We start from the raw sequence: 72,089 nt of genomic DNA, 5'->3' as shown, positions 1-72,089 counted from the left end.
ATTTGTGAATAGTGTTCTGGCAAACGTACCCAGTCCTGTCTATCAGATCTGCTATTTTCGGACGTCATCATGTGAATGTTCTCGCAAACGTAGTATGCACACACTTCAGTCCCCGGCGCCTGCTTCAGGGCCTTTACGAGAATAGAATTTAATCAGATAATAATTAATCAAGCATGTTAATTAATTAATGGTATTGAAACAAGAATTAAAGAGATGGTAACTAGCTAGCTAGTACTACTTAATTACTTACCTTGGGTCGATACCAACATAGCTTTTGTCGCCATTTTCCTGGAGTCACCTTGATGTACTTTGCCCAAGCCCTGCCCGCCGGCAAAGAAAATTAATAAAGGGGTTATTAAAAATAGTTCATATCAGGAAATGACGAACTAAATAGGCCGAGATATAGTTAATAATGATTGAAATTACCTGTCGAGTATCCCCTTCACGATGTTGTAGTCACTATCTTTTTTAAGTAGTGAGTCCAGTACTTCAACTTTTCCTTCGTCAACTTTAATGTCTAACAAGATCCAGTGGAACCTGCATGCGCATACGTTTGCATGTATAAATTAAGCGGGCATGTGCATAACACTAATCAACTATAACCCTAAACCCTATACAATTATTAACATCTAGCTAGTAAGCAAAAACAGAATTTGTAGTACAAGACAGTGTGACTCACTCGAAGTTGTAAGGAAGTAGTATATCTTCATTGCTATTGAGGCGCTTCAAGAACTCTAGCATGTTTTTCTCTACATCTTGTCTACACCATTCCAATTTCCATGTGTATTCATTAACGGTATTTGGGTCAATGAACCCAATGCCATAGCGTCCAGCTTTTTTCATTTCATACATCTTCATCCTGCATAATACCACAGAAAAGAATATATAGTGAGGATATATAATTACAGATAATTAATGATCAATCAATGAGCACTAGAGCTAGCTTGAGACTTAAATTACAGAAAGAAATCACTTACAGACAATAGCAACTGACGATAGATTTGTCGAGTGCATCTTGATTGAATAACTGAAATAGTTCTGAATACTCAACGGACAGAGCTTTCTTATTGAAGTAATGATCTTCCTCGACTTGCACCATGAGGGACTCTCGATTGGAACTCTTGGTAATTTTCATGTACCAATCATGCAATTCATATATTCTCGTTGGGAGGTTCTTGACCTCCTCGGGCTCGACCAAAGGTTGGCCCCGGACATATTTCTGTTTTATTTCCTCCTCTCTAAGCGGAGACATGGGCTCGATATCGAGGAGTTGTCCAACAGTGATCTTGAGCATTTCAGCCTGCATTATATGCTCCTCGGTTATTACCACATCGCCCAGCTCGGGAACGTAAACGGTTTGCCCACAATAATATTGGGCGCGCGTACTCTCATGTGTTGTTGGCACAACAAGCGGGGGGATCGATTGCGCCGCCTGTTCTCCCAGCTGTGGAACGGTTTTCCCGCATTTTTTGACAGCTGCTTGTTGGCTCGAGCTCGAGCTCACTTCTTTCTGTAGTCGTGCTCGATGTGCCTTCCTGATTTGGCGCTCATAGTCTGAGTCAACAAGCTTGGGAGCTGGTGGTCTAGCCATACGAATGAAGTGGTCAATCTTTTCCTCAGGCACTTTCTCCCTCGGCGGCGGTGCCGGTTTTGGTCCAAAATGGGCGTCCACTTCGGCCCGCACTATGGCATCGTTTTGCTCCTCGGTCATGTCGTAAGGCCTCTGAGGAAGAGGAGCGAGGCTGCTTGGACCATATTTATATCGCTTGTCTCCGCCTGTACTTCCTATACTACCTCGACTCGTACCGCTACGCACCATAGCTGCGGCGTGTCTCTTCTGCGATTGCTGAGGCGGCGGAGACGACTGACGTGGCTGAGTTGGAGCAGGAGGAGTGGCCTGACGCTGTGCCGGACTTGAAGCAGGAGGTGTGGCCTGACACGGTGTCGGACTTGAAGCAGGAGGTGGTTGTGCCGGACTTGAAGCAGGAGGTGTGGCCTGACACGGTGTCGGACTTGAAACAGGAGGAGTGGCCTGATGTTGTGCCGGACTTGAAGCAGGAGTCTGCTCACGTGTTCGTGGACTTGGAGGAGCGGGAGTCTGCTGACACGGTGGCGGACTTCGAGGAGGAGTCGGCAGACGCGGTGTTGGTGGACTTCGAAAGATGATGCAATCTTTTCTCCATAGGATGATACGATGTATGGCCTCTCCTAGTGTGTGCTCGTCGTCACCTCCAGGAATGTCAAGCTGTAGCCCCGAATATTGGCCACCACCTCATCAACCAAGACACGAGCATAGCCCGCTGGAATCGGGGCGCAATGGAAGGTTGCTTCGGGGGTAATTGTAAAAGCAACGGCGTCCGCCACCTTCATGGATATGTTCTTCATTTTGAAGTGTAGCTCACAGTTAGTGTTCTCTATGATGTCATCCACAGGGTATGTATCCAGCAGTGCGTTGCCCGGGGCGGAACCAATGCTGCTTCTCGGCATGGATGGGACGCTGCTATCCAATGCTGGATGATCATCCGCTTCCTGCTTGAAGGAAATATGCCCTAGAGGCAATAATAAAGTATTATTTATTTCTTTATATCATGATAAATGTTTATTATTCATGCTAGAATTGTACTAACTGGAAACATAATACATGTGTGAATACATAGACAAACAGTGTGTCACTAGTATGCCTCTACTTGACTAGCTCGTTAATCAAAGATGGTTATGTTTCCTAGCCATAGACATGAGTTGTCATTTGATTAACGGGATCACCTCATTAGGAGAATGACGTGATTGACTTGACCCATTCCGTTAGCTTAGCACCCGATCGTTTAGTATGTTGCTATTGATTTCTTCATGACTTATACATGTTCCTATGACTATGAGATTATGCAACTCCCGTTTACCGGAGGAACACTTTGTGCGCTACCAAACATCACAACGTAAATGGGTGATTATAAAGGTGCTCTACAGGTGTCTCCAAAGGTACTTGTTGGGTTGGCGTATTTCGAGATTAGGATTTGTCACTCCGATTGTCGGAGAGGTATCTCTGGGCCCACTCAGTAATGCACATCACTATAAGCCTTCTAAGCATTGTGACTAATGAGTTAGTTGCGGGATGATGTATTACGGAACGAGTAAAGAGACTTGCCGGTAACGAGATTGAACTAGGTATCGAGATACCGACGATCGAATCTCGGGCAAGTAACATACCGATGACAAAGGGAACAACGTATGTTGTTATGCGGTCTGACCGATAAAGATCTTCGTAGAATATGTGGGAACTGTTGGGGAACGTAGCAGAAATTCAAAATTTTCTACGCATCACCAAGATCAATCTATGGAGTAATCTAGCAACGAGGGAAGGGGAGTGCATCTACATACCCTTGTAGATCGCGATGCGGAAGCGTTGCAAGAACGCGGATGAAGGAGTCGTACTCACAGCGATTCAGATCGCGGTTGATTCCGATCTAAGCACCGAAGAACGGTGCCTCCGCGTTCAACACACGTGCAGCCCGGTGACGTCTCCCACGCCTTGATCCAGCAAGGAGAGAGGGAGAGGTTGGGGAAGACTTCGTCCAGCATCAGCACGACGGCGTGGTGGTGATGGAGGAGCGTGGCAATCCTGCAGGGCTTCGCCAAGCACCGTGGGAGAGGAGGAGGAGGGAGAGGGGTAGGGCTGCGCCGAGGGAGACAGGAAAACTCATGTGTTGGGCAGCCCTAGACCTCAACTATATATAAGGGGGGAAGGGGGTTGCGCCCCCTCTAAGGTTCCCACCCCAAGGGGTGGTGGCCAGCCCTAGATCCCATCTAGGGGGGGCGGCCAAGGGGGAAGAGAGGGGGCGCCACTAGGGTGGGCCTTAAGGCCCATCTGGACCTAGGGTTTGCCCCCTCCCACTCTCCCATGCACCTTGGGCCTTGGTGGGGGGGCGCACCAGCCCACCTGGGGCTGGTCCCCTCCCACACTTGGCCCACGCAGCCTTCTGGGGCTGGTGGCCCCACTTGGTGGACCCCCCGGGACCCTCCCGGTGGTCCCGGTACATTACCGATAACACCTGAAACCTTTCCGGTGACCAAAACAGGACTTCCCATATATAAATCTTTACCTCCGGACCATTTCGGAACTCCTCGTGATGTCCGGGATCTCATCCGGGACTCCAAACAACATTCGGTAACCACGTACATACTTTCCCTATAACCCTAGCGTCATCGAACCTTAAGTGTGTAGACCCTACGGGTTCGGGAACCATGCAGACATGACCGAGACGTTCTCCAGCCAATAACCAACAGCGGGATCTGGATACCCATGTTGGCTCCCACATGTTCCACGATGATCTCATCGGATGAACCACGATGTCGGGGATTCAATCAATCCCGTATGCAATTCCCTTTGTCTATCGGTATGCTACTTGCTCGAGATTCGATCGTCGGTATCCCGATACCTTGTTCAATCTCGTTACCGGCAAGTCTCTTTACTCGTTCCGTAACTCAGATCATCCCGTGATCAACTCCTTGGTCACATTGTGCACATTATGATGATGTCCTATCGAGTGGGCCCAGAGATACCTCTCCGTTTACACGGAGTGACAAATCCCAGTCTCGATTTGTGTCAACCCAACAGACACTTTCGGAGATACCTGTAGTGCACCTTTATAGCCACCCAGTTACGTTGTGATGTTTGGTACACCCAAAGCATTCCTACGGTATCCGGGAGTTGCACAATCTCATGGTCTAAGGAAATGATACTTGACATTAGAAAAGCTCTGAGCAAACGAACTACACGATCTTGTGCTAGGCTTAGGATTGGGTCTTGTCCATCACATCATTCTCCTAATGATGTGATCCCGTTATCAACGACATCCAATGTCCATGGTCAGGAAACCGTAACCATCTATTGATCAACGAGCTAGTCAACTAGAGGCTTACTAGGGACATGGTGTTGTCTATGTATCCACACATGTATCTGAGTTTCCTATCAATACAATTCTAGCATGGATAATAAACGATTATCATGAACCAGGAAATATAATAATAACCAATTTATTATTGCCTCTAGGGCATATTTCCAACAGTCTCCCACTTGCACTAGAGTCAATAATCTAGTTCACATCACCATGTGATTAACACTCACAGGTCACATCACCATGTGACCAACATCCAAAGAGTTTACTAGAGTCAACAATCTAGTTCACATCACTATGTGATTAACACTCAATGAGTTCTGGTTTGATCATGTTATGCTTGTGAGAGAGGTTATTAGTCAACGGGTCTGAACCTTTCAGATCCGCGTGTGCTTTACGAATATCTATGTCATCTTGTGGATGCTACCACGCGCTACTTGGAGCCATTTCAAATAACTGCTCTACTATACGAATCCGGTCTACTACTCAGAGTCATCCGGATTAGTGTCAAAGTTTGCATCGACGTAACCCTTTACGACGAACTCCTTTTCACCTCATTAATCGAGAAAATTCCTTAGTCCTCTAGATACTAAGGATAAGTTCGACCGTTGTCATGTGATCCATTCCCGGATCACTATTGTACCCCTTGACCAACTCATGGCAAGGCACACTTCATGTGCAGTACACAGCATAGCATACTGTAGAGCCTACGTCTAAAGCATAGGGGACGACCTTCGTCCTTTCTCTCTCTTCTACTGTGGTCAGGTCTTGAGTCTTACTCAATACTCACACCTTGTAACACAGCCAAGAACTCCTTCTTTGCTGATCTATTTTGAACTCTTTCAAAATCATGTCAAGGTGTGCGTTCTTTGAAAGTATCATCGGGCGTCTTGATCTATCTCTATAGATCTTGATGCCCAATATGTAAGCAGCTTTTATCCAGGTCTTCCATTGAAAAACTCCTTTCAAACAACCCTTTATGCTTTCCAGAAATTTTACATCATTTCGGATCAACAATATGTCATTCACATATACTTATCAGAAATGTTGTAGCGCTCCCACTCACTTGTAGCGACCAGACCTCAAATAGTCTGTGCTGCTGTGCACCAGTGTCATCCCTGGATCAGTAATGCTGACACGCACAGTACAAATGGAGAATTTATAACAGAGTAGCAATCACACACTTATTACATCGGATATCTCTAAAGAGAATAAGTATGATAAATATGGCTTAAGGCCATCTACATACGATAACAGCGGAAGACTTGGAAGATAAGTGAGTCCATCAACTCCAACGGCATCACTGAGTATAAGACCACGACCTAAGGCACCTTACTCGTCGTCTGAAAAGTCTGCAACATGAAACGTTGCAGCCCGAAAACGGGTCAGCACATGGAATATGCTGGCAAAATAACACATAGAGAATAATGAACATAATAATGCTATACTACATGCATATATGGCTGGTGGAAAGCTCTATGGTTACAGTTTTGCGAAAAGCCAATTTTTCCCTACTGCAAAGGAATAAATTTTATTTAACTATCATGGTGGTTGTTAAACATTGAGATGGTGACCAGCATCTCAATCCCAATTAAGTGTCATCATTAACCCAACAAAATTAATTAAAAGTAACATGGTGATGAGATTCACATGATAATCCAGGTACTAGATACTCAAGTTGTCCATAACCGGGGACACGGCTAACCATGATTAGTCTGTACACTCTGCAGAGGTTTGCGCACTTTTTCCCACAAGACTCGATCGCCTCCGCTTGATTCTCGCACTACATGATGTTTGAGAAACGGATGACCGAGACACAGTCTTTCAGAAACAATCACTCTTTACTCCGGATGGACAGTTACACCTACTTTCCCCTACATCTGCTAGCCCACCTCTTCAAGAGATCATGTAACCTACTCAACTATGCTAGAGCCCATAATAGCTTGTGGCTGCACACGGAAGTTTCTAGCATGAATAATCTTATGATCCCTTTGAGCCTGGGTGGCGGTCCTTATACAAACAGACAACACTGGGTTCTCCAGGTGCCTCAATCCACCCAGATGTGAGTTTTAGTTGCCACCTTAAGTAAACCATTATTAACAATCTCACATCTGTCATGAATTTCACTCAAACCCAATCCACGTCTACGAGCATAGCATGGCAATATAATAGCAACGTAGAAGTAACTCCCAAGGGTTTGATAAATAAAACAGGTAATAGGTACTACCTCAACTACTTCCCAATACCCACAATTTAATTAGATCCTAACCATGCAATGTTTGAGGATTGATCTAATGCAATAAAAACTGGGTATGGAAAGTTATGATCAAAGTGTTACTTGCCTTGCTGATGATCCGCGAAACCTAGCGATTCGAAGTAACAAGCGGCGCACTCCGGGTACTCTATCGCAAACAAACAAGCAAACAATAAGTACTCATCTAATGCACAGGTAAAACTCGAATGAAAGATCCAACCAGAAAGTTCAACTTAAGAACTCCGGTTTGCAAAAAGAATCAACTCGAACGAAGCAACGAAAGTCAAACGGCGAAAGAAACAAGCTTCGTTTACTAATCTGGATCTAGGTCAAATTTTACAGTAGCAAAAACTTGTTTGAGTAGGTTAAACTGAAAGAGAATTTCGAGACGAAACTCTAGGCGCTTGAATCGCCTGATTCCGATAAACGAGCGAAAAGTTAAACGAAAACGAAGATCTGATCTGAAATCGAGATCTGAAATAATCGCGGAAAAATCCAACGAAAAAGAAAAACTGACGAACGGTTAAAGAACGGACGTTCGTTAACAGAGAAAATCCGACGAACACGTTTGTTAAAACCAACGGGTCGGTGAACGTTCACTATATAATAAAACCGAAGAAATAAACCGATCTAGGGTTTTTTTTAAACGAACGGTTTTTTAAATAAATAAATTAAAAAAACCGGCAACGGCGTCGGTGAACAGTACCTCGTCGGAACGGAGCTCCGGCGGGGTCGGCTGGCTCCGGCGGGGGCTCGGCGAGGGGCGGCGAGGGCGGCGGGGTTTGGGCGGGGCTTGGGGCTGCGAGGGGCGGCGAGGCGAGGCGAACGGGGGCGGCGGGGCTCCGGACTCCGGCGGCGGCGGCGGCGGGTGTGGGTCGTGGCGGGGCTCGGGGTGAGGGGAGGGGGCTGCTTGGAGGAGGGGGCAAGGCGGCGGGCTCCGGCGTGTCCGAGCCGGACACGGGCGCGGCGGCGCTGGCGTGCTCGTGGAGGAGACAGCGCGGCTGGGCCGGCCGCTCGGCGGGGCCTCGGCCCGGTCGGGCGCGGCGCGTTTTTTTTGTTAACATTCCGCCGAAAAAAATTCGTAGAAAAATAAATAAAAATCCAAAAAAGATAAAACAAATTTTCCCCGTCTAGTTAAAATAATTAGAACAAGGTGAACATTTGTTTTTGACACAAAAATGCAGTTTTGAAAACGTGCAATTTTTTTAATGCAATTAAAATTGCAAATAAAATCCGGGTAAAATCCAATATATGATTTTAATATTTTTCCTCCAATATTTCAATTGTTTTGGAGAAGTCATATTTTCTCCTCTCATTTTTTTTTGAATGAAATATTTTTTTCCGGAGAGAAAATAATTAAAAGCAAAATCCTCGTTTTATTATTTGATGAAATCAAATATGAAAAATCGAGAAAATCCCCAACTCTCTCCGAGGGTCCTTGAGTTTCTTAGGATTTATCGAGGATTTGTCAAAATGCAATAAAATATGCTATGCAGTGATGATCTATGTATAACATTCCAAATTGAAAATTTGGGATGTTACAAACCTACCCCCCTTAAGATGAATCTCGCCCTCGAGATTCGGGTTGGCTAGAAAACAGGTGGGAGTGGTCCTTCCGTAGATCTTCCTCTCGCTCCCAGGTGGCTTCATCTTCCGTGTGGTGACTCCACTGGACTTTGCAAAACTTGATAACCTTACTGCGGGTAACTCGGCTGGCATACTCAAGAATCTTAACTGGTTTCTCCTCATAGGTCAAATCACTTTCCAGCTGAATCGCTTCCAGCGGCACAGTATCTCTCAGTGGTATCTCAGCCATCTCTGCGTGGCACTTCTTCAACTGGGAAACGTGAAATACATCATGAACTCCTGACAATCCTTCGGGCAATTCCAGCTTGTAGGCAACTTCTCCCATACGTTCCAAAACTCTGTATGGTCCGATAAAACGGGGCGCTAACTTTCCCTTAACTCCAAAGCGCTTCACTCCTCGAAGTGGTGATACTCGAAGATAAACTCTGTCTCCGACTTTCGTGAACTGTCTCCTTTCGTTTAGAATCAGCATAACTCTTCTGCCTGGACTGGGCTACCTTGAGCCTATCGCGAATCAACCTCACTTTCTGTTCAGACTCCTTAATCAAATCGGGTCCAAACAACTGACGGTCTCCAACTTCGTCCCATAACAACGGTGTTCTACACCTCCTTCCGTACAAAGCTTCGAAAGGGGCCATCTTCAAACTGGTTTGATAACTGTTGTTGTAAGAAAACTCTGCATATGGCAAATTGTCGTCCCAACTAGATCCATAATCTAGTGCACAAGCTCTCAACATGTCCTCCAAAATCTGATTGACTCTCTCGGTCTGTCCATCTGTCTGTGGGTGAAAGGCTGTACTAAATTCTAGCCTGGTTCCCAATGTTTCATGTAACTGCTTCCAAAACTTCGAGGTAAACTGGGTTCCTCTGTCTGATACAATGGTCCTCGGAACTCCATGCAAACATACGATCCTGGTCATGTATATCTTTGCCAACTTAGCACTGGTGTAAGTGGTCTTCACTGGAATGAAATGAGCCACTTTCGTCAAACGGTCGACTACAACCCATATTGAGTCATAGCCTGAACGAGTCCTGGGCAATCCCGTGATAAAATCCATGCCTATTTTATCCCACTTCCATTCGGGTATCGGCAATGGTTGTAGCAATCCTGCTGGCTTCTGATGCTCTGCCTTCACTCTCTGACATACATCACAAACTGCTACATACTCCGCAATATCCTTCTTCATTCCGGTCCACCAGAAAGTATTCTTCAGATCCAAATACATCTTGGTATTCCCTGGGTGAATCGAGTACGGTGAATCATGGGCTTCTTGCAAAATCAACTTCCTGATCTCCGGATCATTTGGCACATAAACGCGGTCCTCAAACCATAAGGTATCGTGCTCATCCTCACGAAATCCCTTGGCTTTTCCTTTGCTCATCTTCTCCTTTATCTCGTCAATCTCCTTGTCTGTCTTCTGAGCTTCTCTGATCCTTTCCATCAAGGTAGACTGAATCTCCAGTGTCGCTAAATAGCCTCTTGGGACTATCTCCAAACATAGCTCGCGAAGGTCCTCGGCTAACTCCTGAGGTAACTCTCCTGTCATGAGGGTGTTGACATGACTCTTGCGGCTCAACGCGTCTGCTACTACGTTAGCCTTTCCTGGGTGATAATGCAATCTCATATCATAGTCCTTAATAAGCTCCAACCATCTCCTCTGTCTGAGATTTAACTCCTTCTGCGTGAAAATATACTTCAAACTCTTGTGATCCGTGTACACCTCACAATGGTTTCCGATGAGAAAATGTCTCCATGTCTTCAACGCATGCACCACGGCTGCTAACTCCAAATCATGCGTAGCATAATTCTTCTCATGGGGTTTAAGTTGTCGTGAAGCATATGACACAACTCTTCCTTCCTGCATAAGCACTGCTCCAAGTCCTCGACGAGAAGCGTCGCAATAAACTTCATAATCCTTGCGTTGATCTGGTAGAATCAACACTGGTGATGTAACCAATCGTTTCTTCAACTCTTGGAAACTAGCTTCACAATCCTCAGTCCAATTGAACTTGGTGTCCTTCTTCAATAGCTCAGTCATGGGCTTAGCAATCTTCGAGAAATTCTCGATGAACCTCCGGTAGTATCCTGCAAGTCCAAGAAAACTCCGGATTTCTCCAACTGACGTGGGTGATTCCCAACTTGTCACTGTGTCAACTTTGGCAGGGTCTACTGCTATTCCTTCTCCAGAAATAACATGTCCGAGGAATCCAACTTCCTTCAGCCAAAATTCACATTTGCTGAACTTGGCATATAACTGATGTTCTCTGAGCTTCTCAAGTACCAATCGCAAATGCTCCTCATGCTCTTCCTCATTCTTGGAAAAGACTAAAATATCGTCAATGAACACCACGACGAACTTATCCAAAAACTCCATAAACACTTTGTTCATCAGGTTCATGAAATAGGCAGGTGCGTTAGTCAGACCAAATGACATAACGGTATACTCATACAGTCCATATCTGGTGGTAAAAGCCGTCTTAGGTATATCCTGCTCTCGAATCTTTAACTGATGGTATCCTGATCGTAGATCGATCTTGGAAAATACTTTAGCTCCTTGTAGGCGGTCAAACAAATCATTGATCATCGGCAGTGGGTACTTGTTTTTGATGGTCACTTCATTCAATCCACGGTAATCAACAACCATCCTCAACGATCCATCTTTCTTCTCCACTAGAAGTACTGGTGATCCCCAAGGTGACGAACTTGGGCGAATATAGCCTTTATCCAGTAACTCCTTGATCTGCTTCTTAATTTCCTCCAAATCTTTTGCGGGCATCCTGTACGGTCTCTTAGATATTGGCCCTGTGCCTGGCAAAAGTTCGATCAAGAACTCAATGTCTCTATCTGGTGGCATGCCTGGCAACTCTTCTGGAAATACATCCGGGTAATCCTTCACCACTGGTACTTCCTCCTGTACAACTCCTGATAAGGAATTCACTTGAGTCCTCTTCGGCATATGCCGGGATACATACTTGATCCTTTTTCCTTCTGGGGTGGTAAGCAAAATCGACTTACTGGCGCAATCGATGTTTCCTCCATACATCGATAGCCAATCCATTCCCAAAATCACATCCAAACCTTGCGACTCCAAAACTATTAGGTCTGAGGGGAAAACATGCCTACCAATGGCCAATGGCATCTGAAAACATCCTTGGCTTGCCATATACTCTGCTCCTGGCGAGGTTGCTAGCATAGGTGTTCTGAGAACTTTGGTGGGCAACTTAAACTTATCCACAGATCCCCTTGATATGTATGAATGCGATGCACCAGTATCAAAAAGAACGATTGCAGTAAATGACTTAACCAAAAACTTACCTATTACTGCATCAGGCTGTGTTTCAACCTCCTCCACGCTCACGTGGTTCACATGTCCTTTGTTGAACGGGTTCGGCTTCTTCCCAGAGCTTCCATTGCCATTACCATTCTGGGCTTCAGGACAATCAGTTGCATAATGTCCAGTATTCTGGCACTTGAAACAAGTAATGTGACTTAGATCCCACTTGGCTGGGGTAGATGGGTTGGTGCGATTCTGTCCATTGGTTCCTCCATTCCCATTACCATTCTTGGAGCCATTATGGTTGTGCGAACTACCTCCTCCATGGGTATGCTGAAACTGTCCTCCCGGTTTCGGGGCAAAATGTGGCTTCTGCTGAGCTCCAGAATTGTACTTCCCTTGTCCATACTTCCTCTTACGGTTTTCAATCTGCTGTTGTTTCCCTTCAATCATGAGAGCTCTATCTACCAACTCCTGGTAGTTGTTGAAGGTTGCTACCATCAACTGCATACTCAGTTCATCATTCAGTCCTTCCAAAAATTTCTCCTGCTTGGCTGCATCTGTAGCAACGTCATCTGGTGCATAACGTGCTAACTTACTGAAATCCTCCACATACTGGCCTACGGTGCGTCCTCCTTGGCGTAGGTTGCGAAACTCACGCTTCTTCATAGCCATAGCTCCTGCTGAAACATGAGCTGTACGGAAAGCTTGCTGAAACTGGTCCCATGTGACAGTGTCAATAGGGTGTGTGGTTGTGTAATTCTCCCACCATGATGCTGCGGGTCCATCAAGCTGATGTGCGGCAAAACGCACTCTTTCCGCATCTGTGCATCCTGCAGTGGTCAACTCCCTTCCAACTTTGCGGAGCCAATCATCTGCAACAATCGGCTCGGTGCTACTGGAAAACACCGGCGGGTTTAGCCTCAAGAAACGGGCTAAGTGATCAACAGGTGGTGGTGGCGGTGGGTTGTTGTTGTTGTTGTTGCCTTGGTTCTGCACTAACACTTGCATCAGGGCATTCTGTTGCTGAATCAACTGGGTGATCTCCGGTGGGAAAACAAATCCGGTGTCGCGTCTCGGAGGCATCTGATGGGTTAGAAAAGATGAGAGTTAAGAATAGAATGAGGTCTAGAGGGAAAACACTACCCATATGCTCATGAGACAAATACAATCAATATCACTCAATCAATTCAAACAAGGCATACAATCGATCTAACTAGCGTTACAAAGTGCTTGAACTATACTATTAAATGGGGGAAAACTACTACTGATATGGTGGTCTACTAGAAATTCTGATCAGTTGAAGACTCCATGATGTCTGCTCCAGCTTCATCAACAAAGTCATCTTCACTTGGTTCCGAGTCGGTGTCGTCGATGATTATGTAGTTATCCGGGCAAGTGCATCCGTCGTCTTCTGCTTTTGGCACTGGATTTCCCATGAATACTCCAATCTTCTTCTCCAGGTCGTCATTCTTCCCTACTAGTGCGACGATTTCCTCCAAATAATCCTCGCGTGTAGCTTTGAGTTCTTCTTCCAGCTCCTTGATCTTCGTCAATGCCTTCTTCAGTTCTTCCTTGTCTGAGCACATCTGGTTCTCCTGGCGACGAATGTGTTGGTTTTGCTCCTAGATGAAAGCTGCAATTGATCCATCCTTCTTGGTTCTGATCATCTCCCATTGCTCGTCTCGGCGTCCACAAATCTGATAAATTGTATCCTTAAGCTCCTTGTGGTAGACTTCTCCAATGCGTCCCATAGCGATGTGAGCGGCCATGCTCTTCCCTAAACTCCAGGTTGGTGCTTCAAAAACCAATCTTATGGGTTCAGTAACTGGCACAAACGTCCTTCCTGGAATGTGAACTTGAATCTTCCAGCTCTCCTCTTCGGGTAATGTGGCGTCGCAGGTTCCGGTGATGCTTGGTATTCCTATGTTCAAGTACTTAGTGACTTCCTTCAAGTGTCGTCCAAAAGGCGTGTCTTCATCTGGTTGCATGAACTTGCTCCTTGCATCCGCCTTTCCTAAAAGAGTAGAAAGTGGAGAGGGGTTAGAAATGAGAAGAGAGAAGTGTTCTAGGGCTTAAGCTTAGTGGTCGTGTCCTACAGTCAGCGTGTGCTCTGATACCACCTTTGTAGCGACCAGACCTCAAATAGTCTGTGCTGCTGTGCACCAGTGTCATCCCTGGATCAGTAATGCTGACACACACAGTACAAATGGAGGATTTATAACAGAGTAGCAATCACACACTTATTACATCAGATATCTCCAAAGAGAATAAGTATGATAAATATGGCTTAAGGCCATCTAAATACGATAACAGCGGAAGACTTGGAAGATAAGTGAGTCCATCAACTCCAACGGCATCACTGAGTATAAGACCACGGCCTAAGGCACCTTACTCGTCGTCTAAAAAGTCTGCAACATGAAACGTTGCAGCCCGAAAACGGGTCAGCACATGGAATATGCTCGCAAAATAACACATAGAGAATAATGAACATAATAATGCTATACTACATGCATATATGGCTGGTGGAAAGCTCTATGGTTACAGTTTTGCGAAAAGCCAATTTTTCCCTACTGCAAAGGAATAAATTTTATTTAACTATCATGGTGGTTGTTAAACATTGAGAAGGCACCTCCAACTCAATCCCAATTAAGTGTCATCATTAACCCAACAAGATTAATTAAAAGTAACATGGTGATGAGATTCACATGATAATCCAGGTACTAGATACTCAAGTTGTCCATAACCGAGGACACGGCTAACCATGATTAGTTTGTACACTCTGCAGAGGTTTGCGCACTTTTTCCCACAAGACTCGATCGCCTCCGCTTGATTCTCGCACTACAGGATGTTTGAGAAACGGATGACCGAGACACAGTCTTTCAGAAACAATCACTCTTTACTCCGGATGGACAGTTACACCTACTTTCCCCTACATCTGCTAGCCCACCTCTTCAAGAGATCATGTAACCTACTCAACTATGCTAGAGCCCATAATAGCTTGTGGCTGCACACGGAAGTTTCTAGCATGAATAATCTTATGATCCCTTTGAGCCTGGGTGGCGGTCCTTATAAAAACAGACAACACTGGGTTCTCCAGGTGCCTCAATCCACCCAGATGTGAGTTTTAGTTGCCACCTTAAGTAAACCATTATTAACAATCTCACATCTGTCATGAATTTCACTCAAACCCAATCCACGTCTACGAGCATAGCATGGCAATATAATAGCAACGTAGAAGTAACTCCCAAGGGTTTGATAAATAAAACAGGTAATAGGTACTACCTCAACTACTTCCCAATACCCACAATTTAATTAGATCCTAATCATGCAATTGTTGGAGGGTTGATCTAATGCAATAAAACTGGGTATGGAAAGGTATGATCAAAGTGTTACTTGCCTTGCTGATGATCCGCGAAACCTAGCGATTCGAAGTAACAAGCGGCGCACTCCGGGTACTCTATCGCAAACAAACAAGCAAACAATAAGTACTCATCTAATGCACAGGTAAAACTCGAATGAAAGATCCAACCAGAAAGTTCAACTTAAGAACTCCGGTTTGCAAAAAGAATCAACTCGAACGAAGCAACGAAAGTCAAACGGCGAAAGAAACAAGCTTCGTTTACTAATCTGGATCTAGGTCAAATTTTACAGTAGCAAAAACTTGTTTGAGTAGGTTAAACGGAAAGATAATTTCGAGACGAAACTCTAGGCGCTTGAATCGCCTGATTCCGATAAACGAGCGAAAAGTTAAACGAAAACGAAGATCTGATCTGAAATCGAGATCTGAAATAATCGCGGAAAAATCCAACGAAAAAGAAAAACTGACGAACGGTTAAAGAACGGACGTTCGTTAACAGAGAAAATCCGACGAACACGTTTGTTAAAACGAACGGGTCGGTGAACGTTCACTATATAATAAAACCGAAGAAACAAACCGATCTAGGGTTTTTTTAAAAAAACTAACGGTTTTTTTTAAAATAAATAAATAATAAATAAAAAACCGGCAACGGCGTCGGTGAACGGTACCTCGTCGGAACGGAGCTCCGGCGGGGTCTGCTGGCTCCGGCGGGGGCTCGGTGAGGGGCGGCGAGGGCCGCGGGGTTCGGGCGGGGCTTGGGGCTGCGAGGGGCGGCGAGGCGCGGCGAACGGGGCGGCGGGGCTCCGGACTCCGGCGGCGGCGGGTGTGGGTCGAGGCGGGGCTCGGGGTGAGGGGAGGGGCGGCGGCGGGGGTATATAAGGAGGCGGGCTGCTTGGAGGAGGGGGCAAGGCGGCGGGGCTCCGGCGTGTCCGAGCCGGACACGGGCGCGGCGGCGCTGGCGTGCTCGCGGAGGAGACGGCGCGGCTGGGCCGGCCGCTCGACTGGGCCTCGGCCCGGTCGGGCGCGGCGCGTTTTTTTTAACATTCCGCCGAAAAAAATTCGTAGAAAAATAAATAAAAATCCAAAAAAGATAAAACAAATTTTCCCCGTCTAGTTAGAATAATTAGAACAAGGTGAACATTGTTTTTTGACACAAAAATGCAGTTTTGAAAACGTGCAATTTTTTAAATGCAATTAAAATTGCAAATAAAATCCGGGTAAAATCCAATATATGATTTTAATATTTTTCTCCAATATTTCAATTGTTTTGGAGAAGTCATATTTTCTCCTCTCATTTATTTTTGAATGAAATATTTTTTTCTGGAGAGAAAATAATTAAAACCAAAATCCTCGTTTTATTATTTGATGAGATCAAATATGAAAAATCAAGAAAATCCCCAACTCTCTCCGAGGGTCCTTGAGTTGCTTAGGATTTATCGAGGATTTGTCAAAATGCAATAAAATATGCTATGCAGTGATGATCTATGTATAACATTCCAAATTGAAAATTTGGGATGTTACATCACTTTATTGTAAATACAAGTTTCTAAGAAACTTTGTATAAACCCAAAAACTTTGATCACTCCATCAAAGCTTATATTCTGACTCCTTGATGCTTGCTCTAATCCATGGAAGGATCGCTGGAGCTAGCATACCTTTTAGCATCCTTAGGATCGACAAAACCTTTCTGATTGTATCACATACAACCTTTCCTTACGAAAACTGGTAAGGAAACTTGTTTTGACATCCATCTGCCAGATTTCATAAATGCAGCTAATGCTAACATGATTCCGACGGACTTAAGCATTGCTACGGATGAGAAAATCTCATCGTAGTCAACTCCTTGAACTTGTGAAAATACTCTTTGCCACAAGTCGAGCTTCATAGACGGTAACATTACCGTCCACGTCCGTCTTCTTCTCAAAGTTCCATTTATCTCGGATTTCATGGCTTCTAACCATTTGTCGGAATATGGGCCCACCATCGCTTCTCCATAGCTCGTAGGTTCAGTATTGTCCAACAACATGATATCTCAGACAAGATCACGTACCACTCTGAAGTAGCACGCATCCTCGTCGTCCTACGAGGTTTGGTAGTGACTTGATCCGAAGTTTCATGATCACTATCATAAGCTTCCACTTCAATTGGTGTAGGTGCCACAGGAACAACTTCCTGTGCCCTGCTACACTAGTTGAAGTGACGGTTCAATAACCTTATCAAGTCTCCACCATCCTCCCACTCAATTCTTTCGAGAGAAACTTTTCCTCGAGAAAGGACCCGTTTCTAGAAGCAATTACTTTTGCTTCCAGATCTGAAATAGGAGGTATACCCAACTGTTTTGGGTATTCTATGAAGACGCATTTATCCGCTTTGGGTTCGAGCTTATCAGCCTGAAACCTTTTCACATAAGCATCGCAGCCCCAAACTTTTAAGAAACGACAACTTAGGTTTCTCTAAACGGTGTCGTCTCAACGGAATTGCGTGGTGCCCCTTTTAAAGTGAATGCGGTTGCCTCTAATACTTAACCCATAAACGATAGTGGTAATTCGATAAGAGACATCATGGTATGCACCATATCCAATAGGGTGCAGTTATGATGTTCGGACACACCATCACACTATGGTGTTCCAGGCGGTATTAATTGTGAAACACTTTCCACAATGTCTTAATTGTGTGCCAAACTCGTAACTCAGATACTCATCTCTATGATCATATCACAGACATTTTATCCTCTTGTCACGACGATCTTCAACTTCACTCTGAAATTACTTGAACCTTTCAATAATTCAGACTTGTGTTTCATCAAGTAAATACACTCAGCATCTACTCAAATCATCTGTGAAGTAAGAACATAACGATATCCACTGCATGCCTCAGCACTCATTGGACTGCATACATCAAAATGTATTACTTCCAATAAGTTGCTCTCTTGTTCCATCTTACTGAAAACGAGGCCTTTCAGTCATCTTGCCCATGTGGTATGATTTGCATGTCTCAAGTGATTCAAAATCAAGCGAGTCCAAACGATCCATCTGCATGGGGTTTCTTCATGCATATATACCAATAGACATGGTTCGCATGTCTCAATCTTTTCAAAAACGACTGAGTCCAAAGATCCATCTACATGGAGCTTCTTCATGCGTTCTATACCAATATGACTCAAATGGCAGTGCCACAAGTATGTGGAACTATCATTACTATTTTATATCTTTTGGCACGAACATGTGTATCACTACGATCGAGATTCATTTTAGGTGCAAGACCATTGAAGGTATTATTCAAATAAACAGAGTAACCATTATTCTCCTTAAATGAATAACCATATTGCGATAAACATAATCCAATCATGCTCAACGCAAACACCAAATCTCGATGGTAGAGGGAGCATGCGATGCTTGATCACATCAACCTTGGAAACACTTCCAACACATATCGTCATCTCACCTTTAGCTAGTCTCCGTTTATTCCGCAGCTTTTATTTCGAGTTACTAACACTTAGCAACCGAACCGGTATCTAATACCCTGGTGCTGCTAGGAGTACTAGTAAAGTACACATTCATATAACGTATATCCAATATACTTCTGTCGACCTTGCCTGCCTTCTCATCTACCAAGTATCTAGGGTAGTATTGCTTCAGTGACCGTTCCCCTTATTACAGAAGCACTTAGTCTCGGGTTTGGGTTCAACCTTGGGATTCTTCACTAGAGCAAATGATTTGCTGTTTCATGAAGCATCCCTTCTGCCCTAGCCCTTCTAGAAACTAGTGGTTTTACTAACCATCAACAATTGATGCTCCTTCTTGATTTCTACTTTCGCGGTGTCAAACATCGCGAGTTGCTCAAGGATCATCATCTATCCTTGATATTTATAGTTCATCACGAAGCTCTAATAGCTTGGTGGCAGTGATTATGGAGAACCATCACTATCTCATCTGGAAGATTAACTCCCACTCGATTCAAGTGATTGTAGTACTCAGACAATCTGAGCACATGCTCAACGATTGAGCTTTTCTCCCTTAGTTTGCAGGCTTAAGAAACTTGTCAGAGGTCTCATACCTCTTGACGTGGGCACTAGTCCGAAATCCCAATTTCAGTCTTCGGAACATCTCATATGTTCTGCGACGTTTCAAAAACGTCTCTGGTGCCACAATTCTAAACCGTTAGCATTACGCACTGAACTATCACGTAGTCATCAAAAACGTGTATGTCAGATGTTTCGTAACATCTACAGACGACGCTGAGGTTCAGCACACCGAGCGGTGCATTAAGGACATAAGCCTTCTGTGCAGCAGTGAGGACAATCCTCAGTTTACGGACCCAGTCCGCATAATTGCTACTATCAACTTTCAACTAAATTTTCTCTAGGAACATATCTTAAACAGTAGAACTAAAGCGCAAGATATGACATAATTTGCAAAGACTTTTGACTATGTTCATGATAATGAAGTTCATCTGATTAATGAACTCCCACTCAGATAGACATCCCTCTAGTCATCTAAGTGATACGTGATCCGAGTCAAATTAGGCCGTGTCCGATCATCACGTGAGACGGACTAGTCATCATCGATGAACATCTCCATGTTGATCGCATCTACTATACGACTCATGTTCGACCTTTCGATCTCTTGTGTTCCGAGGCCATGTCTGTACATGCTAGGCTCGTCAAGTCAAACTAAGTGTTTCGCATGTGTTCCGAGGCCATGTCTGTACATGCTAGGCTCGTCAACACCCGTTGTATTCGAACGTTAGAATCTATCACACCCGATCATCACGTGGTGCTTCGAAACAATGAACCTTCGCAACGGTGCACAGTTAGGGGGAACACGTCTCTTTAAATTTTAGTGAGGGATCATCTTATTTATGCTACCGCCGTTCTAAGCAAATAAGATGTAAACATGATAAACATCACATGCAAATCATAAAGTGACGTGATATGGCCAATATCATCTTGCGCCTTTTGATCTTCATCTTCGAGGCGCGGCATGATCACCTTCGTCACCGGCATGACACCATGATCTCCATCATCATGATCTCCATCATTGTGTCTTCATGAAGTTGTCTCGCCAACTATTACTTCTACTACTATGGCTAACGGTTAGCAATAAAGTAAAGTAATTACATGGCGTTTTCTTTGACACGCAGGTCATACAATAAATTAAGACAACTCCTATGGCTCCCGCCGGTTGTCATACTCATCGACATGCAAGTCGTGATTCCTATTACAAGAACATGATCAATCTCATACATCACATATATCATTCATCACATCCTTTTGGCCATATCACATCACATAGCATACCCTGCAAAAACAAGTTAGACGTCCTCTAATTGTTGTTGCATGTTTTACGTGGCTGCTATGGGATTCTAGCAAGAACGTTTCTTACCTACGCAAAAGCCACAACGTGATATGCCAATTTCTATTTACCCTTCATAAGGACCCTTTTCATCAAATCCGATCCGACTAAAGTGGGAGAGACAGACACCCGCTAGCCACCTTATGCAACTAGTGCATGTCAGTCGGTGGAACCTGTCTCACGTAAGAGTACGTGTAAGGTCGGTCCGGGCCGCTTCATCCCACAATGCCGCCGAATCAAGATAAGACTAGTAACGGTAAGTAAATTGACAAAATCGACGCCCACAACTACTTTGTGTTCTACTCGTGCATAGAAACTACGCATAAACCTGGCTCTGATACCACTGTTGGGGAACGTAGCAGAAATTCAAAATTTTCTACGCATCACCAAGATGAATCTATGGAGTAATCTAGCAACGAGGGAAGGGGAGTGCATCTACATACCCTTGTAGATCGCGATGCGGAAGCGTTGAAAGAACGCGGATGAAGGAGTCATACTCGCAGCGATTCAGATCGTGGTTGATTCCGATCTAAGCACCGAAGAACGGTGCCTCCGCGTTCAACACACGTGCAGCCCGGTGACGTCTCCCACACCTTGATCCAGCAAGGAGAGAGGGAGAGCTTGGGGAAGACTTCGTCCAGCAGCAGCACGACGGCGTGGTGGTGATGGAGGAGCGTGGCAATCCCGCAGGGCTTCGCCAAGCACCGTGGGAGAGGAGGAGGAGGGAGAGGGGTAGGGCTGCGCCAAGGGAGACAGGAAAACTCATGTGTTGGGCAGCCCTAGACCTCAACTATATATAGGGGGGAAGGGGGCTGCGCCCCCTCTAGGGTTCCCACCCCAAGGGGTGGCGGCCAGCCCTAGATCCCATCTAGGGGGGGCGGCCAAGGGGGGAAGAGAGGGGGCGCCACTAGGGTGGGCCTTAAGGCCCATCTGGACCTAGGGTTTGCCCCCTCCCACTCTCCCATGCGCCTTGGGCCTTGGTGGGGGGGCGCACCAGCCCACCTGGGGCTGGTCCCCTCCCACACTTGGCCCACGCAGCCTTCTGGGGCTGGTGGCCCCACTTGGTGGACCCCCGGACCCTCCCGGTGGTCCCGGTACATTACCGATAACACCCGAAACCTTTCCGGTGACCAAAACAGGACTTCCCATATAAATCTTTACCTCCGGACCATTCCGGAACTCCTCGTGACGTCCGGGATCTCATCCGGGACTCCGAACAACATTCGGTAACCACGTACATACTTTCCCTATAACCCTAGCGTCATCGAACCTTAAGTGTGTAGACCCTACGGGTTCGGGAACCATGCAGACATGACCGAGACGTTCTCCAGCCAATAACCAACAGCGGGATCTGGATACCCATGTTGGCTCCCACATGTTCCACGATGATCTCATCGGATGAACCACGATGTCAGGGATTCAATCAATCCCGTATGCAATTCCCTTTGTCTATCGGTATGCTACTTGCCCGAGATTCGATCGTCGGTATCCCGATACCTTGTTCAATCTCGTTACCGGCAAGTCTCTTTACTCGTTCCGTAACTCACATCATCCCGTGATCAACTCCTTGGTCACATTGTGCACATTATGATGATGTCCTACCGAGTGGGCCCAGAGATACCTCTCCGTTTACACGGAGTGACAAATCCCAGTCTCGATTCGTGCCAACCCAACAGACACTTTCGGAGATACCTGTAGTGCACCTTTATAGCCACCCAGTTACGTTGTGACGTTTGGTACACCCAAAGCATTCCTACGGTATCCGGGAGTTGCACAATCTCATGGTCTAAGGAAATGATACTTGACATTAGAAAAGCTCTGAGCAAACGAACTACACGATCTTGTGCTAGGCTTAGGATTGGGTCTTGTCCATCACATCATTCTCCTAATTATGTGATCCCGTTATCAACGACATCCAATGTCCATGGTCAGGAAACCGTAACCATCTATTGATCAACGAGCTAGTCAACTAGAGGCTTACTAGGGACATGGTGTTGTCTATGTATCCACACATGTATCTGAGTTTCCTATCAATACAATTCTAGCATGGATAATAAACGATTATCATGAACAAGGAAATATAATAATAACCAATTTATTATTGCCTCTAGGGCATATTTCCAACAGGAACCAATATGAGCATCCAGGTTCCGCTATTGGTTATTGACCGGAGAGGTGTCTCGGTCATGTCTACATAGTTCTCGAACCCGTAGGGTCCGCACGCTTAAAGTTACGATGACAGTTATATTATGAGTTTATATGTTTTGATGTACCGAAGGTTGTTCGGAGTCCCGGATGTGATCACGGACATGACGAGGAGTCTCGAAATGGTCGAGACATAAAGATTGATATATTGGACGACTATATTCGGACACCGGAAGTGTTCCGGAGAAGTTTCGGATAAAACCGGAGTGCCGGAGGGGTTACCGGAACCCCCCGGAGAAGTATTGGGCCTTAGTGGGCCTTGAGGGGAGAGAGAGGGCAGCAGCCAGGAGGTGGCGCGCCCCCTCCCATGAGGAGTCCGAATTGGACTAGGGGAGGGGGGCGCAGCCCCTCTTTCCCTCTCCCTCTCCCTCTCTTTCCTTCCCCCCCCCCCCTCTCTTCCTAGTTTGACTAGGGAAGGGGAGTCCTACTCCTACTAGGAGGAGGACTCCCCCCTTCTCCTTGGCGCGCCCAAAGGCAGCCGGCCTCCCCCTTGCTCCTTTATATACGGGGGCAGGGGGGCACCTCTAGACACACTTGATATACGATATTTTAGCCGTGTGCGGTGCCCCCCTCCACCATATTACACCTCGATAATACCGTTGCGGAGCTTAGGCGAAGCCCTGCGTCGGTGGAACATCATCATCGTCACCACGCCGTCGTGCTGACGAAACTCTCCCTCAACACTCGGCTGGATCGGAGTTCGAGGGACGTCATCGAGCTCAACGTGTGCTGAACTCGGAGGTGCCGTGCGTTCGGTACTTGATCGGTCGGATCGTGAAGACGTACGACTACATCAACCGCGTTGTGATAACGCTTCCGCTGTCGGTCTACGAGGGTACGTGGACAACACTCTCCCCTCTCGTTGCTATGCATCACCATGATCTTGCGTGTGCGTAGGAAATTTTTTGAAATTACTACGTTCCCCAACACTGATGCCGCTGCTGAGACCCCCTTTCCTGGATAAGTGAGTCGATCTGCTGCTGCTGCTGGAATTTGAGTGCCAAGTCCGCGTGCCTTGCTTCTAGGCCTTTAAGGCGTTCCGCGTCCTGCTTCCTCTGCTCCTCCTCCAGCTTCCTCTTCTTCTCCTCCTCCATCTTCTTTCTTGCACAGGTCCTGTAGTCGTCGTTCCATTCCGAAAAGCCCTCATACCAGGGAATAACGCCCTTGCCTCGTGTTCTTCCCGGGTGTTCAGGATTTCCCAGGGCGCGCGTAAGCTCGTCGTTCTCTCTGTTGGGCGTGAACACCCCCTTTCGAGCAGCTTCTATTGCGTCAAGTAACTTTTGTTCTGCTCCTCTTAGACTTGCCTTCTTCGAAACCAGGCCTGTCTTCGGGTCCAACGCCCCCCATGCGCATAGAACCAAGTTCTGCACCTGGGGGGCCAGCTCCTAGTAACCGGAGTGACCCCTGCATCCTCCATCTCTTGCTCAGACTTATCCCACTTAGGCATTGCCACCGCGTAGCCACTTGGACCCAGCCTATGGAACTGCGTCTTTTTTGCGGCATTGGCCTTGTCTTTTCTCGACCGTTCCTTAGATAATTCTGATTCCTTGAATTTCACGAAAGCGGGCCAGTGTTCTCTTTGCTTCTCCAGTGTTCCCTTGAATTCTGGAGTCTTCCTTTCTGCAGCGAGGTAGTTGGCCCATACAGTTTTCTTGTGGGTGTTGAATGCAATTGCCATCTTCTTAAGAGCAGCGTCCTTGACTTTCTACACATCTGCATCAATAAAATAATCTGGTAGGGTGAAATGCTCCATCAGAGATTCCCAAAGCTTTTGTTTTGCTCTGTCGTCGACCCAAGTAACATCTGGGCGTTTAGTTTTTGGCTCTTTCCATTCTTGAATGGAGATCGAGAGTTGGTCCTTCACAAGAACTCCGCACTGACGAACGAACTTGTTCGCAATGTTCTTAGGCGTGAGGGGTTCGCCACTAGCTTTGATGGAATCGATGTTGTACTTTACACCCTCCTTCAACTTTTTGCCAGGGCCGCGCTTTGTCCTGCTGTCTGTAGAAGCAGATTTGCTCGATCTGGAGGGCTGAAAGAAGAAAGATCGATTCGTTAATATATCTTCAAATACAAAAACATGTGATGATCACTAGATGCCTGCTTATATAAATATACCTCGCCGGTAGTCTTTGTTATTTCAAGATCAACATTGTATTCGTCATCATAATCATTGTCTGTGTCATCATAATCATAATTATAGTTCATGACTTCATCAACTCGGTCGTCGAGATCGAATATCTTATCATCACCCTCCCCGGTATTGTTCAAATATTGGGAGCCGTCATTTGCTTCATTCAGATCATCTGGCCTGTTAGGGCTGCGTATGATCTCGAACAGGGCCTCTTCTCCCTCTCTGCCGGTATTGTCCGCCATAGCTTTTATTTAACTAATACAGAAGAAATATAAAACAATTTAGTATTCAAATTACAATGCATGGATGCAATCAATAAGGAAAAACTGAACCATATAGTACATAATATGCATCGTCTCGAATAATATATAATCTCGAATACATCGTCTCAAATAATATATAATCTCGAATACATCACTGGCTAGGTAGCTAATAAAGATCGAATAATATAGAAGAATCTAGGCCACTCGCGGTTCCTGGGGCGCGGGCGGTGGACACCCAAAGACAAGGAACCATCACAGGATCATATCTCCGGTCATCTGCCCAAAGAACCTGCCAGGTATTGGAGAACCTGACGTCCATAGCAGCCATGTAGCGATGGACGTGCTCGTCCTCCTCCCTGACATGACGACGCACCACCTCCGGCGGGGCCGGCTCCCTCTACACCGAATGTGGCCCACGCGAACGCCGCCAAAGGAGATCAGGGTCGACGACGGGACCTGAGGCCGGGTTCCTCACCAAGCAGCGCGCCCCTCCAGGTAGCACCTCCCAGTGCCAGCCCGGCGGAGCCCAGTCCCGGACATGGGTCAGCCGGACGTCATGGCGAATGGGTCGATGGCGAGGATGCGGGCCGGGCGTCGAGAACAAATACTATATGCCCGCAAAAAGTAACATTTTCTAAATGTGATTGGATTGTGACTTATATGCAAATTCTAAATTTCTGTAACTAAAATTATAAGAAACTAAAAACTAACATTTCTATAACATTTCTAACATTTCTATAACAATTTGAAATTAATCTAATTCATCTAGCTAAAAGTAACATTTCTAAAATTTCTAACATTTCTAACATTTCTATATATTATTTGACATTAATCTAATCTAATTAATTAATTCATCTAAAACATTTGTATAAAAAACAGAAAAAACAGAAAAACCTAAAAACAGAATCCTGTGTGTGTCTGCGTGTGTGTGTGTGCGCGCGCGCGCGTGTGCACCTACGGCGCCGGCGGCGCGGCGGCTTCGATTGGAGGGAGGAGAGGGGCCGGGGAGAGGGGCTCACAGCGCGGGCGACAGCGACGGCGAGGCGACGGGACGGCGAGGCAGAGGGGACCGCGACAGACGACGACGGGGACGGCGACGGGACGGCGAGGCAGAGGGGACCGCGACGGACGGCGACGGGGACGGCGACGGGGGCGGCGACGACGGCGACGGACGGCGACGGGGGCGGTGACGGACGACGACGGGGACGGCGACGGGGGCGGCGACGAGGGGCGGCGGCGACGGGGCAGAGGAGAAGAAGCAGAGGGAGAACGAACTGATGAATTTTTTTGAAGTGTTTTCTTATATAGAGCCCCCCTTTAGTACCGGTTGATGGCTCCAACTGGTACTAAAGACCACACTTTAGTACCGGTTGATGCCACGACCCGGTACTAAAGGGGGTGCGCTGCCAGGCGAGGGGCACAGAAGTTTAGTCCCACCTCGCTAGTTGAGGAGCGCCAAGACCAGTTTATAAGCCCCGGTGCGGGCACTGCATTGAGCTCTTCTCAAAAGCAGGCCTTCTGGGCCTACCTCTCCTACTCTGCCCGTGGGCCTACTAGGCTTGCGGGCCTGCATCCTGGCCCAACTACAGGTTGGGTTTCTAGTCGTATGCAGGCCGCTCTGGCCCAGTAGGTGGGCTTTTTTATTTTCTTATTTTTTTTGCTTTATTTATTTTTGAGTTGTTTTTTGTTGTATTTAGAGTTTCTTTGTGAATATTTTTCCTTTAGGTACAAAAAATTACAAACTTTCTGTTAGTGCCGGTAGTTTTCAAATTTGAATAGTTTAAATTTTGAATTATTTGAAATTTGTGTGAATCACTTTGTGAATCACTTTGTGAATAACTTAACTTTGAAAATAGATTTTTCAGTGATTCTTTTTTCTTATGTTTAATATTAGTGTGTTTTATCATTATATTCGATTTGGTAATGCTTAGGTTATTTAAAAAATGAAATGCCTTTGTAACAGATGAATTTTTGTCTGAAACCCTGATACTTCGAAAGAGATTGTCCATTTTGTACACGAAGTGCATCCAGTTTTTGCGGTAACCCTCTCTACTTTTTTGCACATGCTATGTGGGTGAAATTATGATACCATGCCAACTTTCAACCTTTTCTGAGTTCATTTGGAATGCTTTTTAATTTCAGGGTCATTTAGCTGAAAAAATCAGTAAATGCGTTTCAAATGCCAAAACACATAACTACCCTAACTATTACAGAGATTCCCTCCTGGGTGTGAAACACAGAAGAAAGTGATGATAGTGAAGCCGATCACATCCCAGATCTTTGGGTGTGAAACTTTTTCTTCGCGTGTGTCCCTTTGCGCCGTAGCCATGAAAAATCTTCATCATTTAACTGGATGCTCGGGTCAATATTCACTGTGAATGGAGTAATTTCATCAAACTTTTCATAATCTTCTGACATGTCTATCTTATCATCCACTCCCATGATGTTTCTCTTCCTAGAAAGAACTATGTGGCGCTTTGGCTCATCGTATGATGCATTCGCTTCCTTATCTTTTCTTTTTCTCGGCTTGGTAGACATGTCCTTCACATAGAAAACCTGTGCCACATCATTAGCTAGGACGAATGGTTCGTCTGCATACGCAAGATTGTTGAGATCCACTGTTGTCATTCCATACTGCGGGTCTTCCGTTACCCCGCCTCGTGTCATATTGACCCATTTGCACCGAAACAAAGGGACCTTCAAACCACGTCCATAGTCAAGTTCCCATATCTCCTCTATGTAACCATAATATGTTTCCTTTCCCATCTTGGTTGTTGCATCAAAGCGGGCACCACTGTTTTGGTTGGTGCTCTTCTTATCTTGGGCGATCGTGTAAAATGTATTACCATTTATCTCGTACCCTTTGAAAGTCATTATATTCGAAGATGCTAACTGGGATAGCGAGTACAGGTCATCTTCAATAGAGGCGTCATGCATGGTATGTGTCTGCAACCAGCCGGCGAAACTCCTGGTTTGTTCACGTGTAATCCAGTCATCAGACCGCTCTGGGTGTTTGGAGCGTAGAAAATTCTTGTGTTCGTCCATATACGGAGCCACCAAGGCGGAATTCTGTAGAACTGTGTAGTGTGCTTCAGTGAGAGAATGTCCGTCCATACATATTTTTTGATTCCCTCCTAGCGTGCCTTTTCCATCCAGTCTGCCCTTATGCCGCGATTCAGGAACACCAATCGACTTAAGGTCAGGAATAAAGTCAATACAAAACTCAATGACCTCCTCATTTTCATGGCCCTTGGAGATGCTTCCTTCTGGCCTAGCACGGTTATGAACATATTTCTTTAAGACTCCCATGAACCTCTCAAAGGGGAGCATATTGTGTAGAAATACAGGACCCAAAATGTTAATCTCTTCGCATAGGTGAACTAGGACGTGCGTCATGATGTTGAAGAAGGATGGTGGGAACACCAACTCGAAACTGACAAGACATTGCACCAAATCATTCTCTAACCTTGGTATGATTTCTGGATCGATTACCTTCTGAGAGATTGCATTGAGGAATGCACATAGCTTCACAATGGCTAATCGAACGTTATCCGGTAGAAGCCCCCTCAATGCAACCGGAAGCAGTTGTGTCATAATCACGTGGCAGTCATGAGACTTTAGGTTCTGGAACTTTTTCTCTGCCATGTTTATTATTCCCTTTATATTCGACGAGAAGCCAGACGGTACCTTAATACTGAGCAGGCATTCAAAGAAGATTTCCTTTTCTTCTTTGGTAAGAGCGTAGCTGGCATGACCCTGATGTATGCCGTCTTTTCCATGCATACGTTGCTGGTCCTCCCGTGCCTCAGGTGTATCTTTTGTCTTCCCATATACGCCCAAGAAGCCAAGCAGGGTCACGCAAAGATTCTTCGCCACGTGCATCACGTCGATTGCAGAGCGGACCTCTAGGTCTTTCCAATAGGGCAGGTCCCAAAATATAGATTTCTTCTTCCACATGGGTGCGCGTCCGTCAACGTCATTCGGAACAGGTTGTCCGCCAGGACCCTTTCCAAAGACTACCTTCAAATCCTTGACCATATCATGTACATCAGCACCAATACAGTGACGAGGCTTCGTCCGGTGATCCGCCTCACCTTTGAAATGCTTGCCTTTCTTTCTTACGGTATGCCTGCTCGGAAGAAATCGACGATGTCCCAGGTACACATTCTTCCTACAATTATCCAAATATATACTGTCGGTATCATCCAAACAGTGTGTGCATGCGCGGTATCCCTTGTTTGTCTGTCCTGAAAGGTTACTGAGAGCAGGCCAATCATTGATGGTCACGAACAGCAAGGCCTTTAGGTCAAATTCTTCCCCCATGTGCTCATCCCACGCACGTACACCTATTCCATTCCATAGCTGTAAGAGTTCTTCAACTAATGGCCTTAGGTATACATCAATGTCGTTGCCGGGTTGCTTAGGGCCTTGGATGAGCACTGGCATCATAATGAACTTCTGCTTCATGCACAATCAAGGAGGAAGGTTATACAAACATAGAGTCGCAGGACCAGTGCTATGGTTGCTGCTCTGCTCCCCAAAAGGATTAATGACATCTGCGCTTAGACCAAACCATACATTCCTTGCGTCATCTGCAAACTCCTTCCCGTACTTTCTCTCAATTTTTCTCCACTGCGACCCGTCAGCGGGTACTCTCAACTTTCCGTCTTTCTTACGGTCTTCTCTGTGCCATCGCATCGCCTTGGCATGCTCTTTGTTTTGGAACAAACGTTTCAACCGTGGTATTATAGGAGCATACCACATCACCTTGGTAGGAATCTTCTTCCTGGGACGCTCGCCCTCGACATCACCAGGATCATCGCGCTTGATCTTATAGCGCAATGCACCGCATACCGGGCAAGCATTCAAATCCTCGTACTCACCGTGGTAGAGGATGCAGTCATTAGAGCATGCATGTATCTTCTGCACCTCTAACCCTAGAGGGCAGACAGCCTTCTTTGCTTCGTACGTACTCTCGGGCAATTCATTGTCCTTTGGAAGCATATTCTTTATCATTACCACCAACTTTCCAAATACCTTGTCAGATACACCATTCTCTGCCTTCCATTGCAGCAATTCTAGTGTGGTGCCCAACTTTTTCTTGTCAGCTTCGCAATTCGGGTACAACAATTTCTTGTGATCCTCTAACATGCGCTGCAACTTCTTCTTCTCCAAATCACTTGCGCAGTTTCTCTTTGCATCGGCAATGGCCCGACCTAGATCATCAGCGGGCTCATCTGATGCCTCTTCTTCAGCTTCTTCCCGCATTGCCGGCTCAGCTTCTTCCCCCATTGTTGTATCATCGTATTCAGGGAACCCATGGCCAGGATAGCTGTCGTCGTCCTCTTCTTCTTTATTGTCTTCCATCATAACCCCTCTTTCTCCATGCTTGGTCCAAACATTATAGTGGGGCATAAAACCGGACTTAAACTGGTGGACGTGAATGGTTCTTGACGTAGAGTAATTGTGATCATTCTTACAGACTAAACATGGACAAGGCATAAAACCATCCGCCCGCTTGTTTGCCTCAGCCGCAAGCAGAAAAGTTTGCACGCCATTAATGAACTCGGGAGAGTATCGGTCATCGTACATCCATTGTTGGCTCATCTTCATTACACAACACCGAAAAGACCAAATTAATACAAGTTCATACATAAAGTTCATACAAGACTTAAATGCAACAAACAAATAACTCTCTAACTAAAGCATTTAAATGCAACAACAAATGCGATCAAGATCGCAACTAAGGTAACAATTGATCCAACAGCATAATGATACCAAGCCTCACTATCAATGGCATATTTTCTAATCTTTCTAATCTTCAAGCGCATTTTCTCCATCTTGATCTTGTGATCATCGACGACATCGGCAACATGCAACTCCAATTCCATCTTCTCCCCCTCAATTCTTTTCAATTTTTCTTTCAAATACTCGTTTTCTCTTTCAACTAAATTTAACCTCTTGACAATAGGGTCGGTTGGAATTTCCGGTTCACAAACCTCCTAGACAAAAATATCTATGTCAACTTGATGGGCATAATTTGTCATAAACATGAAATGCACCAACTAGTTTTAAAAGAGAATATACCACATCCGAATCATAACAAGGACGAGGGTCGACGGGGACGGATATCAAAACCATGGCACTATGTATAACAAACAACGTACGGGTAAGATAATTATATGAGTAACTGTATATCCAAATCACACAAACATCAATTTAGTAATGTAAAACATTCATGAACAAGAGGCTCACCAGAAGGTGGTGCCGGCGACGGAACGGTGCGGGCGATCGACTGTGGTTACGACGGAGATTTAGAAGGCACTAAGTAAACCACACCTACATATGCAAACTAAGTGTTATTTTTGACCTCAAATTGCATATAAATCAAATACTAGCACATATATTTCCTCCCAAATTACTAAACTCATAAATTAATCACTATACAAAGCATTGCAAGAGCTAATCTAGCAATGAGAGATGAAAGGACAAATTTACTAACCTTTGTGATCATTTGAATGGACGGGGGCCTTCAAATCTTGACAAATTTTGGGCAAAATGTGTGATAAGCTCGAGAGGAAGAGGGGAAGAACAGAGAAGAGAGGGGAAAGGGGAAGAACAGAGCGAGCTCGGGTGGACGAAGGGTTTATGTACGACGACCTTTAGCACCGGTTTGTGCCACGAACCGGTACTAAAGGTTGGAGGGGCCCGGACTGACAACATCCTGCCACCACACACTTTAGTACCGGTCCGTGGCATGAACCGGTGCTAAAGGTCGGCCACGAACCGGTACTAATGAAAGCGACCGGCTAGACGTTGAAACCGGCACTAATGCACACATTAGTGCCGGCTCAAAAGCAAACCGGCACTAATGTGCTTGACATTTGACCCTTTTTCTACTAGTGGAGGGTTCATCAGCGAGCACCGCTCGTCACTGTGCACGAGGAAGAGGGTGCTGCCGGTGGAGACACGGTGGGGGACAACGCCCGAGAGGAGGACGCGGCGGTGGACCTCGCCATCGGGGAGGCTGAGGAAGGAGCCGTCGCGGAGAGCCAGCCAAGGGAGCAGCGCTGGAAGCGGAGGCTGCGGGCGCGCGCCGGCGCGCCATGAGCGGCAGACGGCGGGCATGCGGACGTGGCCGGCGTGTGACGGCACGCGCTGGATCACAAGGCCCAAAAGCTCGGGCGGAAGGTCCTGCCATGGGCGACGCTGGCCGCCGTGGCTCGGCGGCGGTAGTGCCTCCATCGCCCGTATGTCTTGCCCTAGATGGGTCTGATGGATCCTCTAGTTCTTTGATGGTAAATCCTTTGATTGACTCTATTATACGTGCCTCGCAAAAAAAAAAGACTCGATTATACGTAGGAGAGTCCAGTCCAATCGCGCACGAACGACGCACGCGGCACGATCGTTTCTATTGAACAAACAGATACTCCTATTATATATTAAAAATAAATAAATTGTTTCTCCTTAAATTGGACCAACTAGCAAACATGCTCGTGCGTGGTAATGGAAGATACTTTTCGCATGTTTCATAGATCCATGTTATCCGTTTGAACATAGCGCCTCATTCATGTTGTCGTTTATCCTCTTCCCCGCCTTCATCGATCACTGTCGTCGGGTCACCTGATGGCAGTGCATTGATCGTGATCATGGGACACAAGTGACATTAAACCACTCCATCGCAAGTCAAGATGGATTAAATCGTTGCAGTCAAGCTTATCCAGGCAAAGAAAACAGATAGATCAATCTTTACTTCGCTTATCAAGGAGATTAGGTATCTTATGAATCTTCGTGGTTGTTGTATTACTCATGTAACTCGCTCACAAAATAGAGTTAGTGATAGTCTAGCTAATTTTGCTCGTACTGAAGGGAGAACCATGATTTGGGTAGCTTCTGGCCCGATGAGTCTAGTGCTATCTGCTGATGATTGTAAGGACTTTGTGAGTTGAGTAATACAATTATTTCATCTGAAAAAAAAGTCTAATAGTTTTAAACTAATCTCTTTGAGCTGGACGTGACCGCTCATCCCGGGCTTAGCCTACACCTAGTCCATACATCATCTCTCATACATGCACTCACTTTTAAATTGTATATATTGTTTTTCAAAATGCATCAACCTTCTTTTCAAACACATAAACACTTTTAAAATCACATGAACATTTTTAAAGAGCATAAATAATTTTTAAATGGTGAATATATTTGTAAGCATGTGGAGACTTTTTAGAATTACATGTTTTTTCATCATTTTTCAAATTATATGAACAATATTCTAATATTTGAAAAAAATAAAACTACATAAACAATTTTAAATGCATGAACAATTTAAAAAATGTATAATATTTTGGAAAAGGCACAAAAATGTAAAGATTTTAACACTTTTCTTGAAAACTACATGTATTGATCGGATTTGGAGTGTAGCAAATGATCAGGTTACACATATATGAGAAGCACTGCACCTATATTTTATCATGTCTTCCTTTTCATAGGGATCCGGGTTGGCTCATAATTCTATTTGTACATGGTACCATGTACATGCATGTCTTTTTCCTTGTTTCTTTTAAGCCTACCCTCTCTGTATTTGTTGTTGCCCTGACTTGTTTATTGTCGCAACTGGCGTAAATATGAACAGGTGTAATTTAATGTCAAAAAACAGGGGCCATTATAACATAGACCTTATCTCTTTTAGCGTGTGAAAAAATAGCCCAGTTGGTTGCGCCCTTAAGCGGGACGTGGAGTTTCTACACCCAGGCTCAAATGCTCTGGGTGTGAACAGTAAAATAAAAAAAATCTGAATTTTTGTGTGCCATACTTTAAAAAATGTTTGTTGTGCATGTAAAATTTCATCACAAAATCATATTGGTGGAAGGTGTGGTAAAAAAAAAACAAAATCGATGCTCTGAAAATGTTACTTTCCAACGCATTGTGGAGCTTTGATTTTTTTTTTGTCATGACTTTCAGCAATATGATTTCGTGATAAAATTTTACATACGGAACAACTACTTCTTAAAGTATGCCACATTTTTTTTCAATTTTTGATTTTACTGTTCACATCATAAGCATTTGAGCATGGCTGTAGAAAGGTACTTCCACCCTTCTAGGAAGCCCACTTACGCCGCCCAAATTAATACTTCTGTCTCAGGTTGTACGTTTCTTATTCTTTTCCTCTTCGAATCAGCCTGTGTGCGCAGCGGTTCCTATTTGCCGCCCATGTGCGACAAAGAGTCGTGGCTTCGCTGAAGCAAAGATACACACGGGCCAGCCCACTTGGAGGAGCAGCCGGTTTTGGAACCTTCTAGAAGGTTCACTCAACTGGTTTTTCCTGTTTTGCTGTTACCCGTTTTTATGTTTTTTTTTCTATTTTTAGATTTTTTTTATTTTTTATTTTTCTTGTTTCTGCTTATTTCTTTAGTTTCTTTTCATGTTTTTATTTTTTCTGTTCTTTCTGTAAACTAGTCAATGTGTACGTGCAATGCATGTTAATTTGAAAATATATTAAGTGCATGCGGATATTAAGTAGGATATTAGTTGCATGTTATTATGTGATTAGTACTATATTTGGCATGAAATTAACTGCATGCTAAACGTGTTGAGCGCTCGACATTGAAGCAGTCTAGGTCATTTTATTGACATGATTTGATGGCCGAGTTTAATTGGATATGCTCCTTCGTGTCTTTTTATATGGGTATAGATTCATTTTTTTGGGAAAATGTTCAGAATTTCAAAACTTTGTTTAAAATTTTCAAATTTTGTTTGAAAATCCAAAAAAAATTCATGGTTGTCAAATTTTGTCTAGAATTTAAAAAAATTGGAGAAATTTCGTGCATGTTTCTCAAAAAATTTCAAAAGTGTTCACATTTTTTAAAATATATGTTCAGAATTCAATTTTTTTCATTTCAAAAAGTGTGTACATTTTTTAAATGTATAGATTTTAAAATTTTGTTCACAATTCAAAAAATTGTTCGGAATACGGAATATGTTTTGCAATTTCAAAACATTTTTATTTTGTTTGCTTTTAACCATGGCAAGGGTGTTGTCAGGCCCCTTGTCTTGCTAGTTACAAGGTTAAAAGGAAATAGATAATGGTATGGGCAAAACGGAAAAATAGTAAAAGAAAAGTAAAAGAGCATTTTTTGTACGAGTTTGTATTAATGGAGAATAGACCCCAGGTAGGTTCACTAGTGACATTTCTCTCAAAAGCAAGTGGTAGTTCTCAAACGTATCTATATTTTTTATTGCTAAATGCTATTATGTTATCACTTTTATATACTTTTTTTTGCAATTTCTATTATTTTTCTGGACTAACCTATTAACCTAGTGTGCAGTGTCAGTTTCTATATTTTTTTTGCTTGTTCTCAATTTTACAGAAAAACAATACATACGAAGGTCCAAACACGATGCCAAATTTTGACGATTTTTATGGACTGGAAGAACACTGGAAGCTTTGCGAGACATCGAGAGGAGTCACCGAATATGTTGATATGTACGACATGAAAGTGAGTCTCTCTTGATGCCTGCGTCGCAAGTGACCGATCGTCTAGCACATATTGGAAGCCACCAAAGAATTATTTGGTGAATGGAACACAAGTGGTCACTATCAATCATCGGATTCTATTTAGCACCGATGGTCCACTATAGACGATGAATGTAAAAAATGGGCGGGTTGCTTGGCCAATGTCGATCGCAAGAACCCAAGTGGTTGTGATGGAAATTACATGGTAATTGCTTGCTACATTCCAATGCTTTCTCTAATAATTATGGATATGCTCCTAAGTAACCAAGTTTCTCTATTGTTTATTATGTAGCCCATGCTTGCTCAAGGTTTCATCCAAGAAAGAGCGAAGAACGGGGATAAGAAGAGGAAAGTAAAACCATTCACTTCCCAACATTGTTGCAAAGAGCTCAAGGACGAGGATCGATAAGTGGAAGAATCGGGAAGCTTTTGAAGTTCCTAGGAGAAAGAGCTTGGTTGTTGATCGTGACGACGACGATGATGGTGGTGGGGAGGTGAGAAGGAGCCCCACTCCTCACTCGGTTGCCAAACCACACAGGCCCGGTGGAATGGAAGAAAACAAAAGGGATCAAAGGACGGAGACAATGATCTTAAAGGAGGATTTGAACCCATCATCATTGCGAGGAAATAGTATGCTGAAGAAAAAAGGCTCTTGAAATTGAAAGAAATCGAGGAGAAGGCGGATGCCGAGCAGTAGAAGGTGATGGCTGAGGAGAAGAGGGTAGCGACCGAGGAGAGGAAGGTGGCAGCCAATGAGCTTAAGGCAGTGAAGGAGAAAGCGGAAAAAATATGTTCATGGACACAAAGTGGTCTGGACGCCAAGCAAAAAGCATATGTTGAGTTGTGTCGTGACGAAATGTTAGCGAAGAAGGTCGTAATCATGAGGAACTTGATGGGTGGCATGGTAGGAGGAATGGGTGGCATTGGAGGAGGAACGAGTGGCATGGGTAGCGGCATGGGAGGAGGAATGGATGCCAAAGTATATCGATCGATTTACTTATTATGCGGTAACCTCTTGTTTAAGTTAGTCCATATAACTGGCCTAAGTGAGGATCTGGTGTATTCCGCCATGTCCATCCATAGACCCATCTCTTCACTGTAGATGCGGTTACTTCCTATCTGGCATGTCTTAACTTTCGAAAAACTCATCCTAATCATTTTATACCTTCCATACACATGTCATTGTAAATGATATTACTTACTGACACCAAAATATATCCCCACTACCTATGTATGAAACAAACTATTTGCTTGTGTATTATATGGTTTCTTATTAATCGTATTTAAACTTGCCACTTAACTTGGGATACTTACCATCTCAATGAGTCATGTATATGTTATATATGACATGTATTTTAATACAGTATTACCCAGATTTATTAAGATAACATGTATCAAGTTGAATTATGAATGCAAGATTTAATGATCTCCTTGCATTGTTTACAGAGAAGTGCATTTGAGTAAAATGCACGATTAGTACATTAACCGTCAATGATATTGAGTTTAGTACATCAACATGAAAACGACAAATTTAGTCCATTAACTTGCACCAGTGATAAGCCAAAAGCGCAAACCAACCGAGCAAAGCAAATGACGCTGACATGGCATGATGTCGTGGCCTTCATGTCACTGTGGGAATTTGTAGGGGGTTATCTGACAAAAAACTTTTATATTTGCAATTTAGTCCTCCTTCACATATTAGTGTCGATATACATTCATTGAACTCAAATTCCCCACTAGGGGAACAAAATCCCTAGTTCCACTGTCACCTAAGTTGTACTCATAAAATATAGCGTCGTGAACCGAATAATTTGCCACAGTGTTGTTGCCCCTTTCGCGCAGCTCTCTCTCTCTCTCTCTCACACACACACACACACACACAAAGAGTTTGATGATTATTGTGTTCCATGGCAGCCTGGTGGCAGTTCTCCACCTCCCACCACTCCTCCTCCACCTCCACTCTTCCCTCCACGTAGCTAATTACACTTTGCGTTAAAACGGAGGTCACAGCTGCCTTGGACGACGTCGAGGAGCTCAACCCAAAGCTGTAACATGGGGTATATCCAACGCAACCCGATCCGGCTCCGATGGCAAGCCAGATTATTAGTCAGCAAGCCACAGTGCAAGACTGGTGAAATCAAGAATTCTGACGTTGCGTAGGGCGCGTTGACGTCTCGCGAGCGTATATGTTTTCGTGTTTCGTACATGTTGATTGCATTTGTTTTCCATGTTGTGACATCATCATGAGTTTTCTCAAGACGCGGAGGGGAATGTTGCAAACCAAACGGCAGGGGTTTAGCGTTGGAAAAAGTGGAACAAAAAATAATAACAGCAGTTTTGGCAAGGAGAACCTCGGTTACCTCCGATACACAAACCCGAGGCCTTGGGCTGCGCGGCGCGCAGCGACAACAATTGTAGAAAAGCCCAGCCCAGCCCGCCGTTTTCCCATCCACGCCCTCCCACCCGCACGCCTCAAATCCACCTCCTTTGCGCAAACCACCCCACGAAATATCCAAACTACCCCCGAGCCCTAATCCCCTCCCCCGCGAGGTCGTCCGTCCCTGCCACCCTTCCGGCGGCGGCCACCGAATCCGCGCCCGCGCCGCCGCTCCCCGGCCCGAGGTCAAAGCTCTCTCCCTCGCCCGAGTTCCGTTCACGCTCCGGCCGCTTGCTCGCCGCGCGCCGGCGGTCTCTAGTCTTCCTCTGTTGCTTTTTTTGGGACTGGCTCCCACCCTGGATCCGGCCGCTGTTTTTTGGTGTGATTTGCGCAAGTTCCAGGGGATTCTTGCGCAAAAAATGAATTTTTGTTTTCCAAGTTCCTACCTTCCTCCTTCGCTGTCGCTGTTGCTGTTGCGTATTATCTTCGCGGCCCTGCTGCGATTAGGATTTAGGAACGAGGGCCTCCGGCGGCGGAGGGGGGGAAGTTGGTGGTGGGGGGGTGGCGCTCTTCTCTTCTAGCCCGACCAAGGTTCTGTTCTTCGCACCAGTTGACAATGAACCCCTCCCTCCGCCGTCCTCCTGCTCCACGACCTCCTGCGAGGTTGAATTCTGTAAGAAAAGATTGGCTTGTCTGTTACTCGCGTAATCTTTCTATTATTCGCAGTTCATCTGTTTCTATTCATGATGGACTGGTTCATCCTTTGCCCGGTGTTGGTCCAGAAATGAGGGCTGAGGTCGAATTTGTATCCGCAACTAGTTTTCACAGAGGTTAGGACATCGGAGCACCGGATTACCGGGTCTGTATTGGTCTTGCTTCGATGTATGGGATGTCGGGTATGTATGTAGTTATATATGAGGGGAAAATGCCTGTCCTGTTTTGGTTAGTCTTACTTGTACCATGCCTTTTTGGTCCAAATTGAACGTACGGTGCTTTAGAGGCATGGCAAATAGTATATGATTCCAGGTTTACTGCCTGCATTGCCAAAGAAATTAATAAAGACTCACAAAATCTTTATGGTAACATAACAGAGTGCATTATATATATGCTTATTTCCAGAAATTATGCATAATCTTGATCATTTGATGAAGTTATGCATAATCTCTCTTCCTTGGTTGCTTTTCTGGGGTTCCCACCATGGATGGATCCAGCCGCTGTTTGTCGGTGTGATTTGTGCAAGTTCCAGGGGATTCTTGCGCAAAAATGATTTTTTTTCTTGTCCAAGTTCCTACCTCGCTGTTGCTGTTGTTGTGTGGTATTATCGTTGCGGTCCTGCTTCGATTAGGATTTAAGAACGAGGGCCTTTGGCGTGGAGGGGAAATTGTTGGTGGAGGGAGACACTTTTCTCTTCTAGCCCAACCAAGGTTCTGTTCTTAGCACTAGTTGACAATGAGCCCCTCCCCTATCCCCGTTTTCTATTCCCCGACCTTCCGTGAGGTTGAATTTTGTAAAGAAGGAATGATTTTAATGGAGCCCATGTCTGTTTTGAAGGAATACCTGATGTGTTGACTGGCTTGCCTGTTACTCGCGTTATCTTTCTTTTGTTTGCAGTTCATCCGATCGTCTTGGTTCTGTTCATGATGGACTAGTCATCCTTTGTCTGGTGTTGATCCAGAAATGAGAGCTGACGTTGAATTTGTATCCACACGTAGTTTTAACTGAGGTTCAGAGTACTGGATATCGGGTCCATATTTGTCTCGCTTGGATGTATCGGATGTTGGATATGTCTGTAGTTATATCGGAGGGGACAATGTCTGTCTTGTTTTAGTTAGTCTTACTCATACCATGCCTTTTTGGTACAAATTAAACGCACGGTGCTTGAGCATGGCAAATATATGATTCCAAGTTTACTGTCTGGTTGATTGTGAAATAACTTATTAAAGACTCACAAAATCCTTATGGTAACATAACAGAGGCCATTATACATATGCTTATTTACAAAAGTTATGCATAAACTTGATAATTTTATGAAGTTGTAAATGCTAATTTTATTTTAAAAATCCGTCGTTAAAGGGGGAAAGTTCCTTCCCTTAATTTTACATTTGTTAGGTAGAAGTGAGGCACCCTGCGGAGGCTGCGCCTCGAACGCGGGTGGGTGGGCTCACGGGCGTGTGCTCTAACCAACCGGCCGTTGCTCGGTTCTTGAATTTTATTTTCAACTCTTCTTTAAGAAGAAAGGCATTTACATATTAGTCTATATTGGTGGACATACTAGGTCAAATACTGGCCATGTTGGTCGATATGTGTGAAAACGATATTTATAAAATGAAATACTATATCTGTACTGGTAAGCCTGTGATGCTGATATATCAGTCGTGTCGGCATATATGTAGAATCTTGGTTTTAATTGCATCACATAAGCTGGTGGCTAAGGCCTCACAGGAGCAATCTAGAGGCCAGGTATCGAATCCCAACAGCGCTGAGTAAATCAGAATTTCCCCCGAGAGAATGTTTTCCACATCGAGCACAGGAAAAAATCAGTCCCGTTCCCAATGGTTATAAAAATAAGATAAAATCACCCTAGGTAAAAAGAAATCATCATAGATCTGCGATGGTATACTTGATTGGAAGGTTGACGCTTTGGAGTCAAAAGATTGAATGACGTGGCCCAGCCAGAGCAAAGACTTCTTTCCTAATAAATCATAGGGAGGAATATCAAAAGCAAATGGTGCAGTCTGTCGTTTGTGCGTAATTCTGTCTACCTGTCATACGAATGACCAATTTTGTAAAATCTCATGTTAAACTGGTGCTGTATTCTAGAGTTCATATTCTTACTTTCTGCAATGTTTTCCGTCACTATAATCTATTTTTTTTTCTTTCTAAAATGCAGTGGCATCGCGGAACAGCTAAGGAAGCATGGCAGAGGGTGGTTTTGTGGTAGCCATTTGCCAACATGGTGGGGAGTTCACTTCTGGTCCCAATGGGAATTTGATCTACAAAGGAGGAGAAGCGCACGCTGTTGACGTCTCTCGGGAGATGTCCCTTGACAGCTTCAAGGATGAGGTGTCCAAGGTGTTCCATGTTGATGTCACCGATATGTCGTTCAAGTACTTCCTTCCGAACAATAACAGGACGCTCATCACAATCTCATGTGATAGAGATTTGCAACGGATGGTTGATTTTACTGCTAGTGCTGCCCAAGCAGATGTTTTTGTGATAAGTAGAGTGGAGAACAGGTATGCGTTGTTCTACCTTTTTGTAGTTCATGTAGAAGAGCCAATATCAAACATCTCCTGATGTGATGGATATTTTTTCTTACACTGGGCAACGTAGGAGTGTCGTAACGTACACTGGAGCTTCCACTGTTAAAGCTGGATCTAATGCACATGGCGACAAAAGGAAAAGGACAGCTTCCAAAAACAAGTAGGTGGTACTGTGCTGGTTTAGATTTTCTAATGTTACTACTCTTCCATGTTACAGCCAATGATCTCTTTTGTCTTCTCCAGGGTATCCAAAAGTAATAAGAAGACCGCCAGTGCTACTGGTGTTGTAGTTCAAGCTGATACCAATGATCTCAATCAACCTACCAATGATCTCAATCAACCTACCAATGATCTCAATCAACCTACCAGTGATATAAATCAACCAAGAGCTTTGGTGACCTTGAATGATTACAACGAGTATGCAACCAGTCTTCTATAGTTGATTCATCTTTGCATGTCTACTGTGCCCTGATTTCTTCCTATTGTGAGATGTATCTTGGTCACATATTATTGTACACCAGATTTAAAGCCCCTATTTTATTATTCAATAGTAGCCTTCTCTGCAAATTAAATTCATGCCAACTTCAGGAGGAGCAGTTTGTTTCAATCTATGTTTTTAAGGCGTCCGTAAGGCGAAGCCTATGCGTCGAGGCGCCCCCCCAGCGCTTTGCAAATATGCCCGCTTTAGGCGCCTAGGCGTCCGCTTTAGGCGCCTAGGCGTCGAGGCGCCCCCCCAGTGCCTTAAAGCGAAGCGTCGCCTTAAAAACATAGGTTTCAATGTTGTGGTTAGGCAGTTAGCATATAAAGTTGTCTGCCTGCCTTATTTTCTGGAGTTTTTAGCTGCCATTACTGCCATCCATTTTCATTTATTCATGTTTGGTGAAATGTCTAGAATTTAAATCTTGCCACTGCCTTGGTTTATATAGTATCATTTATGTTAGGAAATAGATCTTGCCATTGCCTTGGTTTATAGCATCATTCATTGACTGCATAATATGCTTACATATAGGCATCTTCACGACACTTCGTTACTGCCCCTTTGTTTTTTTTGTTATGGTTACTTTATATGCATCTTCCTTACTTTGTTATACCCCTTATTACATTGTAGGCATCTGCACTACTTTGTTAGTTAGGACAACTGCTGATGTATACCTACTACCACCCGTTGTTGAAGCTGTTTCTCTTGCATAGTTTTCATATCATGCTCTCTGTATTTCACATTGTGATCTGAATGGTTTCGTGCCCTGACTGCATGCCTTTTGTGATCGTTTTTCATTCTGAATATTTTGTAGTTACTGCTACTTTAGTTCTCTCTTACAGTCTCATGATAACATGTATGGTTTTCATTGTTTGTACTGTCATGATCTGTAAATTGTAAATGTCACTCATTCTACTTTGTGACATGATATTGTCCAAAACTTATGATTTCTATTTTCCTTGGATGAAACTAGGGATTTTCCGCTGGAATTTGGCCATGATGTTGCCTTTCCCACCACAGCTGGAGCTGTTTCCTCTGCTCCAGACGATCTGAATCATGACAAGCTTGCTCTCGTTGATACCACACAAAGGTAGTTATCTGCTCACTTTATTATGTCTTTTGTACTCCACAGAGTTCGTAAAAAGGATAAGTTTCACAGATGCCAGCATGGCTTTTGCAGGGAACCAACTGGTTTTTTTGATGATGCAGTCAATGCATATGATGGTTCTGATATCATAATAGATCCTCCACAGGAGCTTACCAATAATCCTGCTTTGTTTTGGGAGGACATTATCAAAGGTGTTGGTCAAGAATTTGATAATGTGAAGGATTTCCGAGCTCAGTTGTGCAAGTACTCCATCGGCAAAGGATTTGTGTACCGATTTATTAAGAATGAAACCACCCGTGTCACTGTAAAGTGTGTTGCGGATGGCTGCACCTGGCGATTGCATGCATCTGAGTCATCTCGTAACAAGAAATTTGTTATCAAGAAAATGACTGATGAGCATACATGTGGAGGAGAAGGCGGTGAGGGTCAGCGGCGAGCAACAAGACAGTGGCTGACTACCATCATTAAGCAGAAACTGCGTGAGAACTCATTGCTCAAACCAAAGGATCTTGTCAAGGAAATACATGAAGAGTATGGAGTTATGCTGACCTATTCACAGGTTTGGCGAGGTAGAGAAGTGGCTCAGAAGGAGATGTTTCATGTTCAGAGGGAGGCATCAGGCCATTTGCCCTGGTATGGGGAGAGGCTTATGCAGACTAACCCAGGGAGTATACTTGACTTGTCTGAGTTCTCTGAAAACCGACGTTTTATTTTTGCATTCCATGCTTCTTTGGAAGGCTTTGCAAGTGGGTGCAGGCCCCTCCTTTTTCTTGACAAGGTTCCGCTCAAAGCGACAAATGAGTATAAGTTGCTGGTTGCCGCTGCAGTTGATGCAGATGATGGTGTCTTTCCAGTTGCATTTAATGTGGTTGAAGATGATAATTACGAGAACTGGGTTTGGTTCTTGATGAAGCTGAGGATTGCTCTCCAGTATCATAACTACCCATTGAATGCTATGACATTCTTGTCCAATGGACAAAAGGGTCTGGATGCTGCTGTCGCACATGCGTTTGAAGGTAGCCACCATGCCTTCTGTTTGCATCATATCATGGAGGAATTCAAAGGAGAACTGAAGAAGGGACCATGGTCGCAACAGATAAGAGATGCGATGGTCGAGGATTTTACTCGTGCAGCCCAAGCATGCAGCATTGATGATTTTAATGCATCAATTGAGAGCATAAGGAATATATCCACTGAAGCTGCCGACTGGATCATTGCGAGTAAGCCAGAGCATTGGTCAGATGCCATCTTCAGAGGCTGTCGGTATGACCATTTCTCATCGAACATTGTTGATGCGTTTAATAACTGGATACCTACAAAGAAGGAGGGGTCCATGGTGCTGATGGTGGACTCTCTGAGGACAAAAATAATGGAGACAATAGAAGCGAGGCGTGAAGCCTGCAAGTCATGGGAAGGGCCTCTAACACCTTCCATTGATTACAAAGCAAAGGATGAGATAACCAAGGCTGGCAAGCTGACCGTGCTATGCTCTTCTGAGACCGTGTTTGAAGTGCGGGGCAGCGGTATTTTTGTTGTTAATCTTGCAAACTGGGAATGCACGTGCCGGAGGTGGCAACTTTCTGGCCTCCCCTGCATGCATGTTATCGCTGTGTGTAACAGGATTGGGCGGTCTTTCTACGACTACTGCTCAAAGTTTTTCACAACAGATAGCTACCGTCAGACATACTCAGGAACAATCTACCCAATTCCCGACATGGACACCCTTGATTTTAGCGCTGCGGCAATGGTCCCGCCTCCCAGGCCACGGACATCAGATAAACCTAGAAGGAAGCGGCTTAACCCCAACAAGCCAACCACTCTTATACGGCTCTGTAGCAGGTGCAAGCAAGTAGGCCACAACAAGGCCACCTGTGAAGCTGCTTTCCTGTAGACAAAGCATTTTCTTTATCTGCAGTATGTATATCAGGTATATCTTTGTCTTTGCCCTACATTTTCTCCAATAAGAATATAAGATAACCTCTTTCCTTGATCAATCACAAGCTAGGAATATGTAATGTTCAAACTCGCCATTCTTGCTGGATAAGTAGCATCTTATTTGGTAAATGGAATTTCTCAAGGATGTTTTGACTACTGTATAGAAAACGAACTTTACATCGACTCAAACATCTATGCCTAGTATTATTGCCTTCCACGAACAAGAACATTAAGGAGATCTACTTTTGGTTGCCTTCCATCCATGCTTAGTATTATTGTCTTCCATGAACAAGAAAATTAATAAGAGGAGGTCTACTTTTGGTTGCCGAATTGTTGTGTAGGTTTGGTTTCCACCCTGACTCTAATGCCATTTAACTTGCACCCTGAACTCCTAGAACCAGAAGTAGCACCATTTCATCCTAGATGGCTTCCTCTCCTCTCCCCTCCCCTGCCTGTGTCTTTGTTCACTCCCATACCGACCCCAAATCGATCCTTTGCTACTCTCCATAGTCCTTGTCACTGTCAAGCTAGCCACCTACTTCGGTAGGTGTGGAATGGTGGTTGCTGGCCAGACCTGTGGCTACTGGCAACCGAGGCGATAGTCGAGGGGGCAAAGGTGGAGGTCTTACTACTTGATTAATTCTGTGACTCTTGGGTGCTAGGTTGAGTTCTTACTATCTTATACATTCTGTCGCTCTTGTGCACTAGGTTGAGTTCTTACTGTCCGATCCATTCTGTGCTAGCTGCTTTTCTTTCATACATTTGATTTGGTTTTCCTTGAATTCGAAGTACTTCCTAGCGATTGTATCCTACGTCTGAACTAATCTTCCACTGGTAACAAGGAGGGTGCTAATACCCATCGATGAAAGGAATTCTGACTGTTGCTGTTTGGCTAACCCAACATGTTGTGTTTTTTCTTTACCATTGCAGGTTCACCGAGAGGCGGCTGATGAAAGAGAGAGCTTCCCAGCAAAAATAGAAGGAAGGAAAGAGAAGGCTTCCCAGCAAAAAGAAGAAAGAAAGAAGTAGAGAGCTTATGGTGGTGCCTGTTGTATGTACAGTAGATGGAGAGAATCAGAGAATGGGGGTGGGTAATTAGAAGGAAGACATGCATGACTTGATACCGTTGTTGTTTGTTTATATGAAGGCTGTAACTTGGAAAGAGTTATTTAGTGGTTGTTGACTAGAGTTGATGGTTAATAAATGTGCTAGTACATCTTTGGATAGTGTCGGCTCTACATCTTTGTGGTGTGGTCGGAGTGGTCCTATGTTGTGTTGGTAGTATATCCGCGTACGCGTTCGGACTCCCTTTATCTGGGGATGGAATGAGGGATTTCAGTCCGATCCGGCACATAAGGCCCCACCTACAATGCGCGGGGCAAGGGAAAGCGCTAGGATTTATTTCTACAAATGTCAAAAAAATATCAAAAAACGTCTTACATTATGAGACGGAGGGAGTAGCAAATTGATACTTGGTTGCTAGAAAATACTCTCTCCGTCCCATAATGTAAGATGCTTTTTGATACTACACTAGTGTTAAAAAACGTCTTACATTATGGGACTGAGGAAGTACATTGGGTGCTTGCCTTCTTTCTCCTTCTGTACGAACTATGGAAAGCAACGCTATGCCTTGTTTTTATCCAGGGATTAGCGCCTAGCATTGTTGAGAGAATGCTTAGACAGATTTTTTTTATTTTTTGAATATTTTTTTCTGTTAGCACCTAAGGAAGCACCCTGCAATGGAGATGCCTTTAGTGGGTAGACCAACTTTTACTATTTTTGATAAATCATTGGTTGCCTTTATTTCCGTGTTTCAGGTGTGCGTCCAAGGCATAAAAAATGCTGCCGCACTTTTAAAAATTAAGAAAATAAAATGTACCATAGCGATATTTCGTAACAAGTACTGCAAATGTGCAACTTCAGGTTTATATGTTTAATTCAAATAATGTTTAAAAAAAGGCAAATAACCTCTTTCTTACTGCTCTCCTTTTTACTCCGCGTATTAGATTTTTGCCAAGTCAAACTTTACAAAGTTTGACCAAGTTTACATTAAAAAATATCAACATCTATAGTGCAAAATATATATACTATGAAACTACGTTTCACAATGAATCTAAACAATATTGATTTGGCATTATGATTGTTGATATTTTTTTTAACAAATTTGGTCAAAGTAGAGATACTTTGACTTCGGACAAAACTTATATGCAGACTAAAAATAACGGGAGGGAGTAGCTCGCAACATGGGTCTAGGGGGGTCCTCCATCTCCATCCAGCCACAAAGATGTATTATCCTGATCGAAAGGCTCGGCAGTTGATGAGCAACATAAGGGCATCTACAATGGTGAACTCTTATCTAGGCGCTTAAACTGAAAAAAATAAATAAGAAAATAATTTAAAAGCTCTAAGCGTTATCTGGTCCAACGCTAGGCGCTAACCATCAGCGCTAAATACGGATTGAAACATCGCTGGTTGCCTCATCTCGTGGAGAAAAATGGGCAAGCACTCGCTGCCTTGTTTTGCGTCCTTGTGGCATCGGACGCCAGGAATTGAAGACGTAACTGACAATCGGATGGGAAATTTTCCCTAGCACCTTCCCGTAGCGCCTGGCGTTGAAAATGCCCTAACTGGTCTCTCTAGGGCAGTGTTCAAGCAGAATGCGAGGAAAATCACATGACAGTCTGAATCAACCCATGTTGCCAGTGCCAGCAACCGCTAGACTAAACGGGATGCCAAGTTAATTTTTTGAGCATCAGTACAGACACAAGCGCTCATATACACGCGCATACACTCACCCCTATGAACGCACACACGCACTCCCTACCCCTATGAGTACCTCCGAGAGACTCAGCCGGCATATCATCTTGAGATTTACGAAGCCACCGTACTCCCACTGAAAGCGTATCACCGGAAATCCTGAAATAAATCCAGGAATAATGTGAGCACCAGGATTTGAACCCTGATGGGTTGGGGATACCACTGTCCACCTAACCATCTCAACCACAAGTTGGTTCGCGGATGCCAAGTTAATTACAATATCAGTTCCACGGGCGCGCATGGCGGGAAACGCCCGGGGGATTTGGGTGGGCCTGTTATAATCACTCGCAAGGCCCGCTACCCTTAACCGAAATGGGCCCAGTATACACCGCATCGAGCTGGCACTCTGCCTTCCCGTGGCCGTGGGTACGGTACCCATCCCCTTCCGCAGAGAACGCCGGCCGGCTCGCTGGGAACCGGGATCGGGGATCCTTCCTTCCCCCGTCTTCGGTCTTCCCCTATTCCTCCAAGAGAGCATCCTCTTCTCCATTCCCGATCTCTTTCTGTGGCACCACCGCGGGGCGTTGTAATGAGGGGATCGCCGGGGACAGAGTTAATTGCAGGAAAGTACCACACTTGAGGCAGTTGTAACGTATCAGTACCACTATTCAGATTTTTTACAAGTCAGTACCACGTTTGAGGTTGGTCGTTGCAATACGGGCTAAACCGCGTATAACTCTGTATTGACGTTGTATCTGACAACCCGGCCCCACCAGTCAGTTCACAAGCCGCCGAACCGGTGCGTTGCTCGGGTGGCTCGGCCGGTCTACGGCTCGGTCGGTCTTGGCTCGGTCTAACCCTAGCAGTTCTCTCCTCTCCCTCTCCCTCTCCTTCTCCCTCTCCTCGCGATGGCTAGTCCGGGCGGCGGCGGTCGCGGTGGCCGGAGCAGCGGTGGCGTTGTGGGCGGGTACGGAGACCTCCCCGGACTCGGGAGCGATGCACACAGAGGAATCGAAGTCGACGGCGAGGAGTCCAGTTCGTCTGCTTACTACAGCGATGACGACGAGGGCATGGAGGCGCCGCTGTCCATGGAGCAGCGGCCGCGGCTGGCTGAGATCTGGGTGGCCAACCCTACCACGAGCCATCACTGGAGCCATGGATTGGGTGGCGTACTGTAAGTGCTCTGTCCTCTCCCTCTCTACTCTCTCATTTGTGCCATGATTCGGGCTAGGGTTAGGTTTACTGAAATTTTGCTGTCCATTGTAGTTTGGATGATGCTGTTTGGGATGTTAGGATTCACTTCGATGCTCAGCATAATTTGGATAGGAAGATATGCAACTCAGATGTCACATATTTGAATTTGTATGCACTGATGCGAACACAAGGATTTAACTTCAGTGATGAATTGTACCACATGGGGAATACATGCATAGGAGTGCAGAGAGAGCATGCCCTAGATTTGATAGACACAAACATCAAGTTGCAGCAAATTAAGAAGCAGAATGAGGACAATTTAGTTCTGAACTTGTTAGTCAGGGCCACATCATTTGTCAGTACTGCATCTCATGTTAGTGAGGAAAAATTAGCCACAGTTTTATATGAAGAACCTGTTGTGTATGATCTGAGAGATCCTCCTGTGCTTGTTGTTAATGATCATGGTGTTGTTTATGAGAGTCAAAGCAGCAACAGTAGTGCAGTAGTACAACCTGCTGGTATGTGCACACAAGAGAGCAGAAATGTCAGCAAGAGGAAGCTCAAATCTGTGATGGAAGAAGAGGAAGAGGAGGGATATAAGAGTACTGATGACTCTCAAGGGGCATATGACAGTGACAACAACCCTTTCTGCATGAAGACGTACAGGATTGCTGAAGACACAGAGATAATAGAGGGAAAGAGGCTAGCAGATGCAGAACTAGAAGAGGATGCAGATTCAGATGAAGAAACAGATGAAGATTCAGATAAGGAACAACTACACTATGAGGATGACACTGAGGTTGAGGAGTTGTTTGATATTGAGGAGGATGAGGAGGAAGATTCTGAGAAGGAGAAGGAACCACCCATGAAAGCAGCTGGTAAAAAGAGGCAAAAGCTGCCAGTTAGGAGAGGGCCCACCACTAGGACACATTCTAATGTGTTAGAGGACTTGAAACCAGATTTCAGACCATCATCAGATGAAGAAGATACTGGGTTGCTATTGGATAATGACGATGATGAATTTGAGCCACTAGCATTTGTCCTACCAAAAGGAAGGAAGAGTAGGGCCATGAAAAGGCCAGCAAGGATATGGTATAATGAAAAACTGGAGCAACCACATCAACAGTTATGTATGCACATGTGTTTCAAAAATCAGCAACAATTCAGAGATGCTCTGTTGAGCTTGCACATTACACAGGCCAGAAATTTCAGGTATCATAGAAACTCAGACAAAAGGATAATTGTTTGCTGCAAACAAGAGCATTGTCAGTTCTTCATAGTTGCAGCAGTTATCAAAGGGGAGAAGACATTTGCAATAAAAAAATGAGGCTGCAGCACACTTGCCCTAGCACTACAGAGACATCAAGGGTTAGTGCAAAGTGGCTTGCACAGACATATGAGTCCCTGTTCAGGTCTGATCCACACAAGTATTTTGACTCTGATTGACAACTGCAATGAGAAGTATGGTGTTGATGTGCGCAAGCACATGGCCTATAGGGCCAAAAACCTTGCTGTAGAGGCTGTTTTAGGAGAGCACAAGAAACAATATCCCAGGCTGAGGGACTATGCTCAAACAATCATGGATACAAATCCTGGGAGTAGAGTTATAGTTACAACTGTAACCCCAAAACCTACTACAAAAATACCACATCCAGGACCAAGGTTTCATGCTATGTTCTTCTGCATCAATGGAGCAAGGGAGGGCTTTCTCAGTGCATGCAGACCATTCATAGGTTAGTGACCTGTTTTATATGATGTATATGCTTTATTTTAGTGCTTTATTTAGTAGGTTAGTAGTGTTATATAGTGAGTAATAGCTCCTTGCTTTTATATGACATATATAGAATTGTGTATAAATTTTTGTAGATGACATATATAGAATAGTTAGTTACTGAATTTGGTCTTACAAATGCAATATAGGTGTTGATGGCTGCTTTATTAAGCTCACCACTGGAGCTCAAATACTTGCTGCCACTGGCAGAGATGGCAACAACAACATTTTCCCACTGGCATTTGGTATTGTTGGACAAGAGGATACAACAAATTGGTGTTGGTTTCTGCACCAACTGAAGATATGTCTAGGAGGAGAAGTTGGACAATTTGGTCCTTATACTATCATGTCTGATAGACAGAAGGTATGAATGCATCCTCTTGTTTATCTTAATGCAAATTTGGTCTTTATACTACGATGCCAGTAGCTTAGTATGATATGCTATGTCAACAGGGCCTACTAAATGCAATTTCTCAAGTATTTCCCAACTACCACCAAAGATTTTGCCTTAGACACTTGTATGCAAACTTCCAAAATGCTGGGTTTAGGGGAGAAGATCTTAAGAAATGCATGGATAATGCTAGTTATGCTTATAACCAATACAAGTTTGACATTGCAATGAATGATCTAAAAAATGAGAGTGAGGAAGCTTGGAAGTGGCTGAGTGGAATACCTGCAAGATTCTTGGCTAGGCATGCTTTTGACACAAACTGTAAGACAGACTTGGTTGTTAACAACCTATCTGAGGAGTTCAACAAGTACATCCTTGATTTTAGGAAAAAACCTATTAGGACTATGATTGATGGTATTAAGAATAAGCAGATGGTGAGGTGGCATAGGAATAGAGAGAGTGGAAAGGCAGCTCTGTGGGAGATCACACCCCATTATGCTGAGAAGTTAGAGGTGGAAAAGGAAAGGGCCAGATTCTGTAAACCCATTCAAGCTAGTGTTAATCTATGGCAAGTAACCAGTGGGCAGCAAACGCATGCTGTCAACTTGGCACTTCATACATGTGGTTGCAGAAAGTGGGACCTGAGTGGGACACCATGCAACCATGCAATATCAGCAATTAACAAGGCAAAAAGGTTTCCAGAGGACTATGTCTGTAAATTCTTCAAAAAACCATTTTACCTAGCAGCTTATGAACCAATGATATATCCTATTCCTGGTGAACATGATTGGACAAAGACAACAGGACCAGACATAGAGCCACCTAAATTTCATGTGAAGAAGGGAAGAAAGAGAGAAAAGAGTATAAAGGGCAGATTTGAGGTTCCAAAGCCAAAGGAGAGTTCAAGAATGGCCACTATAACATGCAGCAACTGTGGGCTGCAAGGCCATAGATACACCAGCTGCAGCAAAAAATTGAAACCAGAGTTGGCTTTGAGAAAAAATAAGCATGTGGTAAGCACCTTGTTAACTAGTACTATGTTTTGTATTTATTGTATGTTTCCTTCTCTTCATGTTTCCTTCATTTTTGCAAGGCATCTAGAAGATCAAGGAATGTTGATGAAGCAAGGGCACATGCTGCACCAGCAAGGGCAGAGGCTGCACCAGCAAGGGCACAGGCTGCACCAGCAAGAGGAGAGGCTGCACCAGCAAGAGCACAGGCTGCACCAGCAAGAGGAGAGGCTGCACCAGCAAGAGCACAGGCTGCACCAAGAGCTGGTGCAAGGCATGGTGCTGCAAGGCATTCAAGGCCTTTCTCTGCACCAAGAGCTGCTGCTGGGGCTTCCACTTCTGGTGCTTCCACTTCTGCTGGCCCTACAACTCATACTGGATGTCCTTTTTTACTGCAAGTGGAAATACCTGAGTGTCATGTGTCATGTTTCTAAACTATGGCAGTTATGCCCAAGAGATGAGGGGGCAAGTTATGTATGTTTGAAACCAGTTATCATTTTGGGTTGACATGCTATCTGGTGGAGTACTCTTTCTACTATGTATGAGTCATGTTTCTAAACTATGTCAGTGCTGCCCCAAGAGATGAGGGGCAAGTTAAGTCTGTTTCAAAACAATTATTATTTTGGTTTGACATGCTATCTGTTAGAGTACTCTTTCTGTTATTAGTCATGAATCTAAACTATGTCAATTATGCCCCAAGAGATGAGGGGGTTATGTGTGTACTCTTTCTGTTATTTTGGTCTTTAGGGGTTGTCGACGTCGACGGAACCCAACATAGCCAAAGGTTTAGTCTTTAGGGGTTGTCGACGTCGACGGAACCCAACATAGCCAAAGGTTTAGTCTTTAGGGGTTGTCGACGTCGACGGAACCCAACATAACCAAAGTTTTAGTCTTTAGGGGTTGTCGACGTCGACGGAACCCAACATAGCCAAAGTTTTAGTCTTTAGGGGTTGTCGACGTCGACGGAACCCAACATAACCAAAGTTTTAGTCTTTAGGGGTTGTCGACGTCGAAGAAACCCAACATAACCAAAGTTTTAGTCTTTAGGGGTTATCGACGTCGACGGAACCCAACATAGCCAAAGTTTTAGTCTTTAGGGGTTGTCGACGTCGACGGAACCCAACATAACCAAAGTTTTAGTCTTTAGGGGTTGTTGACGTTGACGGAACCCAACATAGCCAAAGTTTTAGTCTTTAGGGGTTGTCGACGTCGACGGAACCCAACATAGCCAAAGTTTTAGTCTTTAGGGGTTGTCGACGTCGACGGAACCCAACATCTATCTAACTACATCCATCTATGAAGCATCTATGCAAGCAAGATAATTCCAACTAAAAGATCCATACATAACATAGCCATAATACATTCTTACAACAACATACTGGAGTACAACATAGTTCATAGCTTAAAGCAACATACTTAATAGATTCTTACAGAATCATAATTCAAACTAACAGATCCATATAGACATACAGAATAGATCCATTGATACTACTTCCCAAAAGGTTAGCTTAGCAGCCTCTTCATCTTGTTCATTCATCCAAGATGGCCTGGATCCCCTTCATCTTCTGCTTGTTCTTCTCCTCTGCCTTCAACAGATTAGCAATCTGAAGCTTGAGCTGAGCCCTATCTTTAGTGAGCTTGTCATGGCCCTTTTTCAGATCACCCATGTGATCCTTCAGCTGGAGATTCTCTTGGATGAGCTTATCATGTCCCTTTTTCATATCACCAATGTGATCCTTCAGCTGGAGATTCTCTTGGGTAAGCTTTTCCTGAGACTGGGTGAGTTCAGCATCCTGCTTCAACTTGAGATTTTCTTGGGTTAGCTTCTCCACAGACACAGTTAGTTCAACAACCTGGAACTGCAAGTTCCTCATGTCTGCACTAAGCACTTCCTTCTCTTTCAAATGGTTAAACTTCAGGTTCCTGATGACAGTGCCTTGGGCTTTTGTCAGGTTCATAAGGACTTCATACTTCCCTTGCAGCTTGAAGATCTCTGCCTCTTTCTTCTCCATCTCTGTCTTCATATCTGAGACAACTGAGTTGGTCACCTCAGCATTCCTCTCCTCTGCACTCTTAGACTGCAAATATCTGAAATCCAGCATCCTATCCTCTTGGGCATTCAAAAGTTCATGAACATCTTCAACTAATTTGTCATAGTTGTCCTCCAGTTTATTTTTTTCTTCTGTCAAATGATGAATAGTGAGTGAACTCTCCAGGTTATCCTTCCTCCTATCACTCTTGCTGTCTTGATACATTTTCCATAGCTTCAACAGTGCATTTTGCATTGTAGGAGGCCACTCTGGGTCAACCCATTGAATAGAACCACAGTTCTGACCTTCCTGCAATATATCCAGCACCTATGTTTGTTAAAGAATAGAGTAATATGATCTTAAATAAAGAACTAAAGAACTAAAGAACAACAGAGCTAACTAACTGTATTTCAATAATATACTACAATAATCAATGACCTAAAGAACAACACAACATGTGCACTGCAATAATCAATGACCTACAATAATCAACTATAAAGCACTCATAAAGCACTAAACTAACAGGATCAAAGCTTAAACAATGCTGTGCACTGGAAACTAAGCTCCTGGCCACATAAAAAATTAACAGATGCCTACTCCAATGATCAGCATCAGTGCATAAGTACTACTAATTGGATAAAGAATGGCAATCACAAGAACAGAATCTTACTTGGGGGGCTACTACTAACTGTGGGGCTACTACTAACTCATTTTAATACAAAGACATAGAAAGTGCAGAATCTTACTTTAAGAGGACAGGCTAAGAACCTCTTGCCCGTCTCAAATCCCTCAAAGGCTACACGCCTCTCACATGGCAGCCCATGCTGCTCGCAGGGAACAATGGTTCCAGTCTCAATGCCCATGTAGTCTTGGTCTTCAATGCTGGCAGGGATATGCGGGAGCAAAATGAACCAAAACCCCCCAAATCAAAGTCAAATCCCCAAAGCAGGAACCCTAACCCTAACCCTAGCTACACCACTCACCCGGTACAACATGCTGTCGTCATCGGAGGAGTTCATGTGCTGCAGGCTGGAGTAGTCGTCGCTGCTCTCATCCTCGTGAACCATGGTGCGGTGGCGGCGGGGGAATGCGCGACGGTCGGCGGCGAATCGGCGGGCGAGAGCTCGAGCGGGGCGAGGGCTAGGGTTCGTGAGGAGTGAGTGAGTTGGGTTCGACCAGGTAGACCAGCCGAGCCGGTTCGGCGGCTTGTGAACTGACTGGTGGGGCCTGGTTGTCAGATACAGCGTCAATATAGAGTTATACGCAGTTTAGCCCGTATTGCAACGACCAGCCTCAAACGTGGTACTGACTTGTAAAAAATTTAAATAGTGGTACTGATACGTTACAACTGCCCCAAGTGTGGTACTTTCCTGCAATTAACTCCCGGGGACAGGAGACGATGAGGACGAGACGGCGGGAGGCGCCGACATCCACTACCTTACTCCGGTAAGGACAACTGTATTAGCATATCGTGTTGCTTAGCGAGGGAACAAAGCGCCGGCATCAACTACGTACCTACTATCTATTTCAATATTTGGGCACTTGCATATCGTGTTGCCAAATTAGTTCTGTACTCAGTAATCAGTTCGTTCTCTTTGGCCGCTTTATTATACTCATCATGTTCTACAGAAGAAAATTACACGGGCGGCAGTGGGCATACCCTGTCCGTAGAGCCGGTGGTATCTGTCAAATGTCAACAGCATCACCACGCCCACCATCAGCAACCATGAAGCTTCGGATGTCTTATTGCAAGTCCAACTGGAACATATGGTACTGGAAGGTCTTTGTCTTTTTTCTTTTCTTCTTAAGTCAAACTTATTGGGTCGCTTACGTTGTCTATACGATAATATTGTATTGACGTCTCGTTCAATGTTCAGCAGCGTGCAATGGCGTGTGTCCCGTTCGATCCTCGCCACCCAGTGCCTGAAACCTGAAAGGTACAGTCAACAATTCAGTCTTAAGTTCCGTTCTTACTGATGACACTACAAGGCTTGGGGTTGAGGGAGTTGCTTGCTTCAAAGGCTTTATGCTTCACAAACCAAAATAGCTGACCACGAATGTTTTATAAAGTAGTAAAACTTTCCCAAATTCCAACACAACTGAACCCACTGCGCACTTGGCCTATTTCATGACAAATTGTTAGTAGTTGGCCATTAGGTGCACCAAACATCTTGACCAAAGACAAGCGGGTAAGGTCAACTCAATTCGTCGTATACTATTAGAATTTTGCCGATTACGATTTGTGATAATATCCACACTCTGCCCAGTCCGTCCCCTTTGTCCTTGCTTTCTTTTTTCTCTGTTATTATTATCTGATCCTTTCAGGAAAAAAGTTGAACTGATCCTTGTTTTGATTATGCCACTCGTCATGGCATGACCAAACTACACTGCCACAGTATGAGTTACCACACCAAGCGAGCAACAATATCATCAGTCTTGCTACCCCACCTTCTTCTTTAACAAAAAAAAATGTAAGACCTTGCTGTCTTAAGTTCTATTTTTGCTGATGATATTACATGACCTGGGACAAAAGGAAGCTGCTTGCTACCTACACAATACACAATACACAATACAGACAATACCCGTCATTCACTTTAGCAGCTTAGATGTAAGGTTTCATATAGCGTGACAAGAATTTGACAGAGAGAACGCCCTCCCGAGCTCAGTGCCCATGGCCCTAGAAGGACAAAAGTCGAACATTTGCGTGCTCAGCGGCAACAGTTGCGGCAGCAGCCAACGACCTGGAAGTGAGAGTGCGCCAAACCTTGTCCATAACGTCCCATTTTCCTGAAAGAACATATGTACCTTTGATTTCTTTTCCCAGCTACGTTTGGAGCATGTAGGATCCAAAATAAGGGCTTTCCCAGCAAATATATGCCACGCTTCCTTAACCATCCTGCGAAACAGAACAGAAAAAACTTGTTATGTTTATCCGAACAAATAGGGTGCTGAAGATAAGAATGAGCATGACTGTTTGCATGTATAATTTAGGTCAAAGCCTGTAAACCAGCACACCCCATTCGTTTTGTTTCTACTATCTTATCTTCATCAAAGACAAACTGTGTTTTCACTGTCAAATTGTTATGGAAGAAAATCCAGTGAACATACGTGGACAAATAGATTCAAGTTTTACTATTTATCGATGGACCAAAGAAAAATAATTTTACAAAACTAAACTCATGTTAAGAGCCACACCAGACATAGAATATATGAAAGTTGGAATTGTTTTTGCTTGGCTTCAGATCAAACCCAAGTATGTTAAGAGCCACACTAGAAATATAATATGATAGTTAAACTGTCAGTTTAGACCGGCTTCACTTTGGTCCCAAAAATCATGTTAGATCCTGTAGGAACAGCTTTGTCTGACTTCGATCCATCTTCTTTAGATAGTGTTTGTCGAAATTAGAAGTTGTTCTATTGACAACTTGTTTCCAAAAGGTATCAGGAATACCGTTCTTATTGATGTCCTCTCATTGAACATTGACTTGGCCATCTCAACAACTGCATGATTCTGTCAACTTTCTCTGATTTTCACTCGACACAAACCTTTTTCCTTCGAGAAACCGCATAAGTTCATTGTGCATTTTGCATCACTTCACATAAACTTAGAAACTCTATTAAAATCCAACAAGATCCATGGCTAAATGTTGTGTTTTATGTTGGCGCATATTTACACCAAATCACTCGAATTTAGTGGTCTTGCTTATGTATAGACTCAATGATGTCAATATTGTCTACACCAAGTTTGTATAAAGCATATATATTCTGTGATAAACCACATAAGAATTTTTTCCCAGCAAATTCAGAATTAATAAAAGTAGAAGTTCTGAATCAAAAGCAAGAAATTTACTGAACATGAGGAAAAAACAAAACAAAAGAAAAACATAAGGAACTGTGAATTCTCTAAAAAAGTATAATTTAGAGAACTGCAGAAGATCAAATCTAAATGTTCTTTTATGCATGGTTTATTTTGACCTGAAAATGACACTTTGACAAAAAAAGTTGTGTTGGTTTGGCACCACACGGACAAGGCACAAAGCGGCAAGGGAACTAATCATGATCACCTAATGCTACCCTTCTAATGTTGATCACCTCCTTAGCAAAGTACTCCCTCCATTTCATAATATAAGAGCGTTTTTTTACACTAGTATAGTATCAAACACGATTTTATATTATGGGACGGAGGGAGTATATGTCAATCTTCCGCTGAAGCGTGCCCTGCTTGTTATTCAGTATCTAAATGCGATTTAACAGGATAATTGATATCCTCTAGGTTGGCTATCATAGTTCTCGCTGATTGCTGTCTAGACTAGTTAACGATTGAGTTTGTCATTTGTAGACAGATGTATGCCTGAGGATATACTTGTTTTCTTTATCTTTTTAAAAACTAAACACAAGAAGCCAAATATCCGGCTAAATAAACTTGGGAGAGAAAGATGTCACAATAAAAATTGTCATAGAAGTAGGAAGACAAAGAAAAAACATAAATTGAGAATGATGTAAAAACTGTTGAGGTTTACTGATTTTTTTTACAAGTAGAGTAAAACAAGAAAGAAACATCATTGAAAGCTGCTATCAGGATTCAGGAATGAAGATGACTTGATATGGTCATCTAGTCTTAATAGAAGCTCAATACACAGGCATGTCGTGTTAGCAACCAGGTTAAGGCCGGCATCTGTAAGTGTGTTCCTCGATTTGTCCACCCTATGCATTTGTCTATTTGGGGGTGTCCGGTCGCGTGGACAAAAATTACATGGTGTCCAACGGAATCTCCGGCTTAGTTGTCCACATATATATTTCACCCAACGGGTTGTCGATGTTGAAAGCAACCGGGGTGATATGCTGCTTAGGTTGGCCGGCGGGCACACTTGGTGATCAATTCTTGCCGCCTAGGCATCTGGACAGTTGTATGAGAATACATGCACGGGGAACACAAGCAAAAAAGCCAAGACTAAAAGCATACTAGTTGCAGGTAAACATTTTTCTTTTGAATAAACGAGTTGATATTGCCGTGAAAAGTATAACGTTCCGTCTATGAGAATAATTTAATAAACTACTAGTAGTATATATATAAGTATAATAATTAAGGTGAAGGAATGGACGGACACTTGCCTTGCCTTCCCGGAACAGGAAGAAGGCGTAGAATCCTCCTGCTGTGGCGGCGCCGGCCATGGCCCAAACGAGGATCTGCACTGGCAGCGGCATGATAGCCGCCACCTTATAGCTTAGAACGGCCGTGAGCATGGTGGTGAGGACCCAGACGGCCACCTTGAGCCTCCGTCTCGCCGGTGAGCCGGGCGCGGCGCTCTCGAACCTCCTATGGAAGTAGAAGAGCAGTACGAGGTCGAGGTAGGAGAAGGCCACGAAGCCGACCGCGGACGGGTCGCCTTTGGACCTGTGGATCGCCATGGCCGAGTTGACGGTGAGGAAGGCGATGCCGAGCCAGGAGAAGGCGCCGACGGGGCCGTGGCGCAGCTCCTCGGCCGGCATCTTTGCTGCGTCGGTAGCGGTCGTCACGCGCGTCAGTAGCGGTAGGCACAGCGCAATGAGCGACGACTCTTCCTTCCCTCGCCAATGTCCATCTCCGGTGTATGTATACCAATACTAAATGGCCCGCTGGTGTTGCGTGGATGGTGACGGAAAGGGACGAGAAAACTTTGGGCTGAACCGAACCATTTGAAATTCACGCGTTGACAGGATCGATGACATGGAGGCTGCTGCTATTACGTGGAAGCAACCATTCCTACTCCTTTGGCCGCATTACATTACATTAGATTAATATACTAACTGGTAGGAGTGGTATGATCATGACCACTGGACTCCGCTCCTAGGGTACCCACGGCATCCACGTGACGCGGCCAACAGCGACATGGGCTGGACGGAAGACTGGTCCATTAGCGCGTTCCAAAGACTTTTTCTGATGGATGGGAGGAAAGGTCACCGGGCGTGAAAACACATTGCAATCTTGTTTGTGAATGGTAACGTCCGAACCCGCGTCTAGCCATCGCCATCGTTATCGTTATGATTCCCACAGGCCTGCACATCTTTGCCTACTTGGATAGACATGCCGCCCTACCTCTTAACCAGCGGCACTAAGAGCATCTCCAGCCCTTGGCCCTCCAGAGAGCTCGTAAAATCGCCGCCTGAGAGCGAACTGGCGCTAAAATCGGCTTGGGGGCGTTCGGGTTCTCAGCCGCTGGTCCAAGAGTCGCCCCAAGACGCCTTATTTAAAGTTTTTTGAACAAAGATTCGGCTAAAATTCGGCCAAAGGGACAAACATTCGTCAAACATGACATTACTTAGGCGACTTAAATAGTTTTTTACATAGCAAAGTGAAATACTTAAATAAACAAAGGCCGCAACTACAGGCGTCGCTGTCGCCGCCATCACCGTTGTCCTCGTCGTCCTTCTCCTCCTTCACGTGGCCGCCCCTGCTTGACCCCTGCCCGGGGTCGCCCTGGTGGACCGGTGGCGGCGCGTCGTCGTCGAGAACGACGGCGCCTCCCTCGTCGCGGCCACGACGCCGAACGGCGATCTGCTCTAGGGCGCGGCACTGGCGCTCCAGCTCCGTCCGCGCCCAGTCTTCGCGCGCCCACTTCAAGGCCGCCGCGTCGTCGAGCCTCGGCTGCTCCATCTTCCCGTCGGCGAGCCCTGGCTCCGTCTTCACGGCGGCAAACCCCGACTCCGTCTTCATGGTGGCGAGCCCCGGCTCCGTCTTCGGCTTGACGACGCGGGGAGGAGCCGAGGAGGAGGCGCGCCCGCCCTCGTTGATGACGATGCCGGCGCTGCGGGTGCGCCGGTCGAGCAGCGTCTCCGCAGGCTCGGCCTTGACGCTTGAAAGGATCGATATAGTTGACTAGAGGGGGGGGGGGGAGTGAATAGGCAACTAACAATTTTTAGCTTTTCTTTACCAATTTAAACTTTGCATCAAAGTAGGTTGTCTAGATATGCAACTAGGTGAGCAACCTATATGATGCAACAACAACAAGTACACAAGCAAGCAAGGAATGCAACACAAAGTAAGCTTGCACGAGTAAAGGTACGAGATAACCAAGAGTGGAGCCGGTGAAGACGAGGATGTGTTACCAAAGTTCCTTCCCTTTGAGAGGAAGTACGTCTCCGTTGGAGCGGTGTGGACGCACAATGCTCCCCAAGAAGCCACTAGGGCCACCGTATTCTCCTCACGCACTCACACAATGCGAGATGCTGTGATTCCACTATTGGTGCCCTTGGAGGCGGCGACCGAACCTTTACAAATAAAGGTTGGGGCAATCTTCACAACTTAATTGGAGGCTTCCAACGACACCACGAAGCTTCACCACAATGGAATATGGATCCGCGGTGACCTCAACTATCTAGGGTGCTCAAACACCCAAGAGTAAGAAGATCCGTAAGGGATTAGTGGGAGAAATCAAATTTCTCTTGGTGGAAGTGTAGATCGGGGCCTTCTCAACCAATCCCTAGAGAATCAACTAGTTTGATTGGCTAGGGAGAGAGATCGGGCGAAAATGGAGCTTAGAGCAACAATGGAGCTTAGGGATGGAAGAGGTGGTCAACTCGGAGAAGAAGACTCCCCTTATATAGTGAAAGGACAAATCCAACCGTTATCCACTTACTCAGCCCGCGAGTTGCGGTACTACCGCACCAGACATGCGGTACTACCGCGGGGCACCGCGGTATTACCGTATGCACGGCAGGAGCTAGACCAGCCCTGATGCGTTGAAGCATAGAGCGGTAGAACCGCCGGAGCGGCACTATCGCTCCCCCTTGCGGTACTACTGCAAGGCAGGGTTTGTCTAGGCTGGGAAGGCACGGACGAATAAAAATACATCTGTGGCTACTTTCGCTAAGTGTCGATCTGTGCAAAACTCCGACAGGGTACTACCACATACAGGGAGCGGTACTACCGCGTAGGACGCGGATGTAAAAAATTACATCCGCCCCTACTTCCGCTCGTGCAGCTGTTCCTGGCCCGAGGCCATGGTACTACCGCGCCTTGGGAGCGGTACTATCGCAAGGGACCGCGGTACTACCGCGACCGCGGCCGGTACTACCATGAGCATCTGCGGTACTACCGCTTGCCCCAGCACAACCAACACTAGGATTTCTTCATTTTGCAGAGACACGGGAAAACGGAGGATGCTCCAAAGAGACAAAGGAAAGGTGGTGCAAAAGGAACAGACGTGTACGTGATGATTCTAGCCAAACCTTTCGAAAGCGGATTCGTTCTTAATAGTACAGCTTTCCTACGACTCAAATCCACCGAAAAGAAACTTAGGGAAAACTCCGTCTTCACTGGACTCTGAGGGGCAACGAATCATCTTGTGCCTAAACATGAGATATCTGAAATGATCAATGCACACGATTAGTCCGCAAAAGTATTGTCATCAATCATCAACACCACTAAGGGATAAATATGCCCTTACAATCTCCCCCTTTTTGGTGGACTGATGACAATACGGGATTTGCACATAGGGAAATAAAATGAAGCATAGGCAAACCCAACAACTATAAAATATAGACGCCCCCCCTAGATGTGTGCTCTCTAGAGAAATGCTTTGGACTGCACTACACACATACTAGGATCCACACTCCCCCTATATTTATAGACGAGGCATATCTTGCAACAAAATAACTAACACTAAGCAAGGAGGCAAGATAATAATATGAGCATAAAGTAACTGGCACAAGATAGCATAGGCTCATGGGCTACTAAGCAAGAAAGACAATAAAATACGCTAGAGTGCATATGTCTTACACCATATGATAGAGATCCTGGTCTCACGAGCACAAACCAAACCAAAGCAAACGAGGTTCAACAAAACGAAAGCAAAGCGACAAAGTGACACAACACGACACAAGACTCGCAAATCCTACACTCTCCCCCCTTTGGCACCGAGACACCAAAAGGGTAGAGAGGACACCTACAACACAGGTGGTAGCTCAAGCTGAAGCGATCACTCGTCACGCTCCTCGTCGGTCTCGGCAGCGGGGATGGTCTCCTCCTCAGATTCAGTCCACTGGTAGCCCTGCTTCACCATCCATTCAGCCTCTGGGGTGATGTGCTTCTCAGACCCGCTTGATACCTGCTCGCCGAACGTCCTCAAGATCCTCTTATCGCGCCGGCGGCTCTCCTTCTGAGCAACATGAGACCTGTACTGTCCCTTGGCCTGCATGCAGAACAGAGCCTTCATCTTGTTCTTCAGCCTCTTAGCCCAAGAGGGCTCAGAAGATGAAGGCGACTATCCATCAGAGCTGTCCTCATCCGCTTCCTCCTCCTCAATCTCATCCTCATCCACGTCCATCTTAGTAGCCTCTGCCTCAGCACGGGTAGTGGTGTTAGCCCACTGGCTCTTGATGCGGATCTTGATGGGCTCATGACGAATCCAGCCGGGGGCAACAAACTCATCATTGGGATAGAGCTGCTCCCAAGTCCTCGAGATTAAGTGAAACAGGTAGGTCCATAGATGGGTACCTCACGGTTGAACACCGCAAACTGCAGCTCACACCACATGATATGAGAGATATCAAGTGGTTGCGTCTGAGCGAGACGCGCCTCCTCACAGATGAGCATCATATCCACGAGATAAGCATGCACCTTATCCCTGTCACCAATGCGCGGAAAGAGGGAGTTGCAGAAAATCCGGTGCATGACATCAAGGAATGAGTTCAGCACCCACGCTTTCTTGCCACTGGGAAGCTTCTTCTCAACAAAGTAGGGCTGATGCTTGTTTTTGTTGGCTGACTCGGGGTTGGCATGAGGGCGAACACCAACGAGCTTGTTGAGCCCATCATCACGAACCTGTAGCAGATCCATGAACTCCTTCCACTTAGCAGTCATCCTCTGTCCATTGGTCATCCATGTCATGGTCCGTTCCTCATCAGCATGGAAGTGGACCGAAGCAAAGAATTGGGCCACATCTCAGGGTCAAAGTCCAGGTGGAAAGTGATCAAGTCCTCAATGCCAAATTGCTCCACCGGGTCCAAAGCCTCACCAAAAAATGCCCGGTGTTTATCCTTCCTCATATGATCCATGTCAATCCAGTGCACGTCCACGTAGATGTTCTGCTTGGCCTTGATCACATCCAGAAAGATAAGATTCTGCTGCTTGGTCCAGAACAAATCATTCCCTCTAAAATTCTCACGGGGCTTCACATAGGGGTTGAGCTTCCTGCGAGTGACAAACTCATCCAGTGGTATCTCATCCATGCCCATTGATGTCTCCCTGGTCTTGGTGGCGGTGGTCTTGGTTATGCGTTGGGGGGCATTGGAGCCCTCTGGAGCCTCCTCTTGGTTGCGCAGGTGCTTCGAGCCTGTGTCACGGCTGGGATTCGAACGACGGACATTGGAACCGGAGCCACCACCTATGACACACAACACAAGAACACACAAGAGAAACGAGAAGGATCAATGCAAAGACCATAACAAAAACAACCGAAACACGTAGAAATAAGATTGGGTAGTTGCCACGAGGAAGTTTCGAAGTCAACGATAGTACCACACCACTAAGCGGAAGTAAACTTTTACTGCTGCTCTAGCCGCGGTAGTACCGCGCCGGGATGGCACGGTAGTACTGCGCCTAGAGCGGAAGTAAAAAATTACTTCTGCGCCCTGAGCGATAGTACCGCTCCAGAGGAGCGGTAGTACCGCACGAGGCGGATGCAGCCACAGCGGTAGTACCGTACGAGAGGTGCGGTAGTACCGCTCGGAATCAGATCCGGACGAATAGATCTAGGCACATTCACAACATTGGAGCGGTACTATGGTTGATCAAAAATACCGTGTGGCAACATACCAAGTAGCATCTCTACTGCACTACTACTCTCCTACATCCTACTCTTGCAAAGATTTGGCCTAAAATCTCAAGAACAACATGCATCTCCCCAAAACCTAGAGACAAAACAACGAGGCAAAGAGAGAGGGATTTGGGGAGAAACCTTGTTCCATGGTAAGAGGGCGGGGTGGGGAACGATCCCATCGAACGGAATGCGAGGAGAGTGGCCGGAGATGGAGATCCGGCGAGGTCCTTCGGCGCCGTTCTCGGGCAGGAGAGAGAGAGAGACGAAGTGGGGAAACAGAGTTGAATGGGTATGGGGGGAGTTGGAACTCCCCATGCCCGCTCTTGACCCCCACCCGCTCACGACGGCGCGGTAGTACCGCGGGTCATCGTGGTAGTACCGCCTGGGCGGAAGTACCGCACGCAGGGCGGTAGTACCGCTCCTCCAGCGGCAGTAAAAATTACTGCCGTGCTGGTTGCGGTAGTACCGTGCTCATCTCCTGCGGTATTACCGTGGCTAGCCACGGTAGTACCATAGACCCAAGAAAGTGCACATTTCGACAAAGAGGAAAAACACGGCCTTTGCACAACAACCTTCAAACGACTGGACACGCAGACACACATACACACGGGGCGCAACTCAAACACAAACACGGCTCAAAAAGAGGGAAAGAAGGTAATAAGGAACAAACACTAACACCTCTCTAGAAGAGAGGGCGGTGGCCGAAGCCACCTATGTTTGAGTCAATTGGTATGGCACCGTGAAGAAGTATCCTTGGGCCCATGACCAAAACTCGTCTTTGAAGCACAAGTGCCATAAAAAATGGCTCATGTGAAAGAGTTGATCAATTTATGCATAATGGGGGGAGGGAGAGTTCATTGAGAGAACAACACTCCCCCTATGTGCATGCCTACACCTAAACAAGACATCAAGATGAGTATGGTGGGGTGTGCAAAGGTTCAAGCCACATTGCTCGAATCAATGATATTTAGCTCATGCCTTAACTCGCGAAATCTTGCTTCATCCAAGGGCTTCCTGAAGATATCTGCAAGGTTATCATGAGTGTTGACATAGTTGAGCTCGATCTCCCCTCGCCTAATATGATCCCGGATGAAGTGATACCGAATCTCAATATGCTTCGTCTTGAAGTGTTCCACCGGGTTGAGAGAAATTTTGATGGCACTTTCATTGTCACACCAAAGAGGCACTATGTCACAAATGACACCGTAATCCTTTAAAGTTTGCCTCATCCATAAAAGTTGTGCACAACAACTACCGGCGGCCACATACTCCGCTTCGGTGGACGAGAGAGACACACAACTTTGCTTCTTAGAAGACCAACTCACCAAAGAGCAACCAAGGAATTGGCACCCTCCGGAAGTTGACTTCCTATCCACTTTATCTCCCGCTCAATCAGAGTCCGAATAGCCTACAAGGTTGAAGTTTGCTCCTCTTGGGTACCATAAGCCAAAGTTTGGGGTATGAGCCAAATATCGAAAGATTCGCTTGACCGTCACAAAGTGGCTTGATACGTCCATTTTGCATCATGCTTTTATATCGATATTTATTGCATTATGGGCTGTTATTACACATTATGTCGCAATACTTATGGCTATTCTCTCTTATTTTACAAGGTTTATCATGAAGAGGGAGAATGCCGGCAGCTGGGATTCTGGCTGGAAAAGGAGCAAATATTGGAAACCTATTCTGCACAGCTCCAAAAGTCCTGAAACTCCACGAAAGTCATTTTGGAATTATTAAGAATTATTGAGCAAAGAAAGTACCAGAGGGGGCCCACACCCTGGCCACGAGGGTGGGGGGCGCACCCTCCCTTACTGGGCACGCCCCCCTGTCTCGTGGGCCCCCTGGTGGCCCTCCGGTGCCCATCTTCTGCTATATGAAGGCTTTTACCCTGGAAAAAATCATAAGCAAGCTTACGGGACGAAACTCCGCTGCAACGAGGCGGAACCTTGGCGGAACCAATCTAGGGCTCCGACGGAGCTGTTCTGCCGGGGAAACTTCCCTCTGGGAGGGGGAAATCATCACCAACGTCATCACCAACGATCCTCTTGTCGGGAGGGGGTCAATCTCCATCAACATCTTCACCAGCACTGTCTCCTCTAAAATCCTAGTTCATCTCTTGTATCCAATCTTGTATCAAAACCACAAATTGGTACCTGTGGGTTGCTAGTAGTGTTGATTACTCCTTGTAGTTGATGCTAGTTGGTTTATTTGGTGGAAGATCATATGTTCAGATCCTTAATGCATATTAATACTCCTCTGATCATGAACATGAATATGCTTTGTGAGTAGTTACGTTTGTTCCTGAGGACATGGGTGAAGTCTTGCTATTAGTAGTCATGTGAATTTGGTATTCGTTCGATATTTCGATGAGATGTATCTTGTCTCTTCTCTAGTGGTGTTATGTGAACGTCGACTACATGACACTTCACCATTATTTGGGCCTAGAGGAAGGCATTGGGAAGTAATAAGTAGATGATGGGTTGCTAGAGTGACAGAAGCTTAAACCCTAGTTTATGCGTTGCTTCGTAAGGGGCTGATTTGGATCCACTAGTTTCATGCTATGGTTAGGTTTACCTTAATACTTCTTTTGTAGTTGCGGATGCTTGCAATAGGGGTTAATCATAAGTGGGATGCTTGTCCAAGTAAGGGCAGTACCCAAGCACCGGTCCACCCACATATCAAATTATCAAAGTACCGAACGCGAATCATATGAACGTGATGAAACTAGCTTGACGATAATTCCCATGTGTCCTTGGGAACGCTTTTCTCATTATAAGAATTTGTCCAGGCTTGTCCTTTGCTACAAAAAGGATTGGGCCACCTTGCTGCACTTTATTTACTTTCATTGCTTGTTACCCATTACAAATTATCTTATCACAAAACTATCTGTTACCTACAATTTCAGTGCTTGCAGAGAATACCTTACTGAAAACCGCTTGTCATTTCCTTCTGCTCGTCGTTGGGTTCGACACTCTTACTTATCGAAAGGACTACGATAGATCCCCTACACTTGTGGGTCATCAAGACTCTTTTCTGGCGCCGTTGCCGGGGAGTGAAGCGCCTTTGGTGAGTGGAACTTGGTAAGGAAACATTTATATAGTGTGCTGAAATTTTCTGTCACTTGTTACTATGGAAACTAATCCTTTGAGGGGCTTGTTCGGGGCATCTTCGCCTCGACCAGTAGAGCAAAGAATTGATCCTCAACCTACTGAACCTATTGAAAATGTTTACTTTGAGATTCCTTCGGGTATGATAGAGAAACTGCTAGCTAATCCCTTTGCAGGAGATGGAACATTGCATCCCGATTTACACCTTATCTTTGTGGATGAAGTTTGTGGATTATTTAAGCTTGCAGGTATTCCCGATGATGTTGTTAAGAGGAAGGTCTTCCATTTATCTTTGAAGGGAGACGCATTGACATGGTATAGGCTATGTGATGATACGGGATCTTGGAACTATAAACGATTGAAATTGGAATTTCACCAGAAGTTCTATCCTATGCATCTTGTTCATCGTGATCATAATTACATATATAATTTTTGGCCTCACGAAGGAGAAAGCATCGCTCAAGCTTGGGGGAGGCTTAAGTCAGTGTTATATTCGTGCCCCAACCATGAGCTCTCAAAAGAAATGATTATTCAAAATTTTTATGCTCGACTTTCTGACAACAATCGCACCATGCTCGATACTTCCTGTGTTGGTTCTTATATGCTGAAGACTATTGAATTCAAGTGGGATTTATTGGAAAGAATTAAACGCAACTCTGAAGATTGGGGTTCCGACGATGGTAAGGAGTTAGGTATGACACCTAAGTTTGATTGTGTTAAATCTTTTACGGATACCGATGCTTTTCGTGGATTTAGCGCTAAATATGGACTTGACTCTGAGATAGTAGCTTCTTTCTGTGAATCTTTTGCTACTCACGTTGATCTCCCTAAGGAGAAGTGGTTTAAATATAATCCTCCTATTGAAGTAAAAGTAGTTGCACCTATTACAGTTGAAGAAAAGACTATTACTTATAATGATCCCATTGTTCCTACTACTTATGTTGAGAAACCACCTTTCCCTGTTAGGATAAAGGATCATGCTAAAGCTTCAACTGTTGTTCGTAAGAGTAATACTAGAACATAAAGACCTCCTGAGCAAATTAAAGTTGAACCTAGTATTGCTATAGTTAAAGATCTTCTGAACGATAATATAGATGGGCATGTTATTTACTACTGTGGGGAAGCTGCTAATATCGCTAAACCCGATGCTAAGATACATAGACCTGTTGTAGGCATGCCTGTTATTTCTGTTAAAATAGGAGATCATTGTTATCATGGCTTATGTGATATGGGTGCTAGTGCCAGTGCAATACCTCATTCCTTATATGAAGAAATTATGCATGATATTGCACCTGCAAAATTGGAAGGTATTGATGTTACTATTAAACTTGCCAATAGAGATACTATTTCACCGGTTGGGATTGTTAGAGATGTTGAAGTCTTGTGTGGGGAAGTTAAATATCCTGCTGATTTTCTTGTTCTTGGTTCCCCACAAGATAGCTTTTGTCCCATTATATTTGGTAGACCCTTCTTGAATACTGTTAATGCTAGGATTGATTGCAAAAAGGATGTTGTTACTATTGGCTTGGGGGATATGGAACATGAGTTTAATTTTGCTAAATTTCGTAGACAACCCCATGATAAAGAATTGCCTAGAAATGATGAAATTATTGGTCTTGCTTCTATTGCCGTACGTCCTACTGATCCATTAGAACAATATTTGCTAGACCATGAAAATGATATGTTTATGAATGAAAGAAGGGAAATAGATGAAGTATTCCTTAAACAGGGTCCTATTTTGAAACACAACTTACCTGTTGAAATCCTAGGGGATCCCCCTCCACCCAAGGGTGATCCCGTGTTTGAGCTTAAACCGTTACCTGATAATCTTAAATATGCTTATCTTGATGAAAAGAAGATATATCCTATTATTATTAGTGCTAACCTTTCAGAGCAGGAAGAGGAAAGATTATTGAAAACTCTGAAGAAGCACCGTGCCGCTATTGGGTATACTCTGGATGATCTTAAGGGCATTAGTCCCACCCTATGCCAACACAAAATTAAATTGGACGAAGGTGCCAAACCAGTTAGAGATCATCAACGACGGTTAAATCCTAAAATGAAAGAAGTGGTAAGAAAGGAGATACTAAAGCTCCTTGAGGCAGGTATAATTTATCCCGTTGCTGATAGTGAGTGGGTAAGTCCTGTCCATTGCGTTCCTAAGAAGGGAGGTATTACTGTTGTTCCTAATGATAAAGATGAATTGATTCCGCAAAGAATTATTACAGGTTATAGGATGGTAATTGATTTCTGTAAATTAAATAAAGCTACTAAGAAAGATCATTACCCTTTACCTTTTATTGATCAAATGCTAGAAAGACTATCCAAACATACACATTTCTGCTTTTTAGATGGTTATTCTGGTTTCTCTCAAATACATGTGTCAGCGGAGGATCAATCCAAAACTACTTTTACTTTCCCTTTCGGTATTTTTGCTTATAGACGTATGCCTTTTGGTTTATGTAATGCACCTGCTACCTTTCAAAGATGCATGATGGCTATATTCTCTGACTTTTGTGAAAAGATTTATGAGGTATTCATGGATGACTTCTCCGTTTATGGATCCTCTTTTGATGATTGCCTGAGCAACCTTGATCGAGTTTTGCAGAGATGTGAAGACACTAGTCTCGTCTTGAATTGGGAAAAGTGCCACTTTATGGTTAATGAAGGCATTGTCTTGGGGCATAAAATTTCTGAAAGAGGTATTGAAGTTGATAAAGCTAAAGTTGATGCTATTGAAAAGATGCCGTGTCCCAAGGACATTAAAGGTATAAGAAGTTTCCTTGGTCATGCCGGTTTTTATAGGAGGTTCATTAAGGACTTTTCTAAAATCTCTAGGCCTCTGACTAATTTATTGCAAAAAGATATTCCTTTTGTCTTTGATGATGATTGTGTAGAAGCATTTGAAATACTTAAGAAATCTTTGATCACTGCACCTATTGTTCAGCCACCTGATTGGAATTACCCTTTGAAATTATGTGTGATGCTAGTGATTATGCTGTAGGTGCTGTTCTAGGGCAAAGAGTTGATAAGAAACTAAATGTTATTCAATATGCTAGTAAAACTCTATACACTGCCTAGAGAAATTATGCTGCTACTGAAAAAGAATTCTTAGCAGTTGTATTTGCTTGTGATAAGTTCAGACCTTATATTGTTGATTCTAAAGTAACTATTCACACTGATCATGCTGCTATTAAATATCTTATGGAAAAGAAAGATGCTAAACCTAGACTTATTAGATGGGTTCTCCTGCTCCAAGAATTTGATTTGCATATTATTGATAGAAAGAGAGCTGAGAACCCCGTTGCAGACAACTTGTCTAGGTTAGAGGATGTTCTTGATGACCCACTACCTATTGATGATAGCTTTCCTGATGAACAATTAGCAGTCATTAATGCTTCTCGTACTGCTCCATGGTATGCTGATTATGCTAATTACATTGTTGCTAAATTTATACCACCTAGTTTTACATACCAGCAAAAGAAAAAGTTCTTTTATGATTTAAGACATTACTTCTGGGATGACCCACACCTTTATAAAGAAGGAGTAGATGGTGTTATTAGACGTTGTGTACCTGAGCATGAACAGGAACAAATCCTATGCAAGTGTCACTTCGAACCATATGGAGGACACCACGCTGGAGATAGAACTGCACATAAGGTATTGCAATCAGGTTTTTATTGGCCTACTCTCTTCAAAGATGCTCGTAAGTTTGTCTTGTCTTGTGATGAATGCCAAAGAATTGGTAATATTAGTAGACGTCAAGAAATGCCTATGAATTATTCTCTTGTTATTGAACCATTTGATGTTTGGGGCTTTGATTATATGGGACCTTTTCCTGCCTCTAATGGATATACACATATTTTAGTTGCTGTTGATTACATTACTAAGTGGGTAGAAGCTATTCCAACTAGCAGTGCTGATCATAACACCTCTATTAAGATGCTTAAAGAAGTTATTTTTCCGAGGTTTGGAGTCCCTAGATATTTAATGACTGATGGTGGTTCACATTTTATTCATGGTGCCTTTCG

The 72,089-nt window shown here is 44.7% G+C and overlaps 2 protein-coding genes and 1 pseudogene across 3 annotated transcripts; 2 read left to right on the top strand and 1 right to left on the bottom strand.

The window, feature by feature from the left end:
- Positions 1-38,303: 38,303 nt before the first annotated feature.
- On the top strand, positions 38,304-46,222 carry LOC123077195 (uncharacterized). Of its 2 annotated transcripts, none has more exons than XM_044499415.1 (7): positions 38,304-38,457; positions 41,103-41,448; positions 41,546-41,635; positions 41,719-41,892; positions 42,927-43,043; positions 43,134-44,988; positions 45,927-46,222. In XM_044499415.1, the coding sequence occupies exons 2-6, from the start codon at positions 41,129-41,131 to the stop codon at positions 44,950-44,952; spliced, it is 2,520 nt and encodes an 839-aa protein (XP_044355350.1). In that variant the 5' UTR covers positions 38,304-38,457; positions 41,103-41,128; the 3' UTR covers positions 44,953-44,988; positions 45,927-46,222. The 2 variants fall into 2 exon arrangements, with proteins under 2 accessions (XP_044355350.1, XP_044355351.1); XM_044499416.1 differs by lacking the exon at positions 38,304-38,457 and adding an exon at positions 38,680-38,885.
- Positions 46,223-48,823: 2,601 nt separating this feature from the next.
- On the top strand, positions 48,824-52,705 carry LOC123076113 (uncharacterized; annotated as a pseudogene).
- Positions 52,706-56,601: 3,896 nt separating this feature from the next.
- Positions 56,602-59,745, bottom strand: LOC123077193 (uncharacterized). The gene is made up of 2 exons (XM_044499414.1): positions 59,262-59,745; positions 56,602-57,045 (listed from the first exon to the last, which is right to left on the bottom strand). Exons 1-2 carry the CDS (start codon positions 59,637-59,639, stop codon positions 57,037-57,039), a joined length of 387 nt encoding a protein of 128 aa, XP_044355349.1. The 5' UTR covers positions 59,640-59,745; the 3' UTR covers positions 56,602-57,036.
- Between the last annotated feature and the right edge of the window lie 12,344 nt (positions 59,746-72,089).

This window comes from Triticum aestivum, chromosome 3D (genome assembly GCF_018294505.1).
Source record: "Triticum aestivum cultivar Chinese Spring chromosome 3D, IWGSC CS RefSeq v2.1, whole genome shotgun sequence".
Taxonomy (NCBI): domain Eukaryota; kingdom Viridiplantae; phylum Streptophyta; class Magnoliopsida; order Poales; family Poaceae; genus Triticum; species Triticum aestivum.
The sequence above is the reverse complement of the archived record's forward strand: the minus strand, read 5'-3'. Positions and strand labels throughout refer to the sequence as shown.

Coding starts and splice junctions, on each gene's coding strand:
- LOC123077195 (XM_044499415.1), top strand. CDS start 41,129: ATGGCAGAGGGTGGTTTTGTGGTAGCCATTTGCCAACATGGTGGGGAG. Junction 41,636..41,718: donor AGGACAGCTTCCAAAAACAA/GTAGGTGGTACT, acceptor TGTCTTCTCCAG/GGTATCCAAAAGTAATAAGA. Junction 41,893..42,926: donor ACCTTGAATGATTACAACGA/GTATGCAACCAG, acceptor GGATGAAACTAG/GGATTTTCCGCTGGAATTTG.
- LOC123077193 (XM_044499414.1), bottom strand. CDS start 59,639: ATGCCGGCCGAGGAGCTGCGCCACGGCCCCGTCGGCGCCTTCTCCTGG.